Genomic DNA, 72,089 nt, shown 5'->3' with positions numbered 1-72,089 from the left:
TGAAGGAATTCGAAATGACAGATCTTGGTTTGATGAGAGATTTTCTTGGAGTAGAAGTTACTCAAACTCCCGCAGGTCACTTTATCCGTCAGAAGAAATATGCTGAAGAATTACTTGAAAGATTGAAATTGGATGAGTGCACATTTGGAACTCCATCAGAATTGGGTTTGAAGTTGCACAAGCATATTGAAGGGCAAGAGGTTGATAATAGGTACTTAATTCAAACTAATTGTGGGAAGGAAGTTTGATGTACTTAACTTCAACAAGACCAGACATCATGTATGCGGTTAGTATGATAAGTCCTTACATGGAGCATCCAACGGAAAAAGATCTCAATGCAGCAAGAAGGATAGATACTTTGTTATGTGAGAGGAACTTTTTCTTTTTTTGGGTGGGGGTATTAAACAAGAAAGGAGATGATCCGAAGATGGTTGGCTATACAGATAGCGACTATGCAGGTGATATAGATGATCGTCAAAGTACTGAAGGAAGTATTTTCATGATGAGTGAAGGAGCTATTTGCTGGTCTTCAAAGAAGCAACCTATTGTAACACTCTCAACTACAGAAGCAGAATTTGTGGCAGCAGCAGCATGCTCGCTCGTGCCAAGCAATTTGGTTAAGAAAAATGCTTGAAATTCTTAATCAGAAGCAACCAGGTACGACGGTTATATATTGTGATAATATGTGAACTATTAAGTTGTCTAAAAATCCTGTGTTGCATGAAAGGAGTAAGCACATGTTCGATTTCATTTCTTGCGTTGTGTAAAGAAGGCATAAGCACATGTTCGATTTCATTTCTTGCGTTGTGTAAAGAAGGCATTATTTCACTCAATTTTAGCCGAAGTGATGAACAAATCGTAGACCTATTCACAAAGCCCTTGAAACAACCATTGTTCGAGAAGCTTAGAAGAAAGGGAAGATGGGGATGTAATCCAAGATGTATATCAAGAAGATGAAGTTCAGTCCTAAATAGATTTCTGAGGATTTCAGTTCTAAGGGAGGGAAGGGACACTAGTAGATACATGATGTGTTGAAGGGTCACTTGTACATGTATGAATATATTCATTAGTTCCTAATTAGATAGGTGCATGTTTTTTTGGATAATGTATGGAAATGGGGAATGTCCCAAATCACCTATATATATGTATGTTGGCATTAGTGGAAGACATTGAAAATCAAACAAGCATTCTTTCATAGTTTTTTCTAAGTTTTTTCCTCTCAAAGAATGATACAAAAATTTCTTTGTTTTCACTAACATACCCAAGGTAATCTCTGGCTTTGCTTAAGGGCTGGCTTAAAGGGAAAACTCGGCAGTCAAGACTGGGGGGAATTTGACAAAGAATTATAGACTCGGGAAAGTCTTTCCACCCTATTATCTTATCTCGTCTGGATGGGAACCTATCAAATCTGACCCTATACACTAGTCCTCTCCTTTCCAGAGTTTCAATATCCACTCTTTCGCAAATAGCAGGAATTCAAGGGGATGTAACACAACTTACTGGAAAAGAGGCTAGTACTTATACTTACGAATCCTACCTACCCCCATAATACAATTTCTCAAAAGCAAAAATAGCCAAACCTCGTATGGAAACCTTACTGCTAGGGATACCGCCCACTCTTGGAAAGATCGTATACCAATCTATTCTCTCGCTCTATGGAAAGAAGGAAGTTAACTTACAGGCTCATCCAGATGAGGACGGGAAGGGAAGGTGGAATCTGTCCCTGATCAGAAAAGAGCATGAGGGTAGGAAAGTCACTCTCAGTCTCGTGTCTATAAGACCAACCGATCCACTCCAGGTAAGATGACATGGATCTGAACACCTTGGTGGGATAAGAGAGTTGGAACTGTTATATGGGTCTCCGTTTACATGATCAGTAAGAAATCATAGAAAAAATGAAAGAATGAATTGGAGTCTTATGTCCAACAGCTAACCAATGCCTTTCCTTTACCCATTTTGACTCGGTAAACCTTTCTATTAAAAGACATTCTTCCCTATTTTATATGTCTGGTAAGGCGCATTCAGTTGAGGGATAAAAACCGACCAGGAAACTCCTTGATTTCATCGATCATGTCATTGCCTCATGATTTCTGTCCAATGCTGTATTTCGACTACATTTCGCTACGCAATCCTAGCGCTAACTCAAGAAATATATAAAGCAAAGGGATGAACTGCTCTTTCTCCTCCTTTATATTCCCAGGAACACAAACAAACAATTCCATTGCCTTCCTTTTTCATTGGTTAATTTTGTCAATTCTGTTTCTTACCTCGTTGATTGACTTTTGGCGATGTTATTTATACTCTTTCTAGATGACAATGGTCGATAGCTTCCTTCTTTGATCAGGCAGACCATTGAATGTTCTTGCCATAGTTAATGTATGGTCTCTTGTCTCGATGAGGGCTGGTGTGCTATAATACTAGCAGCTCTCGGGTCTACTATCCCTTCTACTACCTACTGCCTTTAATAAAGAATCAAGTCAGAAAGGCCTGGTTTCGTCTGGTAAGCTCTCCATATAGAACTTATATATCTCTGCTGTTAGCACTTTCGTTTGGTTTTCTTTTCCATTCAGTCCTTTTCGAGCTTTATTGGTCTAGTTTCAATCAATGCCCTGTAAAGTAATAAAGTCAAGAAAATGGCAATAATCATCATCTGATAGATGTCCTGATTCAACTGCGGATAAGAATCAATCCTTTTTCTACCTAGTGGATCCTTTATTAGTCCGAGATGGCATCCTTTAAAGTTGAAAGTTAAGTAATTGGTTCATGGGAACTGGCTGGACAATCAAAGGTTGGGATATCTCATTTGATCTCAGCAAATCGCTTCGTGCTCAAAGAGAAAGTCATATCTTTAAGTTTAAGCTATGATGCATGAGAACTAGAGCTGAAAAAGAAAGAAGTCGTTGGTTGCGAGGGTTGGTTAGTAAAGTCAATTAAATGGCAGCTACAGGAAGACATAATATAATGAAGCGGTAATGAGTTCGTTGTTTGCGGCGTATGGATAACGAATTAAAGGAATAGGGCACTTTCTATCTAGAGATTCATTTATAAGTAGCAATTGAATCATCTTGTGATACGGATGATACAGAGCTACCAAGTCCTCGGGACCTCTTTAGCTTATTCACACTCCAAATTCTTATTGATAGCTAGTGACTACTATTGAATCCAACCAATCCTAGGGCATTAAGAGTTAGACATTAGAAGATCTAACCAAGCACTCGAAATGCAACATTGACTAAAGTAAATAAAAGAAAAGGCCAAACCTTAGAGTTCGCGCTGCCGGTACAGTTTCCTTTTCAAACCTCGTAACTGCTTTTTCCCTCTCCCCTCGGATCACTTCAACTCCCTCCCTTATGGATCTACTCAATCAAGGATCTTGAACCACAGCGAAATGCTTTCTTTCTAGCATGCCAAAGTCACTATTAGATTTCCAAAAGTAGAATGTCAAAGCCTACTGAGCCAAAAAAGTGGCTTCATACCCGACCTTGGATCTTGCACTGAAGCAAGGACTAGCAACGGTCGGATTCTACTGCCTATGAACGATCTTATGCTAAGCTAAGGCAAAAACGGATTCTATGAATTTCTACCAAATTCCGAATCTAAGAAATTAGTCGACTATATTCTATCTATAATTCTATAAAAGCCTTTTATCCAGGTCGGATAGGATAAGTCGGAGTACCCCAGTCCCACTCTTGAAAGAGCGAAGCGGTGGTAAGTTTATTACCAGTTGTTAGATAGGGTGTCTAGCTTACGTACTTTCTAGTCTACAGTCTCAATTGAATATTGAGATATACTCTATTTTCTATAGTCGATTTGCTTTTTTTAGAATATTTAGATAATTGGTAATTTGATTTAACAATGCTTGCAACTTCTATAAAAAGAAAGCAAAACTTTATTAGAATGGTTCAATAAAAAAAGAGCAAAATAAGCCACTAGCCACGCAAGCAGATATCAGATGTGCAAATCCTCTAAATTTTCATTGATCGAATGAATGCAGCCTTTTCCGATTTCTGAAGTCAAAGTAGCAAGATCCTCGTAGAGCGCCGGAAAAACTGTTCTTGGTTACGAGGTGACGATCAAGGGATGTAAGTGAGATCCTAAGAGTTCGACTTTTCTTCCCTTAGAGATGAAATAGCCATAGAGGTTTAGCCCTTTATCAGCTTCTCTCGTAGGAGTTATAGTCCCATTCATACGATCCGGAAGTTGGCCACACTTAGTCTCGCTTTTTTGAGACGTTCTGCTGTTAGGAATCCTAGTTATCTATCTTTGCTACATATCAGGTACTAAACTAAATACTCATATCCGAAACATCTTAGGTAAAACGTATGAGCCTTTATTTATATTTATTTAGTGAATGAATCTTCCACCCTAAGCTATAAGATCAGAGGCTATTGTGTCTATCCCGCTAGGTTTTATATTTTATAAGGATAAGGAAGATGAATCTATTGAGGAAAGCTTTTCTATTTTCTAAAGGATAGAATAGTGGATCCGAGCTAGAACTTTAAAGAAACCTAAAAAAGAATGAGGTACTATTTGAATTTGATAGCTAGCAAAGGCTTAGGATTCTCTGAGACTTTTTCTTTTGTATTGTAATGTCTCGTGCAAGACTAATTTCTTCGTAGGCTTTCTTTCCTAGTTTTGTAGGACAAAGGTCATTCTATTTATAGTCAGCTGTCAGTCTCAAACTAGACGCATCTATAGCTTTACGGAAGAGGAGATAGATAGTCAAGATCACCTTCATATTGGTCCTATAGGAGACGGCTTTTCTGGAAGGTTGTATGAGTTTGTTTACGCTAGCTCCATTTCGGATATAGAAATCTGTGAGATACTTGCTTGAGTCAAATTAGAAAATTCTTTGATTAAGAATAAGGGCAAGGCAAAGGACTCCAACCTCTTTCTTTTCTTTTTCTACAACAGGAGCTATATCAATATCAGAGAGTGAGATAGCGGTCACACTTTCATTCATTCATCATTTGTTTGATAAGGGAAGGGAAAGCAATTCAATGGCAACTTGAAGCAGGAAGCTGGATGGTCTCGCGGAAGTCCCATGGGGGATGGATTGAGGCTTGGCTGTCTTTTTTTGAAAAGTCTCTCCTTACTAGTTTGACTAGCTTGTTGGAGTGAACGAGGAACTCTCTCTCTGGTGGTTATAAAGCCGTGTCCTTCTTCCTTTTCAAGGAAAGGCCTTCTACCAAGAATGGCATTAAACTTCACTTTCCGTTCTCTTTCCTCTTCTCCTACTCTTTCTAGTGCCATTGATCTAATATATCACTCTATAAGTTGCCCGTTAACCCTAAAGTAGGTCTTCCTTCAATTCTCAATTGCAAGATCCTCACACTCATTCTATTTGTATACGGTATACGAGAAAAAGTCCAGGTGGGGTTGCTAACTTACTGGACTTGCTTTCTGAGTTAAATAACCCGTTGTTTCTTTCAATAGGCGTAATGGAGTTCTCCCTCTGGATTTCTTATGGCAAGGACCCAGTGTTGCCACTCTCAACTATATCTATATATCTAAAGACTCAAGATATCTTAGATTATTTTTTGGATATGTTGCTCATCTCAAAATGGAAGAAATCCACTTCTTCAGATTCCACCCTCTCCGCGAGAGCACGCTATCATAATTATATTCCTACTGACTAAATAGAAAGTTCTAGGTGGCCTGATTATTCATAATTCAAAAAAGTATGATCCTAAGAAAATGAAAAGAATGTTCGAGTGTAGAGGATTTCCAATCAAATATTGAAGTTGTGACCATATATATCTTTATCTTTCATCTTTAACTGATGTTAACACCACCACCACATATAAATGCGCTCCTCTCCCCTGAATTTGGAAAGATTTTCAAAGAGAAAGTCTCAGCAGTATATTCTACAAAAAAGGATCTATGAGAGAAAGAGATTACATTCGTATGTTAGGGACATGTACATTAAAAGCAATGATGCTACATGTTTTGTGGGGTAGTGTCTTCAATTGTTTGACTGATTATCCCGTGGTCAAAATGTCAACTTAGGTAGACCAGCTTTCATCCTCTGTTCGATTCTAGTTTTAGTGGTTGGTTGGTGTCGGGCCTGGACTCCCTTCTTTGATAATAAGTACTATTGATTTCGGAATTTAGCATCATTTTTATTTTTAATGATTAATGTCAAGGTTCTCTCTATATAAATAGAACTCTATGCCAAAGATGGAAAAAGGGGCGAATCCCAAATTCTCTTCTCTTTTACGAGATTAAGAAGTTGATTAGGACAAAGGCTGGGAATCGTGTTCCACTAACATGTATGTGGCCGGCCTGTCACTTTGAAATGAGTCTTCTTCCCATTTAAATGAATCTACCAATTAGGTATGTAAGCCTAAGGGAGGGCTGATGTTGATATACATCCTTCTTCTTTCTTCTTATTCTTAATATCTCGCCTCGACCCCTCCTCCCTCTCGGCCCCATTCCATTGAATGAATTATCATTATACTACAATGAGGATTTAGTCAATAGAACCCATTCGATATGATGTGACGAGTTATTCAAGCGCATGGGATGCAGCGCGCTCATCATGATGACTGAATATTCATTCAAACTAGCAGCCGCTTATGAGGGGTATACAATTGATTTCCCTACCTTTCTGGATTTCCGTGGGAGAATTGACCGATCTAGATTCTGACATTTTCATTCAGTAGGGGATTAAGGGCAAAGTGTAATACTCTTTTCACCAAATGATGTCAAAGTAATTTCAACATTTCTCAACCAATGATAAGTCGTGGTTGGCATTTGCTGTGGCGGCCTTTAATTAGATTATAGGAAGTTCGAGGATTATCCTGAGGCCGTTAACTGGTATCCTTTTGAGCGGATGAATGTCTTTCATTCAGATCCTGAAAGGTTAATCTCGTTTGCTGCTGCCGGGAAGGATCGATCCTTTTCAGTTCCTAAGTCAAGTTTTGTGTTTAGAAAATATGGTAACTGATCCAGTAAAAGTCCCTATCACTCAAAATACCTCTCTCTGCTAGTGCTTATCGACTCGTGAGTTACCTCTTGTTGGATGAAGAACTAGCTAGACAGACTAATCTCATCCTTTCCCAATGTCTGAAAGATCAAGGATGTATACACCTTCTTTCTAAACGTCTGGTTTATTTGCTTGAAAAGAACATAAATCGTTTGTGATGGTCTCAATGGCAAACTAATTCAGTCCCTTTACATGAGATATATGGTAATCAAACATTCGCTATGTCATGTGATATAGTTCTTCAACTATACTATAGGTAGATAGGATTGCTATAATTTATGGTTGGAAAGATTCCCAATCAGCCGCTTGGGTTACTTCAGCATCAGATCAGATCGACCCGTTTGCTATTGTATACCACTATTTCGAAGTGTACAAGATTATATGAAGTTCAAGCCGGAAAAAGGTTTATGACAAATAAAAGGCTAAAGGTAACACTAAGACTACGAGTTCCTACTCAAAAACAGGATACGAGGAAGACTTGTCTGGCTACCTTTGCAAACTTCTTCCATCAGAAGGATGCTTAGACATGCATATGGTAAATATGAGGGCCCCATATAGCTGGGGAAGGATATTCTTGCTGTGCCCATCTATACAGTGAATGAGAATTTCATTGAGACTATTAATTTCTCATTTCGTTAATCGTATCTCGTTAACATATCCCTTTGTCTATCAAGACACTACGCTTAATCCACTCATTCTCATAAACCGGGTTATTCTACATAATCTTTATCCTATGCGAGGCGATATGGATTTCGATCTTCCGTGGGAAGTTCAATTTGAAAGGAAAGAAAAGAGATATTAGAAAAGTTATGCCTAGCCAAAACCCGTAATAAGGGATCCTTGGAAACGTAGAACGGATATGGTATAAGCTTATATAAACTATGTTTGTTGGGCTTATAGATGATCCATGATATATTCTGATGATAGGTGAAAGGAATGAAAAAAAAAAATTTCTTAATGACTTCCTCATCCTATACATATATTTGAGACTTGGTGATGATAACAAAAGATTTTCATAGTCAAAAAGCTCTCAACGAAAAAGATTCATTTGATATTCTTTGGGGTGCCCTAGTGAATACGATTTCTCAAGAACATTACAAGGATTCGGATTGAGAATAGCTAGAATTGATTTAAAGACCACATTCAGAAGATGTATTGACTGTGAGATCTTATCTTTTATGCGGCTCTTAATGAAGCTTACACCCGATTAAGGTAAGTTGACTCTGAAACTGATGTTATGAGGAAAACCTTTACACTCTGTAGTGCTATCCAAGACGGGAATGATATTCCATTAAAGACTTTGAATAGTCATATTGATGAACATTTGGTAAAGCAGAGGATTACGACGATGCAGAGATCTCTATCCTCTTTATTCTCATTCTCATCTATCTTTCCTGGAAGGATGGAGAGCGCCCCTCCTATCTACGATGACGAGTTTGCTATCAAGCTCTAGGAATGCCTCTACCTACAATAAAGTGGATGAGATCCTAAAGTGAAAGTCAAGAGGTCGGCCGATCGGAGATGATAAAAAGCTAAATCGATATTCTGAGCATCTCACATCACTCGCCCCTAATAAAGTCCAATAAAAAAGTCCAAGGAGCCAGCCCATTCATTGTAGCTGATACTGAGTGAGACAGTTATACTAAATAAATAATGTTCATGTATAGTTACATTACACTATAGCTTTCTTAGGAGTCAATCCTGGTAATTCTTTTTCTTCAAAGCCTGAGCGAGACCCATTTCAGTGAAGATTACTCCATTATCAATTATGATTGAATCCTTTTAAGAGAGGAGTGGAAAAGATGTTTGTTGTTTGACTTTATCCTTTATAGAGCGTTTAGTGGGATTCAATCCATTGATTAAAACGGTCTACTTTCACAACACAACCACGATTGGTACCTAATGAAAGATTTAGCAACTGATCATGGCAATAAGTACACGATCAAGCCCCTTTTGAGGAACCATAAGCTATATGAGTTATCCTGTCTTGGTAATAAGCTGCTATTCCGTCTAAGAGACTCCTTGACCCGCGGGCTATCAAAAAATCTCTGTCCTCAATAATTAGGAAATCAAATAAAGGCTTTATCCCACATGAGAAAGTGCAAATGTCGAGTCTGAGCCTACTCCAGAGATGAATTGATATCTTACATGAAAGAGGCGTGTTTGTTAGGCGGTGTGATGCGCTCAATCTATTTATTTTGGAGAGTGACAAAATTGACCTTATCCTCGCTAGCTATCACTATCTTTCGCATGAACTATTCTGATATACCAAGTAGGAACAAATGAATTCGTCGTGCTTATACTAAGAATATGGAGGCCATGCTGATGTTTATAAAGCTCTTCGGTGAGAATTTAGACTATTACGACGGGAACTCATTATTATTATATCCCTATATCATGATGTCCTTTCCAATGCCTGGGGTTAAACCTGTTTGGCATGGTAACTTACAAAGAGGATTTAGACAACTTGTTTGGCTTTATTGAGAGGCCTAGATTGTCTATCCTCGTACGATCTCTCGACCTATCGAGATGCTCGGACTTAAACCAACTCCCCTTTTCCCAACCGGTCATTTCATGGAAGTGTATTATAGCGAAGAGTTCAAGTATGCGCACAAGATAGATAGGCTACCAAATCCTTCCTTTATGCGTGTTTGATAAGTAAGAAGATAACAGTCCTTTCGGGAACTTTCCTCCTCGAAAGAAGACAAGAAGCTAAGAGATCAGGTAATGACAAAATGTCCTATGTTTACACTGCTTACAAGATGATGATGAACTCACTATACGATAGATTGGGTATTAACATTCACCCTATAATAAAAGCACAATAACAGAGATCTGTAGTCTTGATCGATATAACCATTTGACAATGAAAAGTAGGGATTGAGTCTTTGGGGACAAGCTCAGTGATTTCTTATTACTATATAAACTAGATATATATAATAGTGACTTATGTTAGCAATATCGAACAAATATCCTTGACTGGAATCCTCCAAAGATCTCGGCACTGCGATTGGCTGCAGCGGTCACAGCATGTGCTCGTATTCATATCTCAAGAGCTTACTACACGGATACTTTAGCTGTTGTTCTTTTCACCCCTCTCCCTTTGGTCGAGCGGTTTCACCCCTCTCCTCCCTTTCTTTTCTCGGTTTCATGTCTTCGACCCTCTCCTCTTCTCGTCGAGCGTCTTTGACCCTTTTCCTGATTGAACTCGGTAAACTCATTAGCTACTGAACCTGAAAGTGTTTCAAGTCAAGCCTCTACTCCTACTTCTTTCCCTCTGACGGACCATTAATTAATTTATTCTATCCCCATATAACTGTAAAAGTTCGTAAGACCTTTCTCCCTAAGGAAAGCAGCTGAAAGCTAAGAAATTCTATCTCCATATAACTGTAAAACCTTGTAAAACTTTTTTACCTAAGGAAAGGTGCTGAAAGAAAAAATTTTCTATCCAACATAGGGGTAAAACATTAAAAGAGGTTTTCCCCTAAGGAAAGCTGCTTCAAGCTAATTTATTCTATCTCCATATAACTGTAAAAGTTCGTCAGAGATTTTTCCCTAACAATAGCTCCTGAAAGAAATTCAATTCTATCTTCTCCCTATTTTTAGGGATCAAATCTAGTAAAGGTAATTACGTATTAAGGATGAGAATTAGGTCAAGCATTCGCCTATTCTTTCTGGTCTCATTGCTCCGCTACGTCACCTGTCGATTTCATAGCTTCCTTCGCCCCCTTTCCTTCTGGAACTCGTAAATAGGTCTTTTATTCTTGATCTTCTCTTCACTATTCATTCCCCTGAACTATGTATGTCCAGCCAATTAACTCCTCGCTTTAGTCCGTTCTTTTTCTTCTTTGCTTTGGGCTCGCCTCGCGGTCATAAAGGTTCCCCATAATTAGTTAAGGGGATTACTACCCCCCAAAAGGCAAATCCGAGTCTTGGCAGTGAGAAAGTGAAAGTTGATTATACTAGCCGATCGATTGTGATTCCCAATACAGTACAGTAGTCAAAATAGGGTAGGGCCACCATCAGACTGATTTTCATAATTCCAATCTGGAAAAAGAATGGATATCTTGGACTTGGTGATGTATCAATTATCCTTTTCACGATCAACTTCTCCCATAATGATATCTATGCTACTTAGTTAGTATTCTCATAATATCAGTCAATTTCATTCTTTTCACTAACTGAGGATGAGGAAGAATTAGCAAATGGATCAACCCCGGCTAATTTTCTATCTCCAAGGAAACCCCCCCTGATCCACTATCAAAAAATACCTAATTCTCCTTTTGGGGCTTCGACTCTAACATAAAGTTCTTGTTTCGCAAATTCCAAAGTTGGCAAAGGGTTTTGACTACGAATGAATCGATAGTGAAAGTCATTCCATTCCATTTCGGAGACTGTCCTCGATCGATCGTATTTCTTTTCATAAGGTCCCCCTGTAATTCCTTCCAAAGCTTGTTGAATCATTTTGTTGATGGATTCATCTCACCAAGTCTGACTAAATACCGAGCTAATGAATTGCCTCTCCCTGATCTGTAACTTCCCAATGAAATGAGTCATAAGACTCAAGATGATCAACTAGACGAGGATCCCATGGTATTCCGCTCGCAGCATTGGTCCTGAGAACCTTGATTACCTCTTCCGCAGAAAGAATGGCTACTCCCCCTCAACTCGTTCTCAAAAACTAGGTAGGATTTTGTGTGTAATTCCAAATGGGAAGTCAGTCTTCCTATCCTATCTTATTGGTGAAACTGACTACTTGACAAGGGATCCTCTTTTTTTCTTCTTTCTTGCGAGATACCGGAGCGGAATGCATTTTTTACCATAAATTGAAATCCGCTTAGCCTCCTTTTTTGATTGTTTTTTACTACTACTAAATGATTAATCTTACTAATTAGCATTTGATGGATTCATTTCGAATAGAGCCGCCATTGAATCTAATTCATATCATCTATCAGAATCTAAGACAGTGCCATATGTGTATTTCTTTGTCAGAATCTCCCATATAAGGTAGGGGCAGGCAGCCAATATAGGAAAAATGTAGCATTACCGAATTATCCATGTGGATAGATATGGATAGCATACTAACTAAAACGACTGCTATGGTAACCAACCGGATTCATACAAGCTCAATCTTCAAATCGATTATAGGATAGGTGCATTTTCCATGCATTTCCTTCTTGCAATTTAGCCAATCCTTGTACCAGTCAGTACCTTCAAATAATAGTATACGGATCATATTTTGAGCTATTATCAATGAGGGTATGACAATCTATTTTCTAATCAATAAGTGAGTTACTAACATACAACCTCTTATTACTTGACTAAGTAGTGCCTTATCTCGGGTTTCTGCTCTTTCTATACACATCTTTCTTTCTCTTCCTTCCTCCTTGGTTGGTTCTTCTTAACCACTTTTCTTTCATTTCACTCTTTTCCTGTGTATTTATTATTCGAAATAGTCAATTCTGTGTTTTTCCATATCCGAAGACAAAAGATATTTGGCTTGTCTGTCAAAAAAAAGATAAGAAGGTACGTACATTTGCTTCAGTTTGGTAAATACCTGTTTTACGTCTTTGACAACGCATAGAGCCTTTCATTACGTCTCGACGAAAATCGGGAATACCTACCATAGCAAAACTATTTCGTCTGATTCGTGGTCTTCATCATCAGTATTTGTGATATCCTTGATCTTCAGAGTTTAGATTGTCGGTCATACGACACCTTTGGCTTTTCTTTCATGAATTTGCCTGATCCTGAACCTATTCATTCTTCTTCTTCTTCTTCTTTACTCCCGGCCGGCGTTCTAACTATTCTATTTGTATGACCATCGAGTCGAGGAACTTCTTTATGGACTGACTAAGTCCAATTGTGAGGACTTGCATTCTCGTTGGGACTGGTTCTTCCTTCTCTATGCGCCCTTACCTTCTTATTCTATCTTTTAGCAAAAGCCCAGTTTGTAGCTGCCGCGCAACTCCCTCCTCCTTATTTACGTGGGAGCTATAAATCTTTGAATCATCATATTTGCTGTGATGTTAATGAAGGGTTCAGACTATTCCCCGGATTTGAATCTTTGGCCCTTTGGGAATGGAGTGACTTTTCTGGTTTGTGCAAGTCATTTTGTTTCATGAGTACTATTGTGGATACATAATGGTATGGGATTATTTGGACTACAAGATCAAACCTGATTCGTCAGCCAGATTGAAATAGTCAACAAATTGGTATTTATAAACATCTTTTTTTCTTCCTTCCATTTTCAATAATTTCGATCATTCTTTTAGCTACTAGTTGCTTTGATCGGCCAGCGCAATTGCCATGGCTCGTCAGTAATCAATCTTTAGTTAGAAATAGCATAGTTCTATGTTATCGCACACATTCCCTCCCCTTCAATTATATTTGATTATTCTTTCTATCTGTCTAAAAGCTAAATTCTTTGATTCGATCAATTACCAATATATTCCCTTGTTCGTTCTCTACTTTGCCAATTGAATGGAAGGAATCTATTACATTTTTGTTCATCTTCATATGAAAATGAATTGGAATTGATAAGGAGTTTGTCAATCATGCTCGAACATGTACTTATTCTAAGTGTCTATCTATTTCCATCGGTATCTAAGGATTGATCACGAGCCTAAATATGCTTAGGCCCCTTATGTGTCTTGAGCTTATACTTCATGCAATTAATATGCCCATTTCATAACATTCTCTGATTTGCTCTAGTCGCCGGAATCTTTTCTCAATTTTGGTTATAGCTATTGCACTGAAGCAGCTATTGGCTCAGCTATTGTTTCGTCAATTTCTCTTTTCGTAACAGAAAAGAAAGTTGTATCAATTTATTTGTTGTCACAGAGTGAGTAAAGATATATGATAAGATGTATAGGGAGGGTGTACTCAATGTGTCCGAGCTTGCCCCACGGATGTATTAGAAATGAGACCTTGGGGCGGATGTAAAGCTAACTAAGCAAATAGCTTCGGCTCCAAGAAGAGAAGACTGTCTTGGTTGGAAGAGATGTGAATCCGCCTGTCCGATTTCTTGAGTGAGTGTTCGCCTTTACTTATGGCATGAAAGAACTCAAAGCAGGGGGCTAGCCTAGCTTATTCATACGTTCTCGAAAAGCCCCCTTGAATCCATCCTCTTTTTTACCGACAAAAACTTGTGCTTGACAATATACATATCTATCCGTTTCGAACATGGGGTTTTTTAGTCCAAGTCTATCTTGTTTTTACTACTCTTTCCTTGGTTAACAAGAGTTGTAGTTTTGCCAATAGTTGTAGGGTTATTCCTTTTCGGTTTCCCTCCCTCATAGAGGAAAGAAAGTAATGCTGCTTTAGTATACGATATGTATCTGTGTACTCGAGCTCCTTCTAAGATAAGAACCCATTTGTTATCATTTAGAATTAGCCGATCCATTAATCCAACTGACAGAGGATTATCAATGGATCCCTTTTTTGTATTTTGACTGGAGATTGGGAATGGACTTTCCTTTCCATAGGACAAATTTGACTGACAGGGGTTATCACACCACTTTAACGACTTTAGCGGCTTGGCCAGTTACTCGAGATTCCCGCCCGATTATTCCATTTTCTAATCTTAGCAATGTCTAACGGTCAACATAGGATCATTTTCTGCTCGAGACCTTTGACTCTTCTCATGTGGGAGTTAGAATAGAATGAATTCCCGTTTATCTACTTCTAGAGATGTGGGGAAGAAAGAAAGGGGTGTGTTGTATTCAGCTACAAAGTTGCTTTTGTACATTGCAGGAAGGAGGGAGGTTACTTTTGTTAATGGGAGTTCTAGGTATCAGGTTCTATGGTTCTAATGACCAACCAACTTTCAATTTGGAAACATCGGCGAATCAATCCTATCCTATAGCACTGTAAATCATATTCTATATCGAATTTTTTAATGCTTTGGCTATCAAATCCCCGCCCCGATTATACCCTACCTATACCCACAGAGACATTTCAGTACTTGTATGCTTCTAGCCGGAATCTTATTCAAAATGGATGGGAGCATATGGATTGGGTCGGATCAATATGGATTCCCCCACGCCCATTCTCCTTTTTCCCCCAGGTTGATCATAATAAACATAAGTCAAATAATCTATCTAGCTTCAACATCTTAAAGAATGCCCTTCCCTCCGTCTCTCACTCATATGGTTTAATGATAGGAATTTGTTCTATAAGCGGGACTCAATGGAGCTATTTTACAAGGAATCTCTCATGGATTTATTGGTGCTGCGCTTTTCTTTTTTTCTTGGCTGGCTGGCGGGAACAAGTTATCTATGATCGAATACGTCTTGGTTATCTCGATGAAATGGACAGAATGGATATTCCAAAAAGATTATCGACTTTGAGTTAGTATCTTATCGATGGCTTCCCTTGCATTGTCGGGTATCAGCGGTTTTGTTGCAAAATTCATAGTCTGTCTCCTAGAGTAGAGTTGTTTGTTGCGATCTCTATCCTTATATCTACCTGTCATAGGTATTGGTATTTAGCCGTATTTGGTTTTCTCACTATCAGTCAGTCAGTTGACAATCTAGGGGTTCCTGATGTCTTACACACTGTTTTCTTATATGGACTCTCCCTTATCTTTGTCAGGCCCTTTCTTTCATTCAATTAGATTAGATGTTAATGTAAATGAACCATAACTATCTAGCCCTATCCCGGACCCCAATAGCATAGCATATCCAAATGGAAACCCCATAGAGGCCACAATTGCAGAATTGACACCTTCGCTTTGATTGATCGCGTATGTAAATAAATGGCGAATATGGTCCAAGTAATAAATGCCCAAGGTTCTTTTCTTTTGGATCCCAATTCCAATACGATCCCCATCCACGTCTCATTAGCCCATACGGCCCCGGAAAGAATGCCTATGCTTAGAAAGGGAGAGAACCCCACAACTAATGAATAGATAACCCCAATGATCTAATTGTTGAATCAGTTGAGACTTATCATAATTATTAGAAAGAATTTTTTAAAAGATTGTTCTCTTCCTTCATTTATTGGATCTCATCAAAGGAAAATAAGGCATTGAATAAATGATTGTTTTTACCCCCACCCAATTCTTAGAGAGAGTGGAAATGTAATCACTATAAGAGCTCCTTCCTTCAAATAATGATCCACATAAAATGCATAACACAATACCATCATACTGACTTGCATCATTAACCAATGAGATTGGGGAGCGGGAACTCATAGTGGGCCCTGAAGCTGAAGTAGCAGTAGCAAACCCTTGGGTAAAACTACTACTTGGTGCAGTTATTGCGCTTACACTTAAATGGTTTTTCTCTTCATAAATACCCGAAATAGCTGAATAATGGAGAAACCCCATGAAAGAAATAGTAATGATTCTAATAAATCACTTAATGGTAAATGCCTCAAATAAATCCAACTCAACCAACGAGTAACTAATAATCCTGTTAGACAGAAAAAAGTAGCTATCATGTCGCCCCCTTTTCTGACGAAGCATAGAGTCCTACGCTTTCATCAACTAATAAGGTTATCAAATGAATTGGGTCATGATTCGGACGTAATCGTAATGGATTGAATACAAATCAGTCTAATTTGACGGGATCCCCTTGGAGACTGGCTTTTATGATTCATACCAAAATAAAATAGTTGAGGTTAAGTCTAATTATTCAATAATACTCTTTTTAGAGAATATACGTAAACCATATTCATAGATCATACCTTGAATCTCACTTCCAATTACTATCTTAATAGGGAGGGGTGAGGGAGGGGTGGGACTTCTATTCTACTTTTTCCGACCGCAACCCAAAAACCTCGCTCGGCGTATGTGGTCTTTTACGAGTATTTTATTGTCTAGTATAGTTAGGATTTTAGCTGTTTCTCTATCTAGCTAGTGATCAAATAAATAGTAGTTATATACATCAATATGTATGGTCTTGGACTATCATGCTTTTTCTTTAGACTTGGGCGAGCTGGCTACTTGATCGATCCACTTACTTCGATTATCGCAATATGAATCACGACTGTTGGTTGGGATTATGCTTCTTATTTCTAGTGACAATTCTATGTCTCACGATCAAGGATATTTGAGATTGTCCGCGTATATGAGTTTGATCAATACGTAAAGGGATTAGTTACTAGTTCGGATTTGAACCGTCTTTCTCTCTCTCTTTTTGGGGAAGGGAAGGGGAAGAGGTTTGGAATGTGTTCTTATCTATTAATAGGGTTTTGGTTGGACAACCAATAGAGGGAGTTTAGAATTTAGGGTCGGGATTGATTTATAATAGTCAATAAAATAACTTGCTTTATAATGAGGGGAATTTCTTATTTCTGACTTTGTGCGCCATCCCATTATTTGCTTGCGGGTGCAGTTGATAAATCTCCTCAATTTCCTCTTCATGTAGGGTTACCTGATGCTATGGAGGGAGGGGCCTACCCCGATTTTTTATACATGTTTCTACGATGGGATGGTAGCTGCGGGAATTTATCTTGCTTGTCGCTCGCCTTCTTCCTTCACCGATAGATATTACCAAACAAAGACCTATTTATTCTGGAACTCCTTATTCTGTTCCTATGAGCTACTGATATTGGAGAGTCCATTCATGAAATCCGGAACCGGAACCTAGTCATAATCGTTCACCTTACTCCTCTTTCTATTTTGAGGGTCATTGAACTCTGGAACATAGGCTGGATGAGAAGAAGATGAGAGTCAGTCAGTCAGTCAGAATGTATTTCTCTCGAGCCGAGCTTCTTGAACTCGTTAAATAGGTGTGTGTTTTATTCTTGATCTGATCTTTCTCCTTTCAAAGACTTGGTAAATGGGGCTGGATGATTAGCTACTCTCCCTCCTTTATTTACCCATTTATTTCTTCAAACCCAAACAAGGTAAAGTAAAGCTGCTTCGCTCATGAACCTGACCTTTACAGTAAAAGAAAGAGTGAAAGAAAGCATCAAGATAAGTCAAACAAAGAAGAAATAGGGGAAGAAGCAAACAGATAATGTACGAGGTTTAGGGGAAGAGAATGAATCGAGAGGTGAATGGGCAGGAGTGAAGACGAAGACAGAGTGAAGGAATAGTAGTCTTTCCATTGTTGTATAGAGGGAAAGGAGAGAAAGAAAGCATAAAGGAGCAAAGCGACCCTAAATCAAATAGCTTTACTGAATGAAAGAATGAATCTCATTCATTTTCTTAGTTTACCGTTCAATCAAGTAGTTGTTCCTGGGCAGGGGAAGGAGTTAAAGTAAGAAGAAGAGAATATGCGAGTGAAGGAGGTTACAGTGAAAGAAGGGAAAAAACAATCACAGAATAGAATGAAGGTAATAATCTAGTAGAGTCAAAGGAGAAGAGAAAGAATGAATAGTGAAACCCGAGTAAGAGAGATTTACCTAGTCAAACCCTAGTTCAAGAATAAATAGATGAAGGTTGAGGGACGAAGTGCAACACCATAAGGGAGAGGATTGACTTAATATGCCATTACCTTTAGCCCTCAAAATAGACAGAGGATAACATTTTTTAATTAAGTTAAGGGTCTTTACTGTCTAATTCAGAAATAGAGTAGTTGTAGAGGTTCAATAGTTAAATCAGGTTACGGAGAAAGGAGAAATAGCAATAAGGAGCGAAGACGAAGACAGAGTAGGCGAAATCAGGGTCAGAAGTAATAGTCTGGTTCTCTCTCATTCATAAGGGGAGAAAGAAAGAATATGCTTTACCTCCTCCTCTAATAGTTCCACCTGAGTTCAAGAAGGGTACGGGGAAGGCAATGAAATTGTGAGACAAAATAAGGCGAAGGAGCGGAGCCGCTTTACCTTAAGGGGAGGGGAAAGAGTCAGTTGCGATAGGAGAAAGATTCGTTTAAGAAGAATATAGGTTCATTCATCTTTCGTTCAGTCAGTCTTTACAGGTAAAAAAGTTCGTTCATCTAGTTCAGTAGCTTTACCTGATTCTCATACAGCCTATTTACCTTACTACCTTGTGATTGAGTTCTGGCTCATGTCTTTCAACACTTCCCTGAACTGGAATGGAGAATGTGCATCTTTAGTCTTGCCTATACCTGAGAGAAAAGTAAAGGCTATTAGGTTCAGTCTCTCTAATTAATCTTTATTACAGGGGAGAAGAGAAAGAATGAATAGTTCAACCCTCGGTCAATGAAAGGAATAAATAAATAGAGAATATCCTCAAAGGTTAAGGAGTTTACTGTGTTTGAAGGAATACGAGAATGAATATCTTTCTTACAGGCAGGCAGGAGAGGAATGATGAAAACTAGACGAAGAGGAAAAGCAGAATGCCGAGGTAGAGTAAAGGTGCTCAGCAGCTCGACAAAGGAGAGGGGCCACGCTGTAAGACCAACCTCGTTTACAATAAGCTAAGGGAATAAATAGAGTATAAGGGGGGAAGGAGAATTCAATCAAATAGCTTTCCCGAGTAAAAGAGTTCTGGTTCAGGTGATTGAGTGGCAAGGAAAGGAATTGACTCTCTCTTCTTTCATTCTCTATCGGTTAAGGTTCAGGAGTAAAGGTTCGGGATTGAATATGAATAGATTCTAGAACTGTAAACGAGAATGAATAAGTAGTTTTTACTGTTCCTTCAATCAAAGAGCTACTTCATTCATCTTTCTTTCGGCTTTACCTTGAGGCAGTCGAGTCAAAGAGTGAAATCAGGTTCAGGACAGGAGCGAAGCAAGCTGTGTGAGACCCATAGGTAATCTCAGCCTATTCTATTTAGTTACCTTGGTGTGAAAGAAAGGAGAAGATCAAGGCTTCCGGAGTTAAGGAAAATGAATCTTGAATTGGATTCGGAAAGAAAAGAGATAGTGAATCTCGAGTTGTAGAGGTTCAAGAGTGAAACCGCTCGACCAAAGGGAGAGGAGTGAAATCAGATTCCATATCAAGAAGAAATAGCAATAAAGAGCGAAGCAATGAAACCGATAGGGGCAGGAGCGAAGCAATGAAACCGATAGGTGATTGAGCCGAAGTTCCGTTTGTTCACTCTCATTCTTGTTTCGTTTCTTCTTGTCTTGTCTCTTCTCTTTTCTTTCCTCTGCCTGTAAAGAAAGGATAGGTTGGTTCGTGAAGTAGCTCTTTTTCGGTTTCTTCCTCTTTTACAGTTCAATCCCTCTCATTCAGAAATAGGTTCATATGAGTTCAATCAATCTAATTAATGAATAAATAGTCTGTCTTTACTTACCTTGTTTAATCAGTCCAGGAGAGAAGCCACTTTATAGTTCAAGTAGGATAATTCATCTTTCATTTCGTCTTTCCTTGTTCATTCGTTTCTCTTTCTTCATCTTGTCTTGCTTCAGTCTTTGTTTCCAGTGAAAGAAGTAAAGGAAATAACAGAGAACGAGTTTAATCAGTAGTTAAGGAGACTGAACGAATGAGACCTTGTTGTAGAGGTGACGGTGCGAAGCGAACATCCTTTCTCTTTTACCTTGTGTTTGAGAAGGAGTGAAGGAGAAGATCAAGAAGAAATAGTCTTTACAGTCTAATGAATAAAGAGTCTGACAGTTAACTCGAATGAAGAAATAGGTTCAGTAGTTCAGGTCATATCGTCAAAGGGAAAGGTTCTTCAAATAGCTTGACCTACGAGTCAGTCAAAGAGTGAAAGCAAGCCAGTTCTGTATCATTCATAAGGAGTCTTGATCTTTGTTTACAGTTCGTTCAAGAATAACTCTCAATTCTCTAGTAAAGCCCTTTTCATCATTTCTTCGCATGTACCCGCACAATAGTAGCATGAAAGTAATGTCCCTTGATTTCATTTCACTTCAGCCTGTGATTGATAAATGGCTTCCACACAAAATAGGAAACGGTCTCTAGAACGCATAAATGGTTGGGAATGAACCTTTTCATCATCTTTGGTAAAATCAAGTCCACCGCGTAGACATTCATAAACGACTCTACCATACTGATTAGCGTATAATCCCTATTTTGGTTTACATAGTACATCCCAATAGAGGGCGACCATACTGATTCACTGCAATTTCTCTCTTTTAACCTGAACTGGATACCATGAGGCGGGCCTTGGAAAGTTTGAATATAAGCAGTAGGTAGGGAAGGGATTCGCAAACAGACGTGGAGCACGCGGAGCCTTGAATACAAATACATTAACCACAATAGAAGTCAACATCTTAGTAACAGAACCTTCTTCAAAAGGGTCTAGAGGATAAGCTAGATAAGCAATATATTGATTTTCTTCTCCAGGAACAGACAGGCTCGATTCCATAATTCCATAGCATCGTCCTTTGTAAGGATCAAGACTGGTTGGTAAGCCCATCGGTCAGTTGTCCATGTACTAGTAGAAGATTCAACAGCTACAACGACCCCAGCTTCCTTGGAATTCCCGGTGGAGGAGTTACTCGGAATGCTCCCAGCCAAGATCTCAGTATCTTTGGTTTCATATTCAGGAGTATCATAAGTGACTGTAGAATCTTGACTTTAACACCAGCTTTGAATCCAACACTTGCTGCTTTAGTCTCAGTTTGTGGTGACATAAGGCCCTTCGCTCCCTACAACTCATTCATTCATCATTCTCGCAACAACAAGGTCTACTCGACATGAATTAGGGGTTAATTCAATCTTTTATAGGTATAGGATAGGAATCCTTTCACAAAATTCTCAATTAATATTAGAAAGAAGAATGGTTCGTTATTAGACACCAGGGTATTTGATTCACCAAAGCATTATTGTTTACTCTTGTATGGCGCAACTCAATCCTTTTTCAAGTTTGTAATCTTTTGCCTCAAAATATTGAAAGAAAAAAGAAAGAAAAGAAGAATCGAATCCACCGAAAAAGAGCTGCTGAACCAGAACCAATATTACCTGACCGGATTGAACTGTAAACTAAGATGAAAGATTAATCTTTACCTTAATAAATCATAAGGATCAAGACGAAAGATGAAAGAAAAGGTGAGACTGCACTGTTAGAAGGCAGAGTCCATTCCTTGCAGCAACTGAACCTATACTTGTTACAATTATAGAAATAGAAAGAAGAAGAATCAGAGAATGAAAGAGAAGCGACCGATATGACCTGAGCTACTTCCTGAACCAATATTACCTGACCTACACCTTTGACTCTATTATCTGATTGAACTGGAAACAAAGAAAGAAGAAACCAAAAACCTTTAACTATCCGAGTTTACTATAAAAGGGAGCTGCAAATGAAAGATGAATGAGAGTTGTAAGTCTTTGAAAGAAGGGAGAGGAGCGAAGCGAAGCAACTCGATAGATCGGGCCGGGAGGGAGAGGAGCGCAGCAACGAAAACGAGAAGAAGCACGAAGCAAGCAGTCAAACAAGGAATCGGGGAGAGGAGCGCAGCAATGAGACCACAAGGAATAGAACGCAGACTTTTTCTTAGTGCTAGCTTTACCGAGTAAAAGAGTGAAAGAATCATCCTCCTGTTTACCGACCGAGTCTTTGAAGGGAAAGAACTAGAACAGAAAGGAATAAAGTCAAAGAAAAGGTTCTTATCTATCATCCAACCCAAGCTCCTTTACCTCTGGAAATCAAGCAAGGGGGAATATCGGGGAAGGAGCTCTCGTCTCAACCACTTCCTCTTTAACTGAATAGGGTTACAAGGTTCAGGTGAATGGGCGAACCAATGAGACCATAAAGAAAGAAGAGGTTCAGAATTGAATAGTAACATAATAAGGGGAAAGAAAGAAGAAGAAGATTATAAAATATAGCTTTAACGAGTGATCGAATAGTTAAATCCTTGTTTACTAGGTTCATGAGTCAAATCAGGTTGTTCAGGTTCAGGAGTGAAAGAAAGTGAAGGAAAGAAGAGATGAGAGAGAGACCGGCCACGTGTCAAGTTCTAATCTTTCTTCTTCTCTTACATCCTTTCATTTGATTTGACCTTGTGAAATCAGGTTCAGGTCCAATTCAGGAGAAAGAATCCATAGGAATAGGAAAAGGAGTGAAATGCAGCAATGAGACAAACCGATAGGGGAAGGAGTGAAACAGCTCGACCGCGAGGGAGAGGAGCTTTTCCTGATTCTCATACAGCCTATGTAAAAGAGTTAAATGAACGAAAAAATAGGGAATATCGGTTCAGGGTCAGGAGAATTCTTCTTGAGTCTTTTACCGACCGTAAAGCCGCTAATGAATTGAGGATTGACTTCCCGTGAAGGAGAATGAATGTTGAGTCGAGACTCTCCACTCTCCCTTCTTTCTCTATCGGTTACAGTTCAGGATCATTAATGTTTCTTTCTTCCTCTTTCCCTTCTGGCATTCTCGAAAGGTGAAGTAGCGAACGGCATATCATATCAGTTCCAGAGTTCCATCAATAGGAGAAGGAGGATCAGGAGTCTTTGTCTTGTCTCCCTTCTTTCATTCTCTTATCTTTTTTTCTCTTGTAAACAAGCGTTGGTTGAACTATTGATCTTTCATTTTCTTCTAATTCTTGCATTCATTTACTCGACTGGAAAGGGAAGGGAATAGAGGTTTAGGAGTAAGTAGAGAAGAAGGTAGTTTACGAGGGGTGAAAGAGCGAGACCGCGAGGGAGAGGGGCAGTTCAGTCGAATGAATCTCACGTATTTCTCTTTTTCTTTTCCCTTGTTGGTTCAGGCAATGTAATTGCTTTACCTCGTTGTATAGGTTCAGAGGAAGTAGTTAAGTCGAATTCATCCCTTTTCTTACAGTTCAATCTGGTTCGTGAAGTAGTTCATGAGTTTACCTTGTCTTTGTTTGAATAAAGAAAGAGGAGTGAAGGCGGAGGTTACGGAGAAAGACTAACTACTATGTTACCTCCTTCAATAAGGGAAAATGGCCCTAAATCCCCGGAAAGTAAAAACTCTAATTAATTTCAGCAGCTTTTGTTAGTGAAAAAGAGAGAATGAAACGTAAAGCATCAACTCTAATTAATTGAAGCAGCTTTTGTTAGTGAAAAAGAGAAATGAACGAAAATCCCGGGAAAGTCAGAAGAAACTAAATCATCAATGGTCTTTACAGGATCAGGAGTCTTTGTCTTATCTCCCGTCTTTCCTTTCAACACTTTCTTGAACTGTAAAGGAATAAAGGATTCTTCTTCTTTCACTGTAAACTCATTCATTCAATCAGGTTCGGGTTCAATAGCTAATTAATGAATTTACTCACTCTCATTCCATTCATCTTTCAGCTTTACAGTTCGTTCAATCAAACAAAGAGCTACTGAACACCTATTTACCTTGGGAAAGAGTGAAATCAGTCTCTCTCATTCTTGCTTGTTTCGGCTTGACTTCCTGTAGAGGTTCAGGCAATGGAATTGTGTGTGAGCCCGAGGGTTAGAGTAGAGGCGAATAAGCTAAGCGTAGAAACCAACCGATAGGGAGAGTTGTTCAAGAAGGCAGAGTGAGTTTACAAAGAAGAACATAGGGTAGGGACAAGTGATTGAGTTTATCTTGTTCAATCAGGAGAAAGATCAGAGCTAAGATTCCCAGTTTACTGTTCCTGAAGGAATCGGATCATGAAGAGGAAAGGCGCGAAGCCGAGGTTCAGTCTCATTAACTTCTTCTTTTACAGTTCAGTAGGAGCTTGATTGAGAGTCTCTCTTCTAGTTTCGTCTTGACTTCTAGTGATTGAGTTCAGGAAGTAGCGAAGGATAGGTAGGATCATTCTTGCTTGTTTACTCTTTACGTCCAGTTCAGGATAGGTTCACTCTCATTAAGCTTGATTTCATCTTTTGGCCCTTGTGAAAGAAAGAGTGAAAGAAGGTGTGGTTCAGTAGTCTCAGGGTTTCATTCAGTAGCTCCGGCAATGGAATTGCTTTACCTTAGGACAGGTGAAGGAGATTGATAAAGGTTCGAGATTGAATCTGAATGGACTCTCCCTTATAAAGACTCCTTATTCATTCTAGATCTGATCCTTTCTTTCACTCTAAAGCAATGCAATTATGATCACAAGATAGCTTTAATCTAGGTTCTCTGACTTCTTTCACTAGGGTTGAACTAACTATTCTTGAACTGGCTGGGGTTTGACTATCACCCGGTAAAGCAGCTAATGAATTGACTCGACTTTAAACACTCCTTTCTTTCCTTATTCCTTCTTCTGAACCTGATTGAACAAGGTAAACTAGATGGAGGATGATTCTTTCACTCACTCTCCTGTAAGAAAGAAGCAAGAATGAGACAGAATAGGAAGGGAAGGAACTGGCTGGGTTGGAAGGAACTGGCCGGCTGGCTTCGCTCCTTCACCTCCTTATTCATCAAGTAAAGACTGAAGCTTGATTCATTCGACTGAACTACTGAGCCTCTATCTCTTCCCAGCAGTTCTTGTTGTTCGTTTCCTCTCCCTGAACTGTAAAAGATCAATACTCAAGAAGAAGAATTATCAATAACTACTTCCCTTCCCTTATTGAACTCGATAAAGCGGCTAATTCATGGACTCTCTCTCCAGAACTAACTGTAAAAGAAGACTCTCGATGCATTCTCATTTACAATGATAGGGAGAATCAAACTTAACTGCTCCTTTTCCGATATTACCAGAAGTTATTGGATTAAGGAAGTCAAGCCTAAACTCAAGAGTCATGAGACAGAACTACTTCGCTTGCTTCGCCTCTCCCTATTTTGTTGGTCATTTCTGTCTTTCACAAGGGAAATAGGTTTAGTAGCTAATTAATTGACTCCTCTCCCTATTTTGTTGGTCATTTCAGTCTTTCACTCAGTAAAGCATATTATTTCTTTCTCTTGAAATTGAAAGTCAAGACTCTACAGACCTCTTCCCTTCCCCTTTTCCTATCCTTTTCGGACCAACCAACCCGGCTCCGACAAGTCTTTCTTCATTTTTGGGGATGAGCGGAGTAGTCAAAGAAGAAATCAAAGAAAATGCAAGCTTTTCATTTTGTCTCCAATTCGGGCGAGAGAACCAAGTTTTTATCAAGTTTGTTGTTTTACTCGGTCCGAGATTATGTTTTTCACTTATATATATAATAGATCTTTTATTGTGCATCATTAGGAAACTCTTCAATAGATCCTGAAGGCAAATAGTGGGAAAGGACTCTATTGTTCGGAGAGTCATGTGGGGCATGATGGGACAAGACTGAAGTTTTTTGAACTTACTAAAACAGAAGTACTTACTATAGCTAAAGAAGTGGGTCCCTCTAGAACCTCACCCGTCGACTAGGTTAGTGTAACTGCACACAGTCCTATTGAGCCATTTGAAATAATCCCATGGATTCCTATTATGAAGATAGAAAATCTTTCTCATTCACAAATCTATCTTTCTTGACTTTATGCTACTCACTCTCAGTTTGGTCGTACTTTGGATTTCTTCGAGGTGGTTAACTACTTTCTTTTTTAACCGTAAGAGGGAGTTCATTCACAGAACCCGCTGGCTCCAGAACCTGTGGAAGTTCCCCACGTCGACCCCATGAAGCACTTCTAAGTTCCATTCACACTTTGTTTGATTCTTTAGCAAGTTCGGTAACATTGTGAGAAGGGGGAAGGGCTGCTGTCCGTTCACTTTCCGGAAATGTCAGAAAGAGATTCCAGTGTCACAGGCAGAGTTATGTCTCCGATCAGAAAATATCTGCGGAGATGGATATTGAACCCGCGGATGGGTGGAGGAGAGAAAGGACCACTCTAATCTCCGTCTTTAAAGGAGAATGAAGAGAAAGTTGAGGATTGACTGATAGTTAACTCTCATTCATCTTTAGGATTGACTTATGAATTACCTCGGCCCAAAAGACCTCAATTCTAATGTTTTACAATTAAATGGGGATAAAAAAAGATTTGATTTCAGCTCCCGCTATTAGGGAAAAAATGATTTTACTGTTTTACCCCTATGCTGGATACAAAATATTTGATTGAAGCAGCTTTCCTTAGGGAAAAAGATCTTACAAACTTTTACAGTTATATGTAGATAGAATTTCTTTTCTTTCAGCTACTTTCCTTAGGGAAAAAGGTCTTACGAACTTTTACAGTTATATGTAGATAGAATTTCTTTTCTTTCAGCTGCTGCTAAGGTTCAGGAGATGCATTTTTTGTACTGGTATTATTGTCCAAGTTCAGAGGGAATATTATCTTTCTTCTTTCTGCCTTTTTTTCCCACGACGACTAGTAAGAGGCAAATAACAAATTTCACTTCGAATTCCGAACCTCAACATCCTGCTGCTCATGGTGTTTCATGATCAGTATTGAAAATGAACGGAGAAGTGGTGGAACGTGCGGAACCACATATTGGATTACTCCAGTGCAGCACGAAGCCGCTGACGCAGAGTCGGCTCCTATGCCGCTAGCTATGCCCTGCTTGGTCCCTTGACACGGTGGAGGTTCCCTCCGTAGCGCATCATGAGCACCGGGGGGCGGTTGAGCTACTCAAGCGAACCGCCCTACCTTACTACAAGATAGGGACAAAAGGGAGAAGGTTGTGAAGGTAGCCTCGTTATCCACACCTCTGGTCGTAGGAGGACCGATCTGGGTTTTCATGAGTGTTGGCAGGTCCTGGAGTGCTTGTCAAGGGCTCTCGCGCATACCCCAGGGTGATCATCACCACCTGCACCTCACTCGCATCTCGGCACGGTGGAACGTGTAACCTGCCTGCAGTCTCATTCAACTACATTTGTTCCTATAATCCATAGCCTAACAGAACACAGCAGCGAAGGGCAACCTGCCCATACAGCCAGCGGGGAGGATGGCACTACTGACAAAGACCGTCTGGCGAAAACGCCGCAGGTGCGAAGCGTGGTAGGCCTGTGCCGGGGGAGCATAGCATAGGCAGAAAAGGTAGCCCGGACGGTGGAAGAGCAAGGGGAGGCCTGGTCATTTGACAGAAATCAAAGGCTTTTCCCCTATTATCAATCAAAGAACCTATGAAGTAAAGGGAAGTGCATCAATTCTTGGAAAAAGAGGGAGGGAGCGAGCCTAAAGTCAATTCAATGAATAGATCTCGAGTCAACGGTACGACAGACAGAGAGCTGCCTACACGCGAATTAGCTTCCGAGGTCAAGAAGTCTTAATTTCACTACAGGATTGATTTGCGAATGAATGCTGGGCCACATCGAATGGCGTGAGCCACATGTGGGGAGACTCGCACGTACGGTTTTTAGGGGGATCCGGTCGAAAGCCCAGCCTAGCCCACCCGACTAGAGGGACTGAGAAATTAATAGAGTACAAAACTTATCTTCAAGCTTTACCTTATTCTGATCGTTCAAAGGGCGATCGCGGAGTCACTAAATGAAGTCCTCCCTTTCTTTCAGAGGTGCTGACCCGCAGCGAGGCAGGGATGACTAAGTGACATATGGAATATGGCGACGACAACAGCATGTCCGCAAACGAGATAAGAGGTAGAGCCAACGACCCACTAAGACTCACGTATCTACAACTACATCCTCGAGCGGCAGTCAAACAGAGGCGTGAATGCAAGATGCCATCAGAATGATCGGCCGGACAGAGGCTAGGGCTGCTTTCTTCCCACCGCGTCCTTCCCCTTGTGTGTCGGAGATATAAAGCGAGTGCACCGAAAAAGAATGAGAACTAACTGGGTTGATCTATTCTATGGCGAAGCATCCGAAGCATAACTGCACACTCACACAATCTTTGACAGAGATAGGAGCATTCGGTGGAACCTGTGAACTACACTTGCTTCTGGATAGATGTGTGGGACAGAGGGCTCGTGGTACCAGCTGCCCTTCCTCCTCTGCTTTAAGAACCGTGTGAACAGAGAGTGCGCAGAAGGGAAAGAGGTCCTCATACGGAGTCGCACACTAAGGCTGTGCGGGAGACTGAAGAATGGGTCAAGTAAACTCCCCCGGGGCCGGCAAAATCAGAGATGAAGCTTTATGGTATTTCTCTTTGTTTTTATTGGAATTGGAAAAGGAGATGGGTATCTCGAAAGGGAAGGCAGAGGTAGTACTTCGAATGATGAAGAGAGGCAGCTCGGCAAAGAAGGAATGGTAGGTAAATCGTCAAAGATGACTTCTTTATTGGCGAAACGAAGGGCAAAATAGCGCCAATGATTCTCTCGATCTGGATTTACAATGCCTCGGTAAAGAGGTCGATCTCGATGACAACACCCTTTTCTTCTCTTCCTTACCGGGGAATCTTCTCTTATGGCCTTCACCACCCGCCCAACCCGAAAATCGAACCCAGCCTCCTTCTAATCCATTCATTTCTGCAAGCAGGTTTGAATAAGACCTTCTATTGCATAAGCTAAAAAAGCGAGAAGTACAGCGGGATAGGCTTTGGAAACTGGGGGGATTCGTAAGAAGGGCGAAGGAATTGCTTTCAATAGTCTTGCTCGGCGAGCTACTTACTCCCTCTTCTCGTAACCCACCTATTATTCAGTCAGTCAAAGAAAGAGAACGACAACGCACACGCTCGATCTAGATATAAAACAAAGAACAGGATAGAGAAAATTGCAAGGAGAACTCTGGCTAAAAGGATTTTTTTGTATTAATGACTTCACATATGTACAGAGAGAATTATAGAGAATAGAAAGTACATTTTCAAAGCTCTACTGGACGGGCTATATATATGGTTCAGTCTACTATATATAGCTTTACCAGATTTAACAATCTACTATATATAGCTATTTACCATATATAGCTTTACCGGATATAACTTTACCATATATGGCTTTACCAAATATGGCTTTACCAAATATAACTTTACGAGATATAGCCGTTGACCAAGCTATAAATACAGGGAGCAGACTCCATAACCTAACAATTCTCCCACTTGGAAACTGATCCTACACCATACCAATTAAGGCTTTGCATAACCTTAATTTTCCAACATCAACACATTTTGTCAACATGTCTGCTGGATTCTTTGCACTCTCTATCTTCTCCAAACACATATCGCCTTCTTCCACTAACCTACGAGTGAAATGGTACCATCTTCTAATGTGTTTTGTCCTTGAATGATAGACTGGGTTTTTCACCAACTGTATGGCACTCTGACTATCTGTATAAAGGATCTTCTTGCACTGCTTCCGGCCTAATTCTTCTAGATAGTCTGTCATCCATATCATCTCCTTTCCAGCTTTAGCTATGGCCACGTACTCAGCTTTAGTAGATGAAAGAGCAACGCATTTCTGAAGCTTGGACATCCAATTCACTGCTGTTTCATCTATAGTGTAGATATATCCAGATGTGGTCTTGCTGGAGTCTACATCTCCACTCAGATCAGCATCCACAAAACCTTGCAGAACTACTTTGCCATTGCCATAACAAAGTGAAGTATTGGATGTACCTCTCAAATATCTCAGAAGCCACTTCACAGCTTCCCAATGTTCCTTCCCTGGATTTGCCATGTACTTGCTAACAACTCCCACTGCATGTGTTATGTCAGGTCTAGTGCAGACCATAGCATACATCAAACTCCCAACTGCAGAAGCGTACGGAACTGATGCCATGTGCTCACGTTCCTCTACTGTCTTGGGAGATTGCCCCTTTTACAATTTAATATGATTTGCCAAGGGGGTAGTCCTAGGTTTAGCGTTATTCATCTTGAATTTGGACATCTTCTCAATGTACTGCTCTTGGGATAGATTTAATGTGCCAGCAGATCTATCTCGAGAAATCCTCATCCCAAGGATCTGCTTCGCTGCACCTAAATCTTTCATCTCAAATACTGAAGACAAGCTTGCCTTCAGGTGATTTATCTTCCTCATACTTGACCCAACAATTAGTATATCATCCACATACAAGAACAGAAACACATAAGAATCAGTGTATTTCTTGAGGTAGCAACACTGATCCTTTTCACTCCTGTGGAAACCACTCTTGCTCATGAAGGAGTCAAACTTCTTGTACCGTTGTCTTGGTGCTTGTTTCAGCCCATACAAGCTCTTATTGAGCTTACACACCATGTGCTCCTTGCCTGGAGCTGTAAACTCTTCTGGTTGTTGCATATAGATCTCCTCATCTAGATCTCCATGTAAAAACATCGTTTTTACATCCATTTGCTCAAGGTGCAAATTATCCGATGCAACAATACTCAGCAGAATTCAGATAGTAGTTAATTTCACCACTGGAGAAAAGATCTCAGCATAATCAATGCCTTTTCTTTGTGAATATCCTTTAACTACTAACCGAGCCTTAAACCTCCTTCTGCCATCTGGTTCAACTTTGATTCTGAACACCCATTTGTTCAACAGAGCTCTCTTTTCTGTAGGCAACTCAGTCAGCACCCACGTATTATTCTTTTCAAGTGAGCTCATCTCATCATCCATGGCTTGCTCCCACTTGGTTGAATCTTCCACTTGTAGAGCCTCATCAAAGGACTCTGGTTCTCCTTCATCAGTCAGCAACAAATAATGTAATGAGACTGAATATCTATCTGGTGCTCTGGTAGTTCTGGATGATCTTCTCAACACCTTCTCAGGTGCAACTTGCTCCACGTCTGGTTCTTCAGCAATAGGATCAGGATTTTCTTGGGCTTTTATTGTACCATCACTGCGTGAATTTTCCTGCCACTCAAGTTCAACTCCCACTTGCTTCATAGTCTCAGAGTTTATCTTCTCTCTGTCCTTGTACATGACATTTTCATCAAAGGTCACATCACAGTGTCTTAAGATTTTCATATTTTTCTCATCCCAAAACCTGTACCCGAACATGTCAGAGCCATAGCCTATGAAGTAGCATTTCACAGCCTTAGCATCAAGCTTATCTCTCTTCTCTGGATCAACATGAACATACGCAGTACAACCAAAGGTTCTCAAGTGAGAGTACTTGAGTTCTTTTCCTGTCCATACTTCTTCGGGCAATTTGAACTTCAAGGGTACTGACGACCCTCTATTAATCAAATATGTTGTTGTATTAACAACATCGGCCCAGAATGTCTTTGGCAGTCCTGAATGAATACTTTTGCTTCTTGCTCGCTCATTCAATGTTCTGTTCATCCTTTCTGCAATACCATTTTGTCTTGCCTTATCGGGAATTGTTCTTATTAATCTAATTCCCTCAGCTGCACAAAATGTTATAAACTCTGATTTGTTGTACTCTTCTCCATTTTCAGACCTCAAGCATTGTTATAAACTCTGATTTGTTGTACTCTTCTCCATTTTCAGACCTCAAGCATTTGATCTTCAAGCCGATCTGATTTTCAACTTCAGCTTTCCGCTTCTTGAAGGTGGTGAACACATCTGACCTTTGTTTCAGAAAGTAAACCCATACCTTCCTGCTGAAGTCATCGATGAAGGTGACGTAGTACCTTCATCAACCAAGTGATGAAACTGGAGATGGTCCCCAGACGTCTGTATGGACCATTTCCAACCGCACTTTCTTCGGTTCTCTAGCAGCCTTTGTGAAACTAACTCGTTTCTGTTTTCCCATAACACAGCTCTCACAAAGGCTCATATCAACAGATTTTAAGCCTTCTAAAGCTCCTTTCGCAGTCAGCATCTTCATTTCTTTTACGCTCATATGTCCAAGTCTATTGTGCCATAGACTTGAATTGGAAGCACTCTCAGCAGCAACAGTCATGTTTATACACTCTGCAGTAGTGTATAAGGTTCCGGATTTTGTGCCACGTGCAACAACCATGGCGCCCTTCACAATCTTCCATGAACTCTTTCCAAACTCTGCTGTATAGCCTGTGCTATCCAACTGACCAATAGAGATCAGGTTCTTCTTGAGACCAGGAATGTATCTGACATCTTGTAATGTCCACTGATTTCCTGCTCGAGTTTGTATGGAGACATCTCTCTTCAATCTCTAGAGTTTTGTTGTCGGCAAGATACACCTTCTCGAAATTTCCTGATTTGAAATTTTGAAACAATTCCTTACTTGGAGACGAATGGAACGATGCACCTGAATCTAAAATCCAGGAATCAGCTGGGCTGTCCACACTAAGAATTAAAGTGTCCTCAGTATCTTCTATTGTATATATACAATCATCATCATCTTCAGATTTATGATTCTGCTTCTTCTTCAGTTTTGTACAATCTGTTCGAAAGTGTCCTCTTCCCCCACAACTCCAACACGTTACGTTAGGTTTGTTTAGAGATTTTCCCCAGTTCTTTGATTTTGATCGCCCATGTCTGTTTGAGCATTTTGATTTACTTCTTCCCCTTCGATCAACACTGAGAGCATTGCTTGATGAATCTCTAGTTTCTCGTTTGCGAATACTTTCGCTGAGAACTACATCTCGAATTTTACCAAACTTCGGTTTATCAGATCCTCGGGAACTGCTAATTGCGGCAATAACAGTATCCCATGACTCGGGTAAGGATGACATCAAAATCAACGCTTTAATTTCATCTTCGAAATTAATTTCCACCGAACTCAGTTGACCTATGATCATATTGAATTCATTTATATGATCAGCAACAAGTTCACCTTCAGACATTTGTAGATTGAACAATCTCCGCATCAAATACACCTTGTTCATAGCCGATGGTTTTTCATACATATTTGACAGCGCCTTCAATAGATCTGACGTTGTCTTCTCCTTGATAATGTTGAACGCCACGTTTCTGGATGGCGTCAATCTGATCAGCCCCAAGGCTTGTCGATCCTTGAGCTTCCACTGCTCCGTGGTCATGCTATCCGGCTTCACCCCCAACAGAGGTTCGTGAAGATCTTTCTGGTACAGATAATCTTCAATCTGCATCTTCCAGAAACCGAAATCGGATCCATCAAACTTCTCAATTCCAATCTTTGAACTTTCCATCTTCACAGATCGTGGTGAATTTTGCCTACCTCTGATACCAGTTGTTAGGATCGCACAACAATGCACACGCTCGATCTAGATTAAAACAAAGAACAGGATAGAGAAAATTACAAGGAGAACTCTAGCTAAAAGGATTTTTTTGTATTAATGACTTCACGTATGTACAGAGAGAATTACAGAGAATAGAAAGTACATTTTCAAAGCTCTACTGGACGGGCTATATATATGGTTCAGTCTACTATATATAGCTTTACCAGATTTAACTATCTACTATATATATCTATTTACCATATATAGCTTTACTGGATATAGCTTTACCATATATGGCTTTACCAAATATGGCTTTACCAAATATAGCTTTACCGAATATAGCCGTTGACCAAGCTATAAATACAGGGAGCGGACTCCATAACCTAACACAAAGAAGGTCAGGTAATTGAGTAGAGTCAAAGAAAGGAGAAGGTTTGCGGTTCAGTCTTTTCAGTTGAAGGAGAAAGAGCAACAGTTCTTGAATCAATAGGTTCCCCGCCCGGAGTGAAGGGACAGGTGCAGGAGTGAAAGGAATAGAGACTCAGGCTGAGACAGGAGAAAGAAGAAATAGGTTACAGGTTACATTACATCTAGTTCAGTAGTTCAAGAAATAGAATTGCTTTACCAAGTTCCATCAGGAAAAGAAAGGTGAATGAGTAAGTAGCTGCGAGAAAGATTAGTGTTTGAATAAGAAGGAGCAAACAGACTGATAGTTTACGAGGTGAAGGAGCGAAGCAGAGGTTCCAGTTTTTAGTTTCCTTCTTCGTCTTCACTTCCTAATTACAGAGTGAAAGAATAAGAGGAGCGAAGCAGACTAGTTGTAGAGCGAGGGGAATGAGGGAATCCCCGCACCCCAGCTTTACCGAGACTTGAAAGTAAATAAAGTAGTCCATCCAGTTAGTTAGATTCGAAAGGAGAAAGAGAACAGACAGACCTTGTTTACAGTTCAAGAAGAATAGCCCTACCTAGTTCAAGAAAGAAGGAAGAAGACTACCTACCTTGTTTACAATTCAAGAATAGTTCCACCTCAACCCCTAGTGACAGAATCAGAGAATGAAAGCAAAAGACAAAGAAAAGAGACAGACCCATAAGCATAGGAAAAGGAAGAAAGAAGACAAAGACAGAGTGAAAGAAGATGAAGGATTTTTCTCAGCCGGAGCCCTATTTACTCAGGGGCATGAAGGAGTCTTAAACCAAAGCTAAGGAGCGAAGCAACCGAGTTTACAGTTAGACCAATAGAATAGGTGAAGGAGGGAGAGAAGCCCATTTACCGAGTTCCATAAATAAGGCAAGGGAACAGAGGAAAAGAAGAAAGAAGACGACGAAGACAGAGAAGCAATGCAATTGTGAGACTGTAAAGTAAGGGAAAGGAATTCGAATAGAATCATTTTATTAGAGAGAAGAAAGTAAAGACAAGTAGCGAAGCCAGCCCAGCCACTTTACCCAGTTAGTTAGGAAAGGTTAAGTTAAGGAGCGAAGGAAGCGGCTCACTATAAAGGAGACAAGTGAAACAGCTCGACCTTACGAGAGAGGAGTGAAAGAGGGTTTAGGAGAAAGAGTGAAGACGAGGTGCAAGGGGTACGGTTCAGTCTTTAGTTTACAGTTCCATCAGTCAAAGGTGAATGAGCAAATCCTTCTTGAATGAGTCTTTCAAGCAGAATCAAAGGAAAGAAAAGAGACCCAGTGAAAGAAGTAGTTCAGGAGAATGAAGAGTATTGATCTTTTACAGTGAAACAATAGTGAAGGAGGTAAGCTCAGCCGAGGTAAAGGATTTCTTATTCTTCTTTTACAGTTCAATCCGTCTGGTTCAGTAGCGAAGGGAAGTCTCTAGATTGAAATCAGTAGGATCAGTCTAATCAGTTTGACAATGAACGAGAATTCTTGTTGAGTTAAGGATTGACTTATGAATTACCTCTGCCCATTTGACCTCGATTTTATCCCAGAAAATAGACAGAGGATAGAAAAAATAATCAAGGGTATTTACAGTCTCTAGAATGTTTCATTTGAGTAGTTAAGGAGGATCAGTCTAATGACTCTTGTCTTGCTTTCGTCTTGACTTCCTTAAACCTGACTGACTCAAAAGAAGAAGAAATTGATGATGAGGCATCTTGAGTGCTTTAAATTCTCCTAAGGTTTGATGCTGCTCTTTTCTTCGGCTATTAGATAAAGAAAGGTATGAGGGGACAAAGTGACTCAGCCAAAGGGGAATGTTCTGGAGTTAAGGGGAAAGACTACTTACTATTTACCTTGTGTTTGAAGGCTTGAATATGCGAGTGAAGGAAATGGAATTGTGAGACCTCCAAGGATAGGAAAGAAAGGGTCAAGGAGAATTTATAAGGAGTAGTGATCTTTTACAGTGAAGCAAGAGGAAAGAAAAGCAAAGACAGGAGACACACCGAGTTTACTGTCTTTGAATCACGAACACGAACTGAGAGGAGAGAGAATAACTCACACAGAACAAGGAAGGGGTTAAGTCGACTGAATGAATCTTGCTTGAGTTGAGGAAAAGAGTGTTTGAATAGTTCAACCCTTGGGAAAGAGTGAAATCTGTCGAACTTGCTTGAGTTGAGTGTTTACAGGAGGAAAGTCAAAGGGGAAGGATCAAGAATCAATAGGTTTAGTAGTGATTGAGAAGAGAAAGAAGGTGAGTTCAGTAGTCCAGGTGCGAAGCTGTGAGACCGAGTTTACCTCCTGAAATAAGGGAAGGGAATAAAGGTTCAGGTTCTCTTGAGGATTTACTAACAGTGAACGATCATTCATAAGTTGTGTTTACAGGAGAATGAATCGAAAAGGTGCGAAGCTGCTCGCCGAGTTTACCTCCTGAAATAAGGGAAGGGAATAAAGGTGACGGTTTTCTCTTGAGGATTTACTGACAGTTCACTCTCATTCATAAGTCGTCTTTCTCTTTTACCAACTGGAAAGGTTCAGTAGTTCAATCAGGTTACGGTGAAGTAGCTCAGGTAATATCGGAAAAGCTGAAGGAGTTCAGTTCGTTCACTCTTATTCTTGAACTGTAAAGGAGAAGAATGAATCTCTCTCTTTTCGTCAGGTTCCGGTTTCACTATCTCTTTTCTTTACTCGACTGTAAAGCAGCTAATTCATTTCTTCTTTCACTGTAAACTCTGTCTTCGTCTTCACTCCCTCCGTCTTAGTATACTAACTTAGCTTATTAGCCGTCACTATGACTTGTGGCCCAGTGTCTACAAGCTCCCAAAGAGAGTCAGTCTTTCTTCTTATATCAACCATATATATGGTCTGGTTTCTGGCTTTTTTCATTAGTATCCCATTCCGATATGGCATTCCCGCATTCACTCGAGACGTCCAACAAGTTCTCTCTCCCATTGGTAGGCTGAAGACAGGGGTTTTGGAGGGTAAAGGTGTGTATCCTACTTTCTTTGTTATGTTAGCATCGAATCTCTCTAGCTAAGCTTCGCTATGAACTCCTCTTCTCATCTCACATCTTCGACCTTTCACCTCGATAAACTCGGTTTCACAATTTCATTGCCTGCCCCTCTATTCTTGAACTGTAAACTAAGCATATTCAATGAATTGACTCTGCCTTCACCTTTAATGATCAAGAACAGGAAGGAAAGACAAAACCTTAAACCTTTTCCTTCTTTAACTCGGTCTCGCGGCTTCGTTGGTCTCTCTCCTTCCGCATAGTTTGATGGATGATCAGCTAAGGTTCATAGAAGGTTGGGACCTATTTTGCAGTGAATCATAAGGAAATCGGCACACATGAATGACTTGAATTCAATACGTCCCCGAGAAACTCTACAATAATGAGTTTAATCGATTGGTCTGAGGTCTGTGCTTTGTCCCCAAAATCCTTTAATGAGATGGATCGGTCCCTTGAATATGTCGTACTCATCCCGTCCAGGCCCTATACAATACAAAGGTCGAATTATCCTGAATTAGTTCCTCTCTTCTTTCTTCCCCTGTAGCAGTAAGAAGTCAACATTCATCTCTTTCTGTAATTCAGCCTGGAACTTTTGAAGGTGCAAAATCTATAGAAGTCGAATCTGCTTCTCGTATTGGCATTTTGGAAAACATTGGCTCCATCCGTCCACATTAATCTCTCTCTGTCTTTTGCAAAAAATAGATGTTTTCTTCTGGTCTCTGGTCTCTGGTCTTTCCATCTGTCTACCGCTATTTTCTTGTTCATCCTGCCTTCGCCCTTTTGTTAGCTACTCTTCGATCAATGCGGGTTCAGGTCTCAGAGGCCATTTTTCTAATCCTAAAGGTCATTTTCATGGCTTTAGTGGGTCAATCAGTAGGACCTATCAAAAGTCTCATTTTTTGGGCTTGATTTGAAACGTAGTTTTCCACTCTATATAGTTAAGGAGTGGAGCTGGAGAATCTCCCTCTGTGGCTAGGCTACTACGTTTTCTTGTTTGAAATTCTAGGTCTGGTCTTCATTGGTATTTGCTGCTCACCCACTACATTTTGTTTTCGTTTTTCTCCTGCCCGGTCGAGCTGTCTGTCTGAGGTCGATGGTGCATCCGGTAAGCTCTTTCGGTATTCATCTCCAGAGCCCGGGGTCATATGCTTCAATCCTTCATTCATTTTCTGTCTCCTTCTTATTTTGATGTATATATTGCGAGTTTACAGTTGTAATCTTTCTTTGAGTTGTCTCTTCTCGTCACATGTTAGAAAAGGGCGGTCTATCTTCCTAGACCTTATTCATTCCGTCCAAGCTCTCATAGCATTCATTCGTCTTTCTTCCTTCTCTGCAGCACATCTGTATTCTGCTTTATAGAGAGATTTTCTTTATGGTTTTGAGTTTGTTCACAGGGGAGGGAGAAAGAGTTTAGGAACCCAAGCATGGATTAAGCGAAAATCAATACACATTCAAGGAGTTGTACATGAGTTTGGTAAAGCATTCACCTGTCGATTGTACATCGACCTGTCGGGAAACTCTAAACTCTCCCGCAAGCTTCTTAGGTCGTGGGGCCTTGCTTGTTCGGTTTTGGCTCATTCTTTTGATTGCCATGTCTGCTCCGTCTGCTGGTATAACATAGATGTCTTCTCTGTCAATAGCCAATCAATCAGGCAAAGCAGGAGCCAGCACACCGGATGAGGAATCCCTTACTTGTTCGGCTGACAGATGCAGTATAGTACGAGAATGTATAAGCCAAGTTTAGTACACCAAAGATGTTAGACAAATCTCTTTCTTTCAAATAGGTTATCCCAAGTCGGCCAATGAACAAAGATCTGAAGAATGACCGACCCCTTTTTGAGCCTACGAAAGGAAATTCCATTAGAACATATAACAAAGGCGTGAATGGGAGAATGAATACGATACCATAAGGAGGAATTCCTCGTTCTTCATGCCGAAGGAGGGAAGAGGTATATGGCAATACCCAAGGAAGGTTACGATAAAAGAATAGGACAAAGGTCTATATTCAAGTCAGAAATCAAGGTAGCAAGCCTATTTGAAAAGAGTTGTTACATGAGCAAGCTAACTAAGTCCATTAGAGTGAATTTCTTTGAGCACCATGTTCAAGCAATATCATGAACGTACGAGAGGCAATGAAGATGCTAAAGGCTTTTTTTCCAGTGAAAGGCCTTTATGAGGGTCAACCTCCTATCCAAGGGCAACTAAGTCCCAAACTCTCCTCTATAATAAGGGTGGGGTATCCGAATCGACCTCCAACACTGATTTTGGATATCGTGATCTTAGATCCAGAGGTCTAGGTACTTTTTTGATTCAGATTCTCTTAGTTACGATACCGAAGCTAAGTATAAGTAGATGAAAATAGATTGACCAAGAGAAGAGTTGCGTCAGCTGATTATTCCGCTAAGTCAGTAAAGCCGGAAAAGCCTTGCTTTAAAGGAGCTTGGGGTGAGACCCTTCTATTAAGTAAGGAGAGTTTAGTTTGGCAGATCGACTTATAGTTGCTTCGGATGTAGCATTTTTCTTTAGGGGATCAGAAAGAGAAAGGGTAAGACTACTACTCTCTCTCCTCTTTCAGTCTTTCCTGCCTTGAAGAACCTGATTTTGCTGATAGGAAGGGAATGAGAGCCGAACGAAGAAAGCATCTATCTTCTTTGACTTTTCTTTGTTTTGGTAATCACAGGAGTCCAGGGCCTGGAAAACGTGAGCAAGTTCTCTTCTCTCTCGGTACAAACTTGGGACACCAAACAACCGTAGCTATTCTATATCGCACGAGGGAAGTGGAGTAAGCAGGGAAGCCCGCAAGAGCTATAGCCAGTCTCCTGGTTCTATTATCAGTGCGAGATAAAAAAGATATAGAATAATATATAAGTCCCCGCCTTGTACTATAGAAGTAAGCTCACTAGCAAGGAGTAGTGAGGAATGAATTCCAACGGGAAAAAGAAAGGAAGGTTCTTCCGCTGACAAACCGGCTAATCCAGTATACCCAGCGTAGTCAGCTAATCCTGTAAGCAGACTTTGAGTTAGTAATCCAACCAACCCTAAAACCAGGTTCTCTTCCTTGTATCCGTAAGCAGTAAATAAAGCAAAGATACAAAAAGGATGGGATAGGAATACCCTCTCTAACGTTCTAACCTCTAAGCCAGTAATGTATCAGCCAATGGGATAGAAAATCTCATAAGTCAGGTAATCAAGTAAGCCAGGTGAATGAGCAAATCTTGATTGAATTTGGTTGAGTCAAGCAAAATAGAATCAAAAGAAAGCAAAGAGAAAGAGAAGTAGTTCACCCCCCGAGTTTACAGGAGAGGAAAAGAGTGAAAGAATCAGAATACAGTTTACCTTGGTCACAATCAGGTGTATGAGAAGGAATAAGGAAAGAAAGAAGTGTTTTCAGGAGAATGAAAAGAGAGAGGGTGAAGACTTGAAAGACTTGAAGGAGAAGAGAAAGAGAAAGAAGGAATCGATAGTCTTTCCTGACAGTTCACTCTTATTGATTCTTCGATAGTCTTGACTGACAGTTAACTCTCATTCATCTGAAGGATTGACTTCTACTTATTAATTACCTCGGCCCTAAAAGCATCAATTTGATCTCAAAAAATAAGGGAGAGATACAATTATTTTTCTTTCAGTAGCTTTTGTGAGTGAAAAAGCTCTTACGAACTTTTACAGTTATATGTAGATAGAATTTTTTTTCTTTTTGCTACTGCTATTAGGGAAAAAGGTCTTTTAATGTTTTATCCCTATGGTGGATACAAAATCTTTTCTTTCCTATGCAGCTATTAGGGAAAAACCTCTGACGAACTTTTACAGTTATATTGGATACAAAAGATTTGATTGTTGGTCTTTACAGGTTCAGGTTCATTCGCTTCTCCTTCTCTTCTCCTTTCTTTCACTGTAACCTTGGTCTCTTTGCTTTTCTTTTCTTTCCTTCTTTCACTGTATGTAAACAAGGTTATTGTGTCTCAGAATTCCATTGCCTCTCCCAAGCCGAAAGACAGATCTATCTCATCACAGCACTTGCTTTCCCTTTTCTATCGTCACAGCACTTGCTTTCCTTCTATCGAAAGATTGAGAACTTGCTTTCCCTTTTCCATCGAAACTGAGAAGTAGGGCGAAAAGAGGGAATTCTCTAATCCGATAGCCTTACAACAAAGAAGCTTGCTTAACGCACTAGCTTTGAGTTCCGACTTATAAGCTCTTAGAAGTTCAAAACCAAAAGATAAAGTGCATCGCTCTCACGCTCGTCAGTAAAGTGAATTATTCGCCTTTTATATATAAAGGAGTGTTTGTTGTGTACTAAGTAGACGTGCTTACCGTAACCATAAAGAACGAATGGTTCTATTTATTTCTCTTTATCCATAACCATAAGGGCTTCCTTTCGAACGGTATAAGTTACGACTTTGCTTCCGAAAGAAAAGAGAGATTTGACTTTGATTCACCAGCATCCACTACCAGAAGGAATTTCTTCACTTACCGCCAGCTCTTATTCCCCTTATTCCCATAGTTGAGCGCGGAAACAAGAACTTTCTTTCTCTCATGCCCTTTACCTTAAGCCTGACAAATCTCGTTTCACTTACCCTACCGCTTTCATTGCCCGGAAAGACTCTCGATCTACAGCCTTCTTCTCTTTCCTTTTCATTACAAAGAAAGTAATCCGCTTGAATAACTAATAAGGCGTAAAAGAAAGGAGTTAAGGTATTCGTTCTGACTGACTTCCGGTAACAAGATCCAGATTTGACTAGGGCGAGCGCTGTTTACTATGCGAGTGGAGAGATTGTTGCGAGCTAATAGCGAGCGGACTTTTCCCCTCCCTTTCTTTATCTTTAGACTTTCAATAAAACGGAAGAAGTTTACTCAGCTTGCACTTGAGCTTTCAGCCTTCTTTTAAATCCGTCAGTAGGAAAATCCCCAAAGCTACAAGAAAGACAAGACTACAACCGCTACTTGCACAATAGTACAGCGCCTTCCTCCCTGACTTGACTTTCCTAGCTACCCGTGCCCCTCTCCTTTCTAGTCGAGCTTCTTCTCCCCTCCCTCTTTCTTCAACCCCTTGCCAGAAGGACGGAAGGAAAGATTCTCTATGATACCGCTTGAATAACAATAATCGGAGTGAAAAGCCTTAAATAGAAAGCTTTATCAACGTTAGGAGTTATTACTTACTTACGCCAGCACCTGAGATGAGCTTACCAGAACCTTCTCCCGCAACAGAGTTTGACTTAGACAAGTGAATGATATTCCGAGCCTTTAGATGAAGAACACTCTACTAATACAAGGAGAGTAAAGGACTCAAGATCTGGATCGTAGTAGTCAAGGTCCTACATATAAGCCTGAAATCCCAACATTGGGCTTGATATGCTTTCTCTTCCATTTCTTGATATAGATATTCATTCATTCTATTTTTTTTTTAGGCCATGAAGAACGAGAGAGGGGAGCAGGGGGTCAAAGTGACGAGACATTGGGATCGCGTCGCCTTACGACACCAATAACAGTGATTTCTGATGAGTAGGAGGAAATAAAGGGGATTGAAATGGATCTGCCTTTTAGAGATAGGGTGGGAAAGACAAATCTCCCTCATAGGAGCAAACTCATTCCCCCATTCGTTAGCCGCAAAGCTGGAAATGGCAGCAACTTACCGCTTGGTCACTTTTGAAGGTCTCTCTTGTGATCCTTTACCCTATTCATGGCTGATTGCGTACATCAATGTCTCCCCACTAATTAGGCGGACTACAGGACTAGTGTCGCACAACGCCAATACCATACAGAATGAATAGCCCCATTTACTATATGTACCGATGAAAGTGAGAAAGGTAATAAGCCTTACGAATCCGGGGTAGGTTGTTGTCAATACGACATTGGCATCTAACAAAGGACCAGTGAAAGCCAATGATAGAGTTTACCAGTAGGTCGAGCCTACCTAATTTCGCTTCTTCTTTCAGCCAATTTCGAGACCATTCTAAGTGTTGCCAGCCCAAGATGCCTAGAGCCGCACAACGATTGGTTTCCAACCGCGTAGGTTGTTGGCAGATAGGAAAGGCCAAGATACGAACTTGACGTCCTAAGGAGTCTCCGTTCATCTTCGTTCAAGGCAAGGAACATTTGACCCCAATGTTACATACAGTAGCTCTAGCTAAGGCTGCCAGCGGTCTAGATAAGACGCAGCAGCGCAGGACTCTCAATCAATTGAGATAAGCTATGACTCTCCAACAAGGACTACTTACCAGGGCAGCAACAACAACCCAGCCCTTAAGACAAAGTCTATGGCCAGAACTCAGAAGGCGGCGGAAGATCGTCGAAAGCGAGTAGCTAAGACCCTGGGGAAAGCATCCAAAGAACAAGGTAGAAAGAAAGACAGGATGGCGTTGAAAGTTTATAAGCCAAGCCAAAGGACGGCGACAAGGAAGATGGCAGCCATTAAGAAGAAGATTGCCAATATACTGAAAGACAGACTGAAGTAAGGAATGCAAGCCCCAGAACCAGGAAAGTGACGGTGGAGAGGAAAGCTCAAAAAAGAGAATGAGTGCACGAATGTAACGCAATACGTATTATGAAAGGTAGGTATAGTTGAAGGGTTGGTTGTTGCATAAAGCCTCGATAAAGTCTCTTACAGAGAGTCAGTCGTCTTAATCCCTCCATACTATGTTCTGAGTTTACCCAACTATGACTTAACGAGAGTCGAGACAACCTTGTCTTCTCTTCGGGTGTGCTTCATCTCATATATATGCCCGCTTCGTAATTGAATGTCAGTCTTTCATTGGGTGTCTGATGAGACCAGAGTCGAACCTAACCGTTGAGCCCGAGGGTTGTGTATGTACCCCACTGGGTAGAACAAAGGGTCGTAGTTAAGTATACAAGGCTCGAGCGAGGGTAGAAGGCTCAGCGAGGAAGGGTGGCAAAGGAAACCCATAATTAGAATGTGGGTATCCAGACTCGAGAAAGTAGGAAAAGCCATTCCAGGAAGATCGATAACAGAAGACCGGATAAGATTGAAGTATGAGCGCAAGCTTTTAGACTGCTGCGAAAGCGAGCCAGCAGCTGGAGGATTAGAAAGGTAGGCCAGTCGAATGAGGGAGAGCCAAGCCAGAGTCTCAATAATCAGACTACGTCTTAAAAAGGATGGAAGGAAGGGTGGTGGATCCTGTGCGACCATTAAATTCGTTGTCATTCCAGTACATAGAAAGACGCTGGAAGTCATTCCGTTCGTTTCTTTCTCCCATTATTTCAATGCCCGGTTAGAACAGCTAAGCCCACCTAAATTCTATTTGTATATATTAGAAAGTCTGCACGTTACCTTTATCGTTTGCCATTTAAGGGGGAGGGAGTCATGGAGCTCTGAGTCGACGAGAAGAAACTATTCCCTCTCTGTCCCAATACCTTACTTATTACCTCCGAAAGAAAATGCTGTTAGATAAAACTTGATTTTTTTTCCTTATTTAGATTCACACGATTACATTAATTCCCCGTTTGACCATTTGACAAACACGTCGAATGGATTAACTAAGTTTTAGACGACAATTTTGTAGGAAGTGGCACAGATTCAGTTGCCACTCTCCAGCCATTTTTAGGATAGGTTATATTTAAATAGGAAATCTGTTCAGAAGATTTCACAACCTGATTTTAAGCACAGTCAAAATTTCAATCATTCTCTCTCCTTGTTCTTTTAAGCATTTTATTTTTCTTCCAACAACCTCCTGTCGACAATTTCCTCTCACCGAAAAGAAAGGATTTCCCTGGCCGATTATCAAAGTTCAACAAATGCTAATGCCAACTATGCTATACTATCAGTAGCTAAATGAGAAAGCCTCTCCCTGCAGGCCAACGAAAGCTGTCAATTGTGGACATGACTACTATTTAGCTAGGGGAAACTCACTGTCTAAGATAGTGGTCGTCCAAAAGAGGGAATAAAGAGTAGGAAAGGTCTGGAGATTCTTTCCTATATGTAGTACTCTCCGATTCTCTTTCATCATCTTTTTGCACTTTCTTTGTGGTACCTTTTTGTTGTCCTTCATTTTGAGTAATCATTCCGCTTTTCTTTCTTATTACTTTGTCTTGACTTATCTTGGTGAATCAACCAGAACCCAATGAGTAATGCGGGTCTTCGTTCAACTATTTCACGGGACTTTTAGGTAAGATGAAAAGCAGCAAGCCCATAGCATAGAAAGTTGTAGCTCAGTCTATCTTTCTGCCCAGAATGAATGCCCAACGGAACCTACTCCACTGAATCTAGGTACTTTCTCTTGGCATAACAACAATTGCTTAACGAACTCATGTATCTCAGGCTATCAGATCGATTTGCTTCAGTGAGAAATTTGGCCGAAAAGTGCTTGAAGCTGAAGTTCTTGTACCCTATTTGAAAATTGTAGGATAGCAGACCCATATGAGTCCAACGATTTTCGCTGAACTGAACCGTCAAAGCCAGGCCAAAAATAGGAGTCAATCAAATAAGGAGTACTGATTTTGTAGATGTACAAAGAAAGTTGCAGCTGATGATCGAGATTATTCCGAAGAAAGCCTGAGGGCACTATTCCTAGGAGCTCTTGCACATGATCTTTTGACTCTGCTTCCTTCCTTATTTCACTGATGCTTTAGGGACAACCTATTTCATGGGTTTCTCACCCTCGAGTACAGAGCTCTTTCCTTTCGGATCTTGCTTTCACCCCCTAACATTGAAGTGAAAACTGAGATTCGTAGTCTACTTTGCTTTCAATGCGCATTTTTAGCCTAGTATGTAGACGGAATCGCTTTCCAATTAAGAGGAGTGAGTTACTCTGTCATTAGCTAGCCCTCAGAGTCCCTTTGTTTTGTCTAGCCCAGCTTTCTCAGATGATTTCCTCTAGGATGCCGGAAAGAGATCGAAGCTCTCTCTTGTGACGATGGTTGGAGTTTACGTCAGTCAAAGTGACTTTTTTGAAAGGCAAATAAGAAATGTTCAGACCTTCGCTTGATTTAGTCTATGGGAAAAGACAAAACGAGGATGATCGTCTGACTGTACTCGATCCTTTCTTATCTGGTTTCAAACTTTCTTGAAAGGGGCCAGCTTATCTGGTTTTTTAAGTGCATTTAATCAATCGATCCTTGATTTACGTGTGTAGGATGATCCCCTCTTGTTCAGGGATCATTTTCAAAAGTCGAAGGCAAACAATCAAAGAAACCGGACTAGCGGCTGAAAAAAGCGAAAAAACAAAGAGGGCGGAAGTCGTTGGATTGTTCGCTTTGAGAGGATGCCTTTTTTATCCTTATGTGGTACTGGCTATACTTTGATTACTTTAGTTTTCCATCTTTCTTTGATTATCAGCCTTTTTCTTTGAATCAATCTTCAAACCACTAGATCTTGCTGAAGAAAGTAAGAAAGAAGTCGCACAATCTTGTAATCATTTATTTGTCCAAGATTTGAGTCAAATCTACCTTCCCTTTATTCTGATTTTTGTCACTGCACACTTTCTGTTCAAAACCCTCGTCCGAGCCTGGTCTTGACTCTGATGTGTGGTATTCATTCTTGTTCGGCTCTTGGGTCCAAAAGCTTCTTCTTCTTTCGCCACAGACTTTTTTCAATAAGTTTCGATTGAGTTAATGCCTTTGTCAAAGAATAAGAAAGAATAGACTCTACTCGAAGATGGCACTAGGAGTTGTCTAATCGCCCAGTCCTAAACTCTTCTTCCTAGGGCCGGCCTGGAATTATGTTCGGAAAAAAACGGAGTGACAACTGTCCACCCCCGCTACGAAGAATTGTCCCACTATTTTTCCCCTTCTTTGTTTTCTTCTTTGTTGGATCGTAACTTAGCGCGAGCAAATCTTCGTTAGAGCGTGCCCAAAATCTAATTCCAAAGCTTTCTTCACACTTGCTTCATAGAAGGACACCTTTCCATGTTCAGAGAGTCAACTCTGTCCACTCCAATTCCATTTCTATTGGCGAGAGAAAGAGCAGAGGCACGAACAAATCTATGAAAGACGTCATATTTGTGGGGATTTTAGTAGGATTTATTCTCATGATGTAGAAATAAGAGCAGGTTCAACAATCACTCACGTCACGAGCTGGCCTCAAGACAATTCCTGCGAAACTCTTTCCTCTACGCTTCTTGTTCTTTTCTTCGATAAAAAACTCTTTGGAGAGAATTCCCCTTACTCGACTTCCATTCTTGATCCACTCACAAATCTCTTCTTCTTTCTTAAACTAGTGAGAGTTAGCTGCACAACAATTTGCTCATTTGCTGAATGAGACTGAAACCATCTTTCTTCGATCGGGGAATAAGCTAGCCGAAAAAGAATGAATTATTCCATTTGTCTTGTGTATAGGTAGGAAGGAGGAATAAATCAATCAAATTTCGAGAGGCTGAATTCAGTGGTTCTTTAGGATCCCGGAGAAGATCTTGTGGGACAAGGGAACATCCAGGTACTTGATTATCAAAATCAAAATAGTCTCGTCCGTCGGGTTTAAACCAATAGAATTGAATAAACTGGGAGTAGGAAACGGGCCACGATTTGGAACGAGGACGATGTCGATAAAGCTCAAACAGTTGAGGATGAGTATTTATGGGAAAAAGATTAACAGAATTAGGGTTCCATTTTGACTAATCCAAAATAGCATCAAAGTGAAAAACAGATATAGAAGCCAAAAGTCTGCAAAACTCTAACCTCAGATTCTGCATCCCTCTCTCCTGTGGTATTTCATCACAATTCAAATGTCCGGGCCGTGTCTCAGACCCAGTCTGGCCCTTTATCTTAACTGAAAGGGGCAAAGAATACTTACCTTATAGACAAAAGCATATTCATTCACTCTTGAAGAAGAACCACACAAAATTCTCTTTCTTCATCCCCCGCCTCAGGAATTGGCATTTGATTCTTGTGCACACTGTTTTTCAGCCAAAAGACTGATTTGTTCATATTCGATTTCAGATTGTGGCTACGACTTTCCAGAGGAAGGGCTTTTCTAGTTTCCTGATTTTCCGTCAAGATGGGGTTGGTGTGAAAGCCTCAGTACAAGATCGAAAAGAATGCTACGTATTCCAAGTGAGATGCCCAAGATAAAAGGAACGAGGGGAAGAATCTACGGGGAATCCATAACATCAAATCGTGAATCAAAAAGCGTGACGATCATTATTCTCAACCCGAGATGTTAGAAGGTGCAAAATCAATGGGTGCCGGAGCTGCTACAATTGCTTCACCGGGAGCTGCTGTCGGTATTGGAAACGTGTTCAGTTCTTTGATCCATTCCGTGGCGAGAAATCCCTCATTGGCTAAACAATCATTTGGTTATGCCATTTTGGGCTTTGCTCTAACAGAAGCTATTGCATTGTTTGCTCCAATGATGGCCTTTTTGATCTCATTCGTATTCCGATCGAAGAAGGGTTCAGTCTCATAAAGCAAGACCTCTTTCACATAAAAAAGTGGGTGGAGGCGGGCTTGGGTACGACGATTTAACTAAAACGATTCCACATGAAAGAGGACCGGACAATAGCCTTCATCGAGTAATGGGCTAGTCCCCGAAAATGTCGTCTGACTTTGGGGCTGAGAATGAACCTTGTCTTGTGACTCATTCCTTCGGTCGAGCGTTCTTCGGACGTCGATCAATCTATCACAGGCCACTCTATCATTGTCTAATTTTTTGTTGTTTGATCACAAAAGAAATTATGTATCTAGTTATCATCTTTTTGTCCCTGCTCGGTAGTTCCGTAGCTGGTTTTTTTTGGACGTTTTCTAGGATTAGAAGGAACCGCTATAATCACCACTACGTGCGTCTCATTCTCCTCCATCTTCTCTATTCTTGCTTTTTCTGAAGTCGCACTGGGAGCAAGAAAAGAGAAAACACTGTTGGTTTCACTAGAAAACCTGTTGGATACGTTCCTGTGATGATATGACTAAGGTACGTTCACGTAACGATATGACTTTGATAGGTATAAGAACGTTAAGGCTATGATACGTTAGAGAATGATATGACCATGAAGTGTTTACGATACGACATGTTTACGATACGATATATTGTGATGTGAGGTGTAATGTTTAGATTGTTTTGTGTGACCATGGAAGTAATTGTTGAATGAATTGCACATTATGAAATGACATGTTAAAAGCATGGAGCGTTATGTTATGTTTTCTAAATTGTATGTATACAACATGTTATGAATGACATGATATCACGATAAATGAAATGAAATGTAACCTCGCTAGGATTATGTATTTCACGTAGAGTGAAAAATGAGAAACGTAATGTTAAGCACGGAAGATGATAGCGGGGTTATATTCATTCATGACAAAAGTAGAAATGTTGGAGACCTCATGCATTATGTGTGCTCCTGCATTTAAGGGGATACCCCTATTCCATCACTAGGGTACGGACGCGTACATCCAATGGCGAGACAACGATCGTTATGTTTTGCATAGCGGTGCCGTGACGGTTACTAGTTCTAATGGGTGTCCGGCCTAAAGAGCTTCTAGAGTATGCTCGCCCGACAAGGAAAGTGGCCCAACAGTGTGCGAACTGACTAGTGAGCCCATACTCGCATGTATGGGCTGTGTGTAGAGTATATAGTACACGTATAAATTACCTGTTAGGACAATGCCGTAGGAAAATAGATTGAAAGGATAGGTCCCGTCATTGCATTAGCATGTTCTTGCATTTAACCCCAATAGTGGGGTCACTTATTGAGTATTTCTTTAAATACTCAAGCCATGTGCTACTAAATTTTTCAGGTTAAGGCAAGGAATTCCTTTATGGCTGACGACGGCATCGCAACTCAAGACCATGACACATGCATGGGATAGTGGTATTTATTTTCTTAGACTTAGGCTAGAATAGGATGTTTTTAACTTAAATGCTTATTTATTTTATTTAGTCTTTTGTTGTGTCGTTTTAAAGATGTTTTTAATGTTATAATTTGGTCGGGTTTCGAGCTTCTAATTGCAACGACTCATACCCAAGATTCAAAATTTGAATTTGGTACTAAATGGCCCTAGCATTCTCGTGACAATATGGTCAGGTTACTTACTCCTCGCTTCTAAGAGTAAAAACTATCAACACAAATAAACCAACATGAGTCCTTCTAACACGTTTTGTCCTCAACTACATGTGTAACAACCTAAAATAATGATAATATGTATTTTGTATTTATGTGTTGTGTTTGATGATGATAATAATAATAATAATAATAATAATAATAATAATAATAATAATAATAATAATGATAATAATAGTAATAAATAAATAAATAAATAAATAAAAAACGAAGCAGCTGCGTCAAGCAGCTGCTGTAAAGGGGGATGAGGGGCGGCGGACGCGTAGCTGGAGGCGTGGGATGGATGAGTGGATGATTAGAGGATGTGGAAGCGTATTAGGGCTTGATTAGGCTTTAAAAAGGAAGAAAAATGAAGAATGGTGATTAACGAAAAACCCAGAAAAACAGAGGAGGAAATTTTTGAGAATTCGAGTTTTGGTTGCTTAAAATTGGACATCAATCGAGGGTAAAGGAAGAGGGGTTGTTGCTGAGGAATCATTTGAGGAAGGGGATACGGCCACGAGCTGAATCGGACGGTGATTCGAAGGTAACGAAAAACCCATATCACCGAACCTTTAAATCTCGATATCTTGATTCATACTGCATAATAAGTTATGAAATAAGGCTTGTTAGAACCGTAGTTAGAAGATCAATAAAGTTGTAGAAGAAATCAGAACGAAATTCGAGCTGTAGAGATGAAATTTTTGCTTCGGGACACAACGGGTATTAAAGGAAAAGATTTGGAAAAATTGCAGGGAGGAGAGGTTGAAGACGAGCGCGTGAAGGACACGCGAGGCGCGTGGGAGGCCGCGAGTGGAAGTGCGATTGTGCTCGGATCAGGCGCGTGAGAAACGAACCCCGACCTTGTGTTGGACGTGAGGGCGCGTGAGAAGGTATTTTGGCTCCCGGTTTGTCCCGTTCAACTCCTTTTGACCTGTCCTATCAAAATTGGTCTATACTTATGTTGAAATTGATAAAATATAGGTCTAATAGGAAGGAATTGTGTTGAAATACTATTAAACGTACATACAAGGGGGAAAAGGAGTTCGCAACCAAGTAAGTAGCGTATCGACCTTTGAACTAGTTCTTAACTTGTTTTACAACATGTGAGTATGTTGTTTACCTGATTAAGAGCTTAATATGTTATGATGAGCTTTGATGATATTTAGTGTTTATTGTATATTGTGACTGCTTGCCTGCGATGTAAGCATGATATAAATGATTGTCAGAATGTTCTATGTGTTGATCATGATATATGTATGAAAGCATGCAGTAACTGTGAGTATGTTATGCATGTTAATGGAAAGGTTATGACTCTAGATATGTTTATTGGTTGTTGAGCTATGGCTTATTTATATGAGTATGATAGTCTACTAATTCCCGCGGAGTTCCTAGCCAACGCGCTGTGTGCTAAGTCAGGGAGCATGAGTACTCCTGACCGTTGGTATATGAGATAAACAGGCCGCCAGAGCAATTAGTAGACGGGCCGTATTTGACCGAGAGCGAGTCTTACATACGTGTCCAAAAATTTTAGATAAGCATATCGAAGGAGAGTCAGTAACCTAGCTGGAGGTAGCTGAGATACCTCATTAACGAACAGATGACCCTAGTAAGAGAACTAGGAGTCCGTGGTGAATAAAACGTAAAAACACCTGGAAAGATTAGTTATGAACCCGTGAATGATAAGCTAGCTACTTACTGAGTAATCTAATTACTCATCAGAATTATTATAACTTTTCTTTCCAGATGTAGATGCTGCAGGCCAGCCGAGGACGAGACCAGCGGGCTAGAGACTACTGGGAATCCATGTCTGAGTCTGTTATGTAATTATGTTTTCGTTGTCAAGAGTTTACCATAGTCGTTTTAAGTTTTTTTAAAAGTACTGTTTTTTTAAATATTTTACTGGATGTTTTTAGAAATATTTTGAATTTTATGATTGGATATCAGAGTCTCTTAATATTGTCGATGGTAACTCCTGTTAATCGCGTTGACGATGAGCGGGTGTTACAAGTTGGTATCAGAGCCTAGGTTATAGGTTCTGTAAACAGTCTAGAATAGACAGTATGGATTCCTTTAGTCCAGCTCAGCGGTATCTCGCCTCGGTTAGGTAAGTGATGTATGATTAAATTGTATGAAAGAATAGTATGAAAAGTTTAAAAGAATTGATGATGACCACTTAATTATGTATGTGACAGATATGGTCGTATTTAAGAATTTAGACCCTGGTACGTTCAATGTGGACTTGGGAAATGAGGGGCAGCCTGTAGAGGGAACTGCTCCAGTAGAGGCGGTTTTGGAGCCTGCTGCTCAGTCGACATCTAGAGATTAGCCGACTGTTGTGATTACTTTGGAGGCATTACAATCATTGATTGAGAGTCGAGTAGATCAGGCGATGCAGAGCCGGGTGGACCAAGCGGTACAGGCAGCCCTTGCTGGTCTTGGAAGCCAGGCGGCTCCAACAGCACCTGTATTGGGCCAGACGACATTAGTGTCTGAAGCACCAGGAGTAGGTGTTCAGACAGTAATACCTCCAACACGATTGACAGAGCTACCTGGTACAGCTGTGGTGACAGAGGCACCATCGCGGGTAGTAACTTATGGCTGACGATGTATGACAGAGGAGAGTGAGTACATACGAGATTTCATGAAACTTGCCCCACCAACTTTTGGAGGAAAAGGGACTGATCCTGAGGCAGCTGAATGGTGGATGGAATGTATTGAAACAAAGTTTACATTCTACAACTGCCCAGAGAATCATAAAGTGTTGTGTGCTACATATTTGTTGGAGGGACCAGCCCATTTTTGGTGGAAATCAAAGAAGCCGAAGATGGAGGCTGGTGGGGCCCCAATCACATGGGCGGCCTTCAGACATGAGTTTTGTGAGAAATATTATCCTGCTCTAGCGAGATTGCGAAACCGAAAAGCATTTATGCAATTGGAACAGGGTAATAGATCAGTAGAGGAGTATGAGGCGGAATTCACACGATTATCCAGATTTGTTCCTCTTATGGTTGCTACTGAGGAAGAGAAGACGGATCTCTTTATTCAGGGTTTAAGGCAAGAGATACAGGGATCCGTGTCTGCCCATGCTTCCAAGATTTTGTTACGGCTTATAATGCTGCGGTGAAATTAGATGCTAGCACCCCGAGGAATAATCAGGGTTCTAGCAGTCAGGTACGACCAAGTAGTAAACGAAAATTTATTCAAATATCCACGGGTTCGCAATAGCAGACGGTACCACAACGAGTTGATCGTCGGCCTTATTCAGGTGAAGGGAGGGCAGGTTGTAGTAAGTGTGGGTTAACTCATGCGGGATCTTGTAATGCTGCAGACAAGATATGTTATAACTGTGGCAAGACTGGTCATCTCGCCAGAGTATGTCGTAGTGCAAATAACCCTAATATGATGCGCCCCGAGCGATCTGCTCCAGGTGAAGGAGGGGGTCAGTTGAGTGCCGGGGGACATCCTCAGGCTCGAGGTAAAGCCTTTGCCATGACAAGTAAGGCAGCGGGGGATGCCAGCACGGTGGTGACAGGTACTTTACCCATATCTGGCTATTTTGCTTATATTGTATTCGATTCTGGCTCGACGCATTCTTTTATATCATTATCGTTTGTCTGTCAAGCCCGACTTGAAATAGAGCCTTTAGGTTATGAGATTTTAGTTTCTACACCTTCAGGAGTCATATTGATGACCCGTGAAAAGGTGAAACTGAATAAAGTAGAAGTATCCGGCCAACCATTAGACGTGTTGTTAATGGTGCTAGATATGTATGATTACGATATTATTTTGGGCATGGATTGGCTGTCTGCTCATCATGCCAGAATTGATTGTTATAAGAAGGAGATGGTTTTTCACCCCTCGATGGGAAAGAGCTTCCGGTTTCAGGGTACGAAGCTGGGAAGTGTTCCCAAGACAATTACTGCTTTGAAGGCTAGGAAGTTAATTGGTCACGGTGCTGTGGCATTCCTGGCTAATGTGGTAGAAGTGGGACAAGTGGATACAGATGTATCAACTGTACCTGTAGTGAATGAATTCCTGGATGTTTTCCCTGATAAATTACCTGGTTTACCACCCGAGTGGGAAGTCAACTTTGGTATTGAACTAGAACCAAGGACAACACCTATCTCTAAAACTCCTTATAGGATGGCTCCCGCGGAATTGAAAGAGTTGAAGTTGCAATTACAGGAATTGTTGAACCAGGGATTCATACGACCTAGTGTGTCACCATGGGGAGCTCCAGTGTTGTTTGTGAAAAAGAAGGACGGCACACTCCGTCTCTGTATTGACTATAGGGAGCTGAATAAGGTGACCATTAAAAATAAGTATCCCTTGCCGCGAATTGATGACTTGTTTGACCAGCTTCAAGGGGCAGCGGTATTTTCGAAGATTGATCTTCATTCTGGTTATCACCAGATAAGAGTCAAAGAAGATGACATACCGAAGACAGCTTTTCGTACTCGGTATGGGCATTATGAGTTTGTCGTGATGTCCTTTGGCTAGACTAATGCCCCTGCAGTGTTTATCGAGCTGATGAATCGGGTATTCCAGGATTTTCTAGATTCTTTTGTCATTGTGTTCATTGATGATATCTTGGTTTATTCCAAGACAAACGATGAACATGCAGAACATTTGAGGAAGGTTTTGTTGGTTCTACGTAAACAAAGATTATATGCCAAGTTCTCAAAATGTGAGTTTTGGCTTCAAAAGGTAGTATTCCTTGGTCATGTGGTATCCAAGGATGGTATAACTGTTGATCCAACAAAGGTGGAGGCAGTTATAGGTTGGGTTCGACCAACTACAGTTACTGAGGTGAGAAGTTTTCTGGGTTTAGCCAGATATTACAGGCGCTTTATTAAAGACTTTGCAAGGATTGCCGCACCACTGACTCAGTTAACCCGAAAAGGGAAGAAATTTGATTGGAGTCGAGCTTGTGAAAGTAGTTTTCAGGAACTCAAGGAAAGATTAGCGTTAGCCCCAGTGCTTATTGTACCTGACGATACTGGGAACCTAGTAATTTATAGTGATGCCTCTATGCATGGGTTGGGGTGCGTACTTATGCAAAACGGGAGAGTTATTGCTTATGCCTCTCGGCAATTAAAGGATTATGAACGCAATTACCCAACTCATGATTTAGAATTAGCTGCTGTGGTGTTTGCTCTGAAGATATGGAGACATTATCTGTACGGTGAGAGGATACAAGTATATACGGATCATAAGAGTCTTAAATATCTGTTCACCCAGAAAGAGCTCAACATGAGGCAACGTCGGTGGTTTGAGTTGGTAAAAGATTATGATGTGGAGATCCTACATCATCCTGGTAAAGCTAATGTGGTAGCTGATGCCTTAAGTCGTAAGACAGATCACTCATCTGCAATGCTAACGAGACAACACAACATTCAGATGGAGTTTGAACGAGCCCAGATAGCTGTCTTGGTCAGGAAAGCGGCAGCTCAGCTAGCTCTTATGACTATTTGTCCGACGTTGCAGGAACAAATTATTCGGGGTCAGCAAAGAGACCTTTATTTTTCAAAAGTTGTGAGGCAACTTGAGACTGAACAAATCAAGGATTTTTGGATAACGGGTGATGGATGTTTGAAGTGGCAGAACCGAACTTGTGTGCCAAACGATGCAGAGATCAAGAGGAAGATTCTATCAGAGGTGCATGAGTCGCCCTATACTGTACATCCAGGTGCCACAAAGATGTATCAAGATTTGAAAACATGCTTTTGGTGGCCTGGGATGAAGAAAGATGTTGCTGAATGTGTGAGTAGGTGTTTAACTTGTCAACAAGTTAAGGCACCTAGACAGAAACCAGCTGGATTATTGCAACCTTTAAATGTGCCTCAGTGGAAGTGGGAAGAAGTGACTATGGATTTCATTACAGGACTACCTAGAACCCAGTTAGGGTTTACAGTGATATGGGTCATTGTGGATAGATTAACTAAGACAGCCCATTTTATACCGGGTAAGTCTACATATTCGGTTGACAAGTGGGCACAATTGTATTTAAAGGAGATTGTAAGGTTGCATGGTGTACCAGTTTCTGTTGTGTCAGATAGGGATACGCGGTTTACTTCTCGATTCTGGAAGAGTCTTCAGGAAGCCCTTGGTACACAACTGAAGTTTAGTACAGCGTTCCATCCTTAGACAGATGGACAGACAGAGAGATTAAATCAAATTCTCGAGGACATGTTGCGTGCATGTGTACTTGATTTTGCTGGTAGTTGGGACACCTACCTATATTTGGTGGAATTTGCCTATAATAATAGTTATTAGGCAACTATCCAGATGGCTCCTTTTGAAGCACTTTATGGACGGAGGTGTCGAACTCCAATTTATTCGGAGGAGGTAGGTAGTAAACCGCTATTAGGTCTAGATTTGCTACGAACGACCAATGAGGCGATTCAGAAGATTAAGAAGAGAATTTTGACCGCCCAAAGTCGTCAGAAGAGTTATGCAGATATCAAAAGGAAGGACCTAGAGTTTGAGGTAGGGGATCATGTGTTCCTGAAGATTGCACCAGTTCGTGGTGTTTTGCGATTTCGTAGAAAGGGGAAGCTTAGTCCACGTTTTATTGGATCTTTTGAGATCCTCGAAAGAGTTGGCCTAGTAGCCTATAGATTGACATTACCACCAGCGTTGGATGCTGTACATAATGTTTTTCATGTTTCGATGCTGAGGAGGTATGTTGCAGACCCTAGGCATATTCTTCATTATGAAGATTTGGAGTTAAAGGAGGACTTAAGCTACGAAGAACAGCCCATGAAAATTTTAGCACGGGAAGTGAGATCTTTGCGTAGCAGAGATATTCCCTTTGTTAAAGTTTTATGGAAGAATCGGCAAGCTAGTGAAGCTACTTGGGAAAGAGAAAAGGAGTTTAAACGAGAGTATCCATACTTGTTTAGGGAATTGGAAACTTTCGAGGACGAAAGTTCTTAAAAGGAGGGTAGAATTGTAACAACCTAAAAAAATGATAATATGTATTTTGTATTTATGTGTTGTGTGTTTGATGATGATGATAATAATAATAATAATAATAATAATAATAATAATGATAATAATAATAATAAATAAATAAATAAATAAAAACAAAAAAAAAAACGAAGCAGCTGCGTCAAGCAGCTGCTGTAAAGGGGGATGAGAGGCGACGGACGCGTAGCTGGAGGCGTGGGATGGATGAATGGATGATTAGAGGATGTGGAAGCGTATTAGGGCTTGATTAGGCTTTAAAAAGGAAGAAAAACGAAAAATGGTGATTAGCGAAAAACCCAGAAAAACAGAGGAGGAAATTTTTGAGAATTCGAGTTTTGGTTGCTTAAAATTGGACATCAATCGAGGGTAAAGGAAGAGGGGTTGTTGCTGAGGAATCATTTGAGGAAGGGGATACGGCCACGAGCTGAATCGGACGGTGATTCGAAGGTAACGAAAAACCCATATCACCGAACCTTTAAATCTCGATATCTTGATTCATACTGCATAATAAGTTATGAAATAAGGCTTGTTAGAACCGTAGTTAGAAGATCTATAAAGTTGTAGAAGAAATCAGAACGAAATTCGAGCTGTAGAGATGAAATTTTTGCTTCGGGACACAATGGGTATTAAAGGAAAAGATTTGGAAAAATTGCAGGGAGGAGAGGTTGAAGACGAGCGCGTGAAGGACACGCGAGGCGCGTGGGAGGCCGCGAGTGGAAGTGCGATTGTGCTCGGATCAGGCGCGTGAGAAACGAACCCCGACCTTGTGTTGGCGCGTGAGGGCGCGTGAGAAGGTATTTTGGCTCCCGGTTTGTCCCGTTCGACTCCTTTTGACCTGTCCTATCAAAATTGGTCTATACTTATGTTGAAATTGATAAAATATAGGTCTAATAGGAAGGAATTGTGTTGAAATACTATTAAACGTACATTCAAGGGGGAAAAGGAGTTCGCAACCAAGTAAGTAGCGTATCGACCTTTGAACTAGTTCTTAACTTGTTTTACAACATGTGAGTATGTTGTTTATCTGATTAAGAGCTTAATATGTTATGATGAGCTTTGATGATATTTAGTGTTTATTGTATATTGTGACTGCTTGCCTGTGATGTAAGCATGATATAAATGATTGTCAGAATGTTCTATGTGTTGATCATGATATATGTATGAAAGCATGCAGTAACTGTGAGTATGTTATGCATGTTAATGGAAAGGTTATGACTCTAGATATGCTTATTGGTTGTTGAGCTATGGCTTATTTATATGAGTATGATAGTCTACTAATTCCCGCGGAGTTCCTGGCCAACGCACTGTGTGCTAAGTCAGGGAGCATGAGTACTCCTGACCGTTGGTATATGAGATAAACAGGCTGCCAGAGCAATTAGTAGACGGGCCGTATTTGACCGAGAGCGAGTCTTACATACGTGTCCAAAAATTTTAGATAAGCATATCGAAGGAGAGTCAGTAACCTAGCTGGAGGTAGCTGAGATACCTCATTAACGAACAGATGACCCTAGTAAGAGAACTAGGAGTCAGTGGTGAATAAAACGTAAAAACACCTGGAAAGATTAGTTATGAACCCGTGAATGATAAGCTAGCTACTTACTGAGTAATCTAATTACTCATTAGAATTATTATAACTTTTCTTTCCAGATGTAGATGCTGCAGGCCAGCCGAGGACGAGACCAGCGGGCTAGAGACTACTGGGAATCCATGTCTGGGTCTGTTATGTAATTATGTTTTTGTTGTCAAGAGTTTACCATAGTCGTTTTAAGTTTTTTTAAAAGTACTGTTTTTTTAAATATTTTACTGGATGTTTTTAGAAATATTTTGAATTTTATGATTGGATATCAAAGTCTCTTAATATTGTCGATGGTAACTCCTGTTAATCGCGTTGACGATAAGCGGGTGTTACAACATGTTTGCTACGAAAATTCTCAAAAGGTCACCCAACATAAAATTGCTCTAGTTGAATTCGGAGTTCCTTTAGTTGAGTCACCTAAAAGGAAAGTGCACCTCATTGATATAGGTAGTAACTTTAAATTCTTTTTAAGCTTTTCTCAGTCATCTATACTCTCGATTGCTTTCCTTCGAATGTCATCTTTATTAATTCATGTACTCTCTTTGTCCGAGACGGGAGTCCACCCCTATGATGTTAGAGATAGGTCCCTAAATAATGATTGCTTGTGTTTGCATTTGCATGGCCCTCTCTCCTATCAGGAGCCTAAAGGTTACCCTTCTTGCTTTGCAATCGATGAGGACACGATTCTCACCCAACCAATCCATCCCTAAGATCACATCGAAGTCTTACATACACAGAACAATCAGGGATGCTACAAGCTCTCGCCCTACAACTATCACACTACCACCTCTAACTCTATGGGTAACAGTCAGGTATTTATTTGCTGGTGTAGACACAGTAAGGGGGAACTCTAAGGGTTCTAGTTCAAAGTTTGCAGATTTAACAAACCTCTCAGAAATAAAAGAGTGGGTAGCACCATAATCAAATAATGTAAGCGCTAGGTGATCAAAGATAGGTAGTGTACCTGTCACCACTATGTCAATCTCTTCTGCTTTCCTAGTCGTGATAGCGTGGGCCACAACTCGAGTCTGCTTTGTGGCTCCCCAGCCTCTCTGATTCTTTCCCACTGGTCTGTTTCCCTTATGGTTTCTCATATGAGGATAGTCTGCTACGCGATGGCCTGGCTTGCCACAACTAAAGCATCCTCATATTCCAGCAAAACACTCTGCCTCGTGATATCTCTTACAGTTAGGGCATTCAGGTCTGTTATGCTCTGGGGCTCTATCCCGACGTTCAAATCGCCCTCGAGCCTGTCTGTCAGATCTAAAGGAATTTTTGTTAGGCCTTCTTCATTTGCCAAAGGTATTCTGAATGGTCACTAACGGCACATTTTGCTTTTCCATCTGCCGTGGCATATCCATCAACGTTGCCACTCTCAGGGCTAAAGCATAATCTGATGATGCTTGTACCATAATTGGACCCTGAAGCTCTATCTGGAGACCAGCGATAAAATGATCAATTTTCATCTTCTCCTTACTGACATACTCAGGGCAGAACCTTGCTAGTTTATTAAACTCAAGATCGTAGTCCTCAACAGTTCTGTCCCCCTGTTTCAGTTCTAGGAATGCAGTCGGACACTTGAGCTGATTCCAGGAAATATAACCTCCCTCTTGTGTAACAGTCCTCTGTGCATCTTTCCACCAAAAATGGGCTTCACCCTTCAGCACATAAGTCCCACAATGGACTTGATGTTCTGGTGGACATTTCATGTACATAAAAGTTGTCTATACAGCCTCCAGCCAGACCTCAGCTGCAACCGGGTCCATCTTACTCCCGTCAAAAGTGGGCGGTTTATACCTCTAAAAGTCCTTCAAATAACGGGACTCCACAGTCGTACTCGGATCTCATCCCTTGCACAGTGGCTTGATTTGTCACTAGTGTCTGCATTAACTGAGCCATCTGTGCCTGAGTTTCCATGGTGGATCTAATGAAAGCCTGAAACTCATCCCTTGAAATGGTTATCATTGATTGAGCAGGCACCACAGGAATCGGTGTTGGCACTGGTGGAGCTTCTTCAGGTACCTGATCCGGAGAAGCAGTCTCTAGAATAACTCGAGGCTCGACCTTCCTTCGGCCTCTCCTCAGCTCGGGTGCCGGTGCCGGTGTCGGTTCCTCATCCGAGGTCAATTCTAGGTTCTCCTCTAGAGGTGGATGCTGCTCCACCTCGAGGAAAGGAAAATTTGGGTCCTCTTTGACCCTTCTCCTGCCCCTCCTAGGGCCAGGCCCAAGATAATCCCCTCTTCTCTTAGGCGCCATTATTTGTCACCAGACGGGGAATGAGAGTCAATACTACGTTCTCATTGTGTCTAATTCAAAAGAAGCACATTCCTTATTCTTTTTAATCCTCGTCTTAGATCTCGCAACACATAACTCAAGTCTTTCTACTTCCCAATTATCAGAGAACTTACCAAGTCGCGGCGGGCGTGTCGAAACTTAAGCCACAGGTCGGGTTAGACCACGCCACAAGGTTAATGTTGGAATCACTCCAAACAACAATGCAAACAATGCTAGCCACACAATAGGCCACGTTGTTAGCTACGCAACAAGACGCGACAATGGCCACACAACTAGCCAACGCGGCGGCCACGCAACCGGTGGATGCGGAAGCTATACAACCGGCCAACAACCCGCAACCGGACAGAGGTGCGAGTTGGTTAAAGGATTTCAGACGGTATAACCCCTGTCCATTTGTCTGTTCAAAGGAAGATCCCACAGCAGCTCAGATGTGAATAGCAAACACGGAAACGACCTTTGAATCAATGAGATGCCCTGATGAACATAAGGTGATGTGTGCGACGTATGTATTACAAAAAGATGCAGAAGTGTGGAGGTCGGATAATAAACAGAGTATCAACCCGGATGAGGGGATTACAACGTGGGAAACCTTTAAGGAAGCCTTTCTGAAGTATTATTTGTTGGGTTTTATGTCCTAAAACTCATAGTTGTAAACAAAAACATATTCTATAAAGTTATTATTGTTGTTTATTCAGTAAAGATTGTTATTGAATAAAGTGAACTTTACGATCATTAATCTCAATCCAATAAACTAAGAACACTTTGGCTATAGTATGATTACTTGAACTATATGTAGATGCATAAGAGTGGATCAAGTTCAAGTATATAGTCAAAATGATCTATAGTATAAGGATAAGGTTGAGTACCTTATTCTCGGGACACTATGGATGCGGCCCACTTTTGTATATGATATAAACAATGTGATCACTAAATTGTACATGTGGAGACATGTGAGTGGAGGCGTCTTATGCAATGAGTATTGCATAAGATCGAACCATGAAGAAAACCACTCTCACTTTTTAATGTCGTTTACTGTTGAGACTGATTTTCTTTTTATTCGATGACCTAGGTAACTCAAACTTAATCTTGAGCTAACCATGAACTCCTGTTTATTCGGAATTATCCTTAGATTTGCATGGGTGAGAGTGGCTCGAGTTTGCCGACTTAATAGGCCTCCCATTTCAGGAGTAAGACTGGGTGAATAGCTGGGGATGTGGGGTGCAAGATGGAATTCGCTCCTACCCACTTTTAGGGATAGAAGAGAGGTAGTTCCCTTAAGTACTGACTCCAGGTCTTGAACAAGGGGCCCCACCCACTCATTGGCGTGAGAGGGATTCGGTTTACTGGTTGGACCACAAACCAATTGTTCATAAGGGGATTAGTGGGACATAAGGAACAAGAAGCAACTTCAGGGGTAAAAGGCTAATTGACCCAGATTTAGCTACGAACAACCTGTGAAGGATCGACTTACTAATCATGGTTATATCAAATGGACAGAAATATATCTATAGCGAGGGGAAATATATCTATAGTGTTGTTGATTAACAAGGTTAATGAGTTTAACTGTGGATCGTTGGAGCCCATGATCTATAGGTTCATTAGGTTCCTCATCTAGCTCATATCGGACTAAACAATAGAACAATGTGACGAGTGAGTTCGAAGTGTTCGAATTCAAATTAGGGAATATGCGCTACATATATACGATATATTTAACCACATTTTTGTTTTATTTATGAATTAAACAAATAGAGAGAATTTGAGATATTTAAATAAGTTTTAAATATTTAAATCAAATATGTATCGGAATTTATTGGGATTGGCTTTTGAGTTAATATTAAATATTAATTAAATACTATAATTAATCATTTAATATTACTTTAATTTGAAATTAATTATTCAAATTAATTGTTGAATTAAAATGAAGAAAGTCATAATGTTGACTTCATTTAATGGAAAAATCCATGTTAGTGGAATTTTAAGGTGTCAAAATTTGGTTTAACCAAACTTGCATGCTTGCCAAATAAACCCCATAAGTTTGAGTGGAATTATGAGCGTCAAAATTTGGTAATCTCAAATTTGCATGAACATGCAAACATGACTCTATAAATAGAGTGGTCATGGTACATGAAAGATCTTCTTGGTGAAAAACCTTGAGAAAAACCTCTCACAAACACACTCTTCATATATAAAAAATCCATCCTAAGTTTAGTCACTCACCGGATTCCACAATCCCGTTTTAAGGCCAGAGAATAGTGGAGAAGACACTAGTGGTGGTTCGAAACCGGTTCGTGAGGAAAAAGGAATTTGAACTACAAAAGGTTAGTATTCAAACTCATTAAGTTTTAATACTTATGAACATGCTAGTTATTTACTATAATCGATGTTCTAAAAGTGCCTAAGATCCAAATTGCTTCTGCATGTATTATATTAACACCATCAATTGGTATCAGAGCAAGTTTTAGGCACTTTATTTACATTAATTTGATCATGGTGGGTACCATTTCATGAATGAAATTTTTTGGTTGCTAAAGTAGATGGTTTTGGTTTTGGCATTTTTTTTATGCTTCCATTTGATACAATTATTGTAATAAGCCTAATGTGTATAGGCTTTAATGAAAGAAGAAAGGTCTGTAATTTTTATGGAGTCATTAGAGTCCAGCTGAACCGAAGAAGAAGATGGAAGAGGCGGTTCGGGTGTTTTTTCTGCTTTTGGGGTCCGGTTCAACGTTTTTAAGGGTTGGTTCGCCCAGTTCGTGATCCTCGGGAGCGGTTCAAGTTATTTTTAATTATTAATGTAATAATTTAGTTAATTGCTTGTTTTAAAATGCCAAAACCAATCTACTTTAGCGTGTTTAATTAATTATGCATTATGAATGTATGTTTTAATTAAATAGAAAATGTATATGCATAAAGTATGTCATATAGATTTAAAATCCCACCATAGGCTAAGCATGTTTCATGCATTCCAAGTATGTTATAAATGTTATAACGTATAGTATGCATGTTTAGGGTTCCATGAGTGATAGATATAAATTGTTATATTATTGCATGGAATGGATGATTATATAATTGTTATATAAAGCATGTTAGATGCATGTTATAGGTTATTTTCAACGTCATAAACCGAGATAGACGTTAAAATCTATAATAACGATAAGTGCATGCTCACTTAGGGTTAAGAACCGAGCACGATCAATTTTAATAGTTAAAATAGGTCGATGTCTTACAAAATTGCGGTTACGAGAAAGCTCACCTGACACGATCTTGTCTAAGGCTGGAGGTACTTAAGTTGACGGTTTATGGAACACCTACTACCTAGAGATCGGACCAATACTTGAGCTTAGTTAGCCCTGTTTTATGAGCATGCTTAAGTGATATAAGTTTTAGAAAAATCACCTAGACTTAAGTTATATTTAATTAGCCGGAATATACCTAAGTAATAAGTATACCCAACCGTCTAAAATATTTAGTGGGAGGAAAAAGATATATGAGATACATCGTTTTCCTTTTACGCTCTCTGAAAAATTCACACCGTGAGATTCATGCTCGGCCTCGTGTCGCCCTAGGAGCGTCCTCCATTCCGAAGGTATTTGCATGAGTCAATAACAAGGTGAATAGAGAAAGTATTTATAGTAAGTGGGAGAAGGAAGTATATCAACACGTCCTATGGTCTCCACCACTAGGTTGCACCGTGAGATTCCCATGTTCCACCTGCATATTGTCCTAGAGGAACTACCCATTCAGAGGGTCGTAACATGGGAGTCAAAACAACGCAAACTCCAGAAATGGATAGGATTTCTTAGGTCCGTTCCCAACTTTGGCTTTTTCATTCGATAGAGTTTTTGGGACCGATCTCTGAGGTCTGATTATGGCGGATCACACTTACGAAGAATTACTAAGAGTTAGTATATTCTTGACCAAAATAGCGATAACTAAAAACAATATAGGAACAAGAGTTATTCTGGGATTAGTGTTTAAGTCAAGAATGTCTTGGTTTAGTGAATGAGTGATTAACTGCCCCTAGGTAGTAGTTGCTCTAACTCACTAAAGTATCGTTGCAAATTAAAAAAATTTTGGTACATTATTACATTTGCTAAAACTGATTGGATTAAACAGAATTAAGTCAAATCACAAACAGAATTTTCTTTATATCACAGCATGACAAACTCAATAGTACAATTACTCACTTTTGAGAAATTAAACGGCGACAATTACGCAACTTGGAAATCAAACCTAAACACAATACTAGTAATTGATGTTTTAAGGTTTGTTTTAACTGAGGAATGTCCTCCAAACTCCAGCTCAAATGCAAACCGAACAGTTTGGGATGCGTATGACAAATAGATAAAGACAAATGACAAAGCCTGAGTGTACATTCTAGCCAGCATATCTGATGTTTTGGCTAAGAAACACGATGTTATGGGTACTGCTAAAGAGTTTATGGAATCTCTAAAAGGGATGTTTGGACAACAGTCCTTCTCCCTTAGACATGAAGCCATAAAATACATTTACAATTGCCGTCTGAAAGAAGGGACCTCAGTTAGAGAACTTGTCCTGGACATGATGGTCCATTTCAATGTGGCAGAAGAAAATGAAGCTGTCATTGATGAGAAGAGTCAAGTCAATTTTATCATGATGTCTCTTTCGAAGAGCATCTTCCAGTTCCGTACAAATGTCGTAATGAACAAAATAGAATATAACTTGACTGCTCTTCTCAATGAGCTACAGACTTATCAGTCCCTCTTAACGAACAAGGGACAAACAGGAGAAGCAAATGTTGTTATCTCCAAGAAATTACTACGAGGATTGTCCTTCAAAAATAAGTCTGGACCTTCAACTTCTAAAAGTGTTTTGATGAAGAAGAAGGGTAAAGGGAAAACTAAGATTCCTACTAACCATAAACACAAGGTTCAAAAAGTAGATAAAGAAAAATGTTTTCATTGCAACGAAAAGGGGCACTAGAACATAAACTGCCCAAAAAACCTTGCAGAGAAGAAAGCCAAAAAGACACAACAAGGTAAATATGATTTACTCATTGTAGAAATATGTTTAGTAGGGTATGACAACTCAACTTGGATACTAGATTCAGGGGCGACTAATCATATTTGTTCCTTTTACCAGGAAACTAGCTCCTGGAGAATGCTTGCGGACGGTGAGATAACACTCAGGGTTGGAACAGGAGAGGTTGTCTCAGCAAGATCAATAGAAAATTTAAAGTTGTTTTTTGGAGATAGATTTATTATATTAGATAATGTACTTTTTGTTCCTGAAATGAAAAGTAATATATATCTATCTCTTGTTTATTAGAACAATTTTATAAAGTATCTTTTGAAATCAATGAAGTGTTCATTTGCAAAAGAGGTATTCATATTTGTTCTGCAAAACTAGGAAACAACTTATATATGTTAAAACCGAGCGAAACAAAAGCTATTTTAAATACCGAGATGTTTAAAACAGTTGAAACTCAAAATAAACGACAAAAGATTTCTCCTAATATCTATCTTTGGCACTTAAGACTAGGCCACATTAATCTCAATAGGATTGAGAGATTGGTTAAAAGAGAACTTCTAAATGAGTTAGAAGACAACTCTTTACCTCCATGTGAGTCTTGTCTTAAGGGTAAAATGACTAAACGATCATTTTCCGAAAAAGGTTATAGAGCCAAAGAAACCTTAGAACTCGTGCATTCAGATCTCTATGGTCCAATGAATGTCAAAGCACGAGGAAGGTATGAATATTTCATCAGTTTTATTGATGATTATTCAAGGTATGACTATCTTTACCTAATGCGTCACAAGTTCGACGCTCTTGAAAAATTCAGAGAGTATAAGACTGAGGTTGAGAATCTATTAGGTAAAACTATTAAAACACTTCGATCAGATCGAGGAGGAGAGTACATGGACTTAAGATTTCAGGACTATATGATAGAACATGGAATAAGGTCTCAACTCTCACCCCTGGTATGCCTCAACAAAATGGTGTATGAGAAAGGAGAAATAGAATTCTGTTAGACATGGTTCGGTCTATGATGAGTTTCGCTCAATTACCCGATTCGTTTTGGGGATATGCAGTGGAGACTGCTACATACATTTTGAACATAGTTCCTACTGAGAGTGTTTCAGAAACACCTTATGAGTTATGGAAAGGGCGTAAAGGTAGTTTACGTCACTTCTGAATTTGGGGATGTCCAGCACATGTGTTGTTGCAAAACCCCAAGAAATTAGAACGTCATTCAAAATTATGTCTATTCGTAGGATTACCCAAAGAGACAAAAGGTGGTTTGTTTTATAACCCTCAAGAAAATAGAGTGTTTGTATCAACAAACGCTACATTCTTAGAGGAAAACCACGTAAAAAATCACCAACCTCACAGCAAACTAGTATTAAGTGAGATTTCTAAAGAAGCTACTAATAAAACAACAAGAGTTGTTGATCAAGGTGGTCCTTCAACAAGAGTTGTTGATGGAGCAAACACTTCTGGTCAATCACATCCTTCTCAAGAGTTGAGAATGCCTCAAAGTAGTGGGAGGGTTATAACTCAACTCGATCGTTACTTGGGTTTGGTAGAAACTCAAGTCATCATACCTGATGATGGCGTTGAGGATCCATTGACCTATAAACAAGCAATGAATGATGAAAATAAAGATTAGTGGATTAAAGCCATGAATCTTGAAATGGAGTCAATATACCTCAATTCAGTCTGGGAACTTGTAGATCAACCAGATGGGGTAAAATCTATTAATTGCAAATGGATCTATAAGAGGAAACGAGACCAAACCGGTAAGGTACAGACCTTTAAAGCTCCACTAGTAGCAAAGGGTTATACCCAAAGAGAAGGGGTGGACTATGAAGAAACCTTCTATCCTGTTGCTATGCTTAAATGGATTAGAATACTCTTGTCTATTGCCACATTTTATGATTACGAAATTTGACAAATGGATGTTAAGATAGCCTTTCTAAACGACAATCTGGAAGAGAGTATCTATATGGCTCAACCAGAGGGGTTCATTGAATAAGATCAAGAGCAAAGGGTTTACAAGCTTAAAAGATCCATTTATGGGTTGAAGCAAGCATCTCGATCCTGGAATATAAATTTTGATATTGCGATAAAATCTTATGGCTTTAAACAGAATGTTGACGAACCTTGTGTTTATAAAAGGATAGTCAACTCTACAGTAGCTTTCCTAGTGTTGTACGTTGACGATATCTTACTCATTGGAAATGACGTGGGATTTCTGACTGACATTAAGCAATTGTTAGCGACACAATTCCAAATGAAAGATTTGGGAGAGGATCAGTTTGTTCTTAGAATCCAAATTGTTCATAATCGCAATAACAAAACACTAGCATTGTCTCAAGCATCGTACATCGACAAAATGTTGATTCGATATAAGATGTAGGACTCCAAGAAAGGATTATTACCTTTCAGGCATGGAGTTCATTTGTCGAAGGAACAAAGTCCTAAGACACCTCAAGAAATTGAGGATATGAGACACATTCCCTATGCATCAGCGGTTGGTAGTCTGATGTATGTCATGCTATCTACCTGACCCGACATATGCTATGCTGTGAAAATTGTCAGCAAATATCAGTCCAATCCGGGACGTGCTCATTGGACTGCCGTTAAGAGTATCCTCAACTATCTTAGGAGAACGAGGAACTATATGCTATTGTACGGTGCTAAGGATCTGATCCTTATAGGGTACACTGACTCAGATTTTTAGACCGATGTAGATTTGAGAAAATCGACATCAGGATCTGTCTTCACTCTGAACGGAGGAGCAATAATATGGAGAAGCATAAAGTAAGGTTGCATTGCTGATTCCACCATGGAGGCTGAGTATGTTGCTGCTTGTGAAGCAGCGAAAGAATCTGTATGGCTTAGGAAGTTCTTAACTGATTTGGAAGTTGTTCCAATTATGCATCTTCCCGTCACTCTTTATTGTGATAATAGTGGAGCAGTTGCAAATTCAAAAGAACCAAGAAGCCATAAGCGAGGAAAACATATTGAGCGCAAATATCATCTCATAAGGGAGATTGTGCTACAAGGAGATGTGATCGTCACACAGATAACTTCAGAGCACAACATTTCTGATCCATTTAAAAAGCCCCTCACGGCTAAAGTGTTTAAAGGGCACCTAGTGAGTCTAGGGCTACGAGTTATGTAATCTAGGGCAAGTGGGAGAAAAGGCATGAGTATGTGATGCCCTAGTTTATTGTATTTATGTCTTTCTCTCTACTCAACATTATAAAACCCCCCTAGAGTTTTAGTTCAAGTGGGAGTTTGTATGGTTTTATGTTCTAAAACTCATAGTTTGTAAACAAAAACATATTCTATAAAGTTATTATTGTTGTTTATTCAGTAAAGATTGTTATTAAATAAAGTGAACTTTACGATCATTAATCTAAATCCAATAAACTAAGAACACTCTAGCTATAGTATGATTACTTGAACGATATGTAGAGACATAAGAGTGGATCAAGTTCAACTATATAGTCAAAATGATCTATAGTATAAGGATAAGGTTGAGTACCTTATTCTGGGGACACTATGGATGCGGCCCACTTTTGTATATGATATAAACAATGTGATCACTAAATTGTACATGTGGAGACATGTGAGTGAGGGCGTCCTATGCAATGAGTATTGCAGAAGATCGAACCATGAAGAAAACCACTCTCACTTTATAATGTCGTTTACTGTTGAGACTGATTTTCTTTTCATTCGATGACCTAGGTAACTCGATCTTAATCCTGAGCAAACCATGAACTCCTGTTTATTCAAAATTATCCTTAGATTTGTATGGGTGAGAGTGGCTCGAGTTTGCCGACTCAATAGGCCTCCCATTTCAGGGGTAAGACTGGGAGAATAGTTGGAGACGTGGGGTGCAAGATGGAATTCGCTCCTACCTACTTTTAGTGATAGAAGAGAGGTAGTTCCCTTAAGTACTGACTCTAGGTCTTGAACAAGGGGCCCCACCCACTCATTGGCGTGAGAGGGATTCGGTTTACTGGTTGGACCACAAACCAATTGTTCATAAGAGGATTAGTGGGACATAAGGAACAAGAAGCAACTTCAGGGGTAAAATGGCTAATTGACCCAGATTTAGCTACGAACAACCTGTGAAGGATCAACTTACTAATCATGGTTATATCAAATGGATAGAAAAATATCTATAGTGAGGAGAGTGCAACTACTAGGCTATAGTGGAGTGTCCTAGTAGTTAACGAGTGTTGTTGATTAACAAGGTTAATGAGTTTAGCCGGTTAATCTTGGATCGTTGGAGCCCATGATCTATAGGTCCGTTAGGTCCCTCTACTAGCTCATATCGGACTAACCACATTTTTTGTTTTATTTACGAATTAAACAAAAAGAGAGAATTTGAGATATTTAAATAAGTTTTAAATATTTTAATCAAATATGTGTCGGAATTGATTGGGTTGGCTTTTGAGTTAATATTAAATATTAATTAAATAATGTAATTAATCATTTAATATTACTTTAATTTGAAATTAATTATTCAAATTAATTGTTGAATTAAAATGAAGAAAGTCAAAATGTTGACTTCATTTAATGGAAAAATCCATGTTAGTGGAATTTTGAGGTGTCAAAATTTGGTTTAACCAAACTTGCATGCTTGTCAAATAAACCCCACAAGTTTGCGTGGAATTTTGAGTGTCAAAATTTGGTTAACTCAAACATGCATGCTTGCCACATAATCCCAAACATTTGAGTGGAATTTTGAGTGTCAAAATTTGGTGATCTCAAATTTGTATGAACATGCAAACATGACTCTATAAATAGAGTGATCCTGGTACATGAAAGGTCTTCTTGGTGAAAAACCTTGAGAAAAACCTCTCACAAACACTCTCTTCATATATACAAAATCCCTCCCAAGTTTAGTCACTCATCAGATTCCACAATCCCATTCTAAGGCCGGAGGATAGTGGAGAAGACACTAGTGGTCGTTCGAAGCCGGTTCGTGAGGAAAAATGAATTTGAACTACAAAAGGTTAGTATTCAAACTCATTAAGTTTTAATACTTATGAACGTGCTAGTTATTTACTATAATTGATGTTCTAAAAGTGCCTAAGATTCAAATTGCTTCCGCATGTGTTATATTAACACCATCATTATTATCGAAAGGAAACCAGTATAAAGAAACAACAAGAGTTTAACCACTTAAACCAAGGTGATTGCACGGTGGATCAGTATGGTCAGGAATTCATGAGATTAAGAAGGTTTGCACTGTCATTAGCTGACACTGTAGAGAAATAGATGGAGAAATTTGTGTTTGGGTTGAACCCGAAGACCCACTGCATGTTGGAGGCTTTTAACCCAATAACTTATGAAGAGGCCCTAAGGACGACCAAGGCCCTAGAGGAACCTACGAAGGAGAAAAAATCGGAGGCAATGGTTGTCACAGGGAAGAAACACCCTATCGAGGTCGAAACCACAGAATTCCAACCACCTGTCTAGAGACCTCGATATCATAATAGGCCACCTGCTCCACCCCCAATAGCCCAATACCTAACACCGGAGAAGCCCCTGTGCCGCAATTGTGGAAAACAACATGTTGGGAGATGTTTGGCAGGCTCAGGTATGTGTTATATCTAGCGGGTGTCTGGCCTAAGGGGCTCCCAGAGTACGCCCACTGGATAAGGAAGGTGGCCCAGCGGTATGGGAACTAGCTAGTGAACCCATACTTGCACGTATGGGCTGTGTGTAGAGTATATGGTACACGTCCAAAATAACCCGTTTAGGACAGCACCGTAGGAAAAACGGAATGAAAGATAGGTCCCATCATCTCATTGCATGTGATTGTTGCATTTAACCTCTATAGTGGGGTCATTTCCTGAGTATTTCTTCAAATACTCAAGCCATGTGCTATTACATTTTTTCAGGTTAAGGCAAGACATTCCTGTATGGCTGACGACGGCATCGCAACTCGAGACCATAGAACATGCATAGGATAGTGGTATTTATTTTCTTAGACTTACTCTAGAATAGGATGTTTCAAACTTAAACGCTTATTTATTTTATTTTGGGTATTTTGTTGTGTCGTTTTAAAGATGTTTTCGAAACATGTAAGTCCATGGCTGTGTTTTAAGATAAAAGTTATGTTTTATGGAATTTAAATGAAGTCTTCCGCATTCAATGTTGATGGTACGTATACAGTAGCGACCTTAAATTAAGTAGAAAATTTGGGTCGTTACACATACCCAAGATTCGAAATCTGAACTTGGTACTCAATGGCCCTAGCATTCTCGTGACGATATGGTCAG

General features: G+C 40.1%; 2 protein-coding genes and 1 pseudogene across 2 annotated transcripts; 2 read left to right on the top strand and 1 right to left on the bottom strand.

Moving 5' to 3' along the window:
* Window positions 1-27,951: 27,951 nt before the first annotated feature.
* On the bottom strand, window positions 27,952-28,642 carry LOC111437002 (annotated as a pseudogene).
* Window positions 28,643-48,043: 19,401 nt separating this feature from the next.
* Window positions 48,044-48,589, top strand: LOC111436993 (ATP synthase subunit 9, mitochondrial). The gene is given in 2 exon segments (XM_023074823.1): window positions 48,044-48,317; window positions 48,320-48,589. Coding segments are annotated over 2 exon segments (306 nt in total). The 5' UTR covers window positions 48,044-48,079; the 3' UTR covers window positions 48,388-48,589.
* Window positions 48,590-52,350: 3,761 nt separating this feature from the next.
* On the top strand, window positions 52,351-53,085 carry LOC111436980. The gene is made up of 2 exons (XM_023074804.1): window positions 52,351-52,513; window positions 52,577-53,085. Exons 1-2 carry the CDS (start codon window positions 52,351-52,353, stop codon window positions 53,083-53,085), a joined length of 672 nt encoding a protein of 223 aa, XP_022930572.1.
* The last annotated feature ends 19,004 nt before the right edge of the window (window positions 53,086-72,089 follow it).

The sequence above is a fragment of the Cucurbita moschata genome, unplaced genomic scaffold (assembly GCF_002738365.1).
Source record: "Cucurbita moschata cultivar Rifu unplaced genomic scaffold, Cmos_1.0 Cmo_Scf00061, whole genome shotgun sequence".
In the NCBI taxonomy this organism is placed as follows: domain Eukaryota; kingdom Viridiplantae; phylum Streptophyta; class Magnoliopsida; order Cucurbitales; family Cucurbitaceae; genus Cucurbita; species Cucurbita moschata.
The sequence above is the reverse complement of the archived record's forward strand: the minus strand, read 5'-3'. Positions and strand labels throughout refer to the sequence as shown.

Coding starts and splice junctions, on each gene's coding strand:
- LOC111436980 (XM_023074804.1), top strand. CDS start 52,351: ATGCAGAGCCGGGTGGACCAAGCGGTACAGGCAGCCCTTGCTGGTCTT. Junction 52,514..52,576: donor ACGATTGACAGAGCTACCTG/GTACAGCTGTGG, acceptor GATGTATGACAG/AGGAGAGTGAGTACATACGA.